Source organism: Bos indicus, chromosome 19 (assembly GCF_029378745.1).
Source record: "Bos indicus isolate NIAB-ARS_2022 breed Sahiwal x Tharparkar chromosome 19, NIAB-ARS_B.indTharparkar_mat_pri_1.0, whole genome shotgun sequence".
NCBI classification, from domain to species: Eukaryota; Metazoa; Chordata; class Mammalia; order Artiodactyla; family Bovidae; genus Bos; species Bos indicus.
This window is the reverse complement of record NC_091778.1, coordinates 19,482,222-19,554,044: the sequence shown is the minus strand read 5'-3', so window position 1 is coordinate 19,554,044 and position 71,823 is coordinate 19,482,222. Positions and strand designations below refer to the sequence as shown.

At 43.2% G+C, this 71,823-nt stretch overlaps 2 protein-coding genes and 1 non-coding gene across 5 annotated transcripts; all 3 read right to left on the bottom strand.

Moving 5' to 3' along the window:
- Nucleotides 1–27,950: 27,950 nt before the first annotated feature.
- On the bottom strand, nucleotides 27,951–32,500 carry COPRS (coordinator of PRMT5 and differentiation stimulator). 2 transcript variants are annotated; one of them, XM_019980365.2, is made up of 4 exons: nucleotides 32,343–32,500; nucleotides 29,691–29,757; nucleotides 29,088–29,309; nucleotides 27,951–28,376 (listed from the first exon to the last, which is right to left on the bottom strand). In XM_019980365.2, exons 1-4 carry the CDS (start codon nucleotides 32,439–32,441, stop codon nucleotides 28,207–28,209), a joined length of 558 nt encoding a protein of 185 aa, XP_019835924.2. In that variant the 5' UTR covers nucleotides 32,442–32,500; the 3' UTR covers nucleotides 27,951–28,206. The 2 variants fall into 2 exon arrangements, with proteins under 2 accessions (XP_019835924.2, XP_070628810.1); XM_070772709.1 differs by lacking the exon at nucleotides 32,343–32,500 and adding an exon at nucleotides 32,020–32,125.
- Nucleotides 32,501–39,055: 6,555 nt separating this feature from the next.
- On the bottom strand, nucleotides 39,056–66,309 carry UTP6 (UTP6 small subunit processome component). Of its 2 annotated transcripts, XM_019981754.2 has the most exons (19): nucleotides 66,124–66,309; nucleotides 64,689–64,773; nucleotides 59,662–59,703; nucleotides 59,348–59,440; nucleotides 58,179–58,226; nucleotides 57,651–57,714; nucleotides 55,998–56,116; nucleotides 55,318–55,395; nucleotides 54,057–54,138; nucleotides 53,531–53,612; nucleotides 52,380–52,564; nucleotides 49,480–49,559; nucleotides 48,862–48,939; nucleotides 46,396–46,575; nucleotides 45,437–45,517; nucleotides 45,145–45,254; nucleotides 44,100–44,166; nucleotides 41,873–41,945; nucleotides 39,056–40,771 (listed from the first exon to the last, which is right to left on the bottom strand). In XM_019981754.2, exons 1-19 carry the CDS (start codon nucleotides 66,213–66,215, stop codon nucleotides 40,614–40,616), a joined length of 1,797 nt encoding a protein of 598 aa, XP_019837313.2. In that variant the 5' UTR covers nucleotides 66,216–66,309; the 3' UTR covers nucleotides 39,056–40,613. The 2 variants fall into 2 exon arrangements, with proteins under 2 accessions (XP_019837313.2, XP_070628809.1); XM_070772708.1 differs by lacking the exons at nucleotides 39,056–40,771; nucleotides 41,873–41,945 and adding an exon at nucleotides 43,040–43,973.
- LOC139177858 (small nucleolar RNA SNORA54) lies at nucleotides 55,116–55,238 on the bottom strand. Its single transcript, XR_011562324.1, has one exon. It is a non-coding gene; the product is annotated as a small nucleolar RNA SNORA54 (small nucleolar RNA).
- Nucleotides 66,310–71,823: the final 5,514 nt, after the last annotated feature.

Below are 71,823 nucleotides of genomic sequence, written 5' to 3'. Positions count from 1 at the left end.
TCCACAACTAAGAGTTCTCATGACGCAACTAAAGACCCAGTACAGCCAAGAAGATAAATAAATAATTTTTAAATAAAATAAACCAGAAATTTTAAAAATATTTAGAACTCTACAATAACAATAGTACTACATGTTAAAACTTTTTTTTTAACCTAAAGCATTATGGTGGTAGTAGGAATGTACACTTTTATGTTTTTATTACATAATAAGTTTTTTTAAAAAGATTGAAAAACTAATAGTAGAACAAACCCAAAGAAAGTTGTAAGAAAGGAAATATAAATAAGGACATAGAATGATGAAAAATAAAATAAACATATACAGAAGAATCAACAAAACAAAAATTATGCTATTTTAAAAGATTAATAACACTAACAAACCTCTGGCAACATGAATCAAGGAAAAAATAACAGAAGGCATAATATTAGGAATGAAAAATAGCATATAATTGCAGATGCCACATCGGAGAAGGCAATGGCACCCCACTCCAGTACTCTTGCCTGGAAAATCCCATGGACGGAGGAGCCTGCTAGGCTTCAGTCCATGGGGTCGCTATGAGTCAGACAGGACTGAGCGACTTCACTTTCACTTTTCACTTTCATGCATTGGAGAAGGAAATGGCAACCCACTCCAGTGTTCTTGCCTGGAGAATCCCAGGGACGGGGGAGCCTGATGGGCTGCCGTCTATGGGGTCACACAGAGTCAGACACGACTGAAGTGACTTAGCAGCAGCAGCAGATGCCACATAGATTGAAACAATGGAGAACATTATGCACAATTTTATGCTAATAAGTTTGAAAACTTAAAAGCACATGGACAAATTCCTAGAAAAATGAGCTGACTCAAGACGGAATTTAAAATCTGAATAACCCTATAACCATTGAAGAAATCGTATCAGTAGATTAAAATCTCACCACAAGAAAAACACCAGGTCCAGATGGTGTTACTACTAACTTCTATCATTCAAGGATCAAATAACTCCAATATTTAAACTCCAATATTAATTCTTTAAATTATAGTATATGAAGAAACACTTCCGGATTTTTTTTTTTTTTTTGGTATTATAATTCATACCACGGTTTCCCTGGTGGCTCAGTGCTAATGAATCCGCCTGCCAGTGCAGGAGACACAGGTTCGATCCCTGACCTGGGAAGATCCCACATGCCGAGGAACAACTGAGCCACAACCATTGAGCCCTTGCTCTAGAGCCAGGGGAGCCGCAAACTAATAAAGCCTGCACATGCTGGAGCCTGTGCTCCACAACAAGAGGAGCCATCGCAGTGAGAAGCCCGTGCACCGCAGCTAGAGAGTGGTCCCACTCACTGCAACCAAGTAAAGCCCGCACAGCATCGAAGACCCAGCACAGCGAAAAATAAATAAAAATTATAACAAAGTTAATACCCAAACTGATAAGAACACTGCGCAAAACTTACAAGACAATTTCACAGATGAACACAGACACAAAACTCTTCTTTAAAAGTTAGCAAGCTAGTTCCAGCAATGTGTAAAACAAGCTTGACCAAGTTTGTTTTTGCAGGACTCCAAGATTTAATGTTAAAAGGCCAATTCATATAATTCAAAGATTTACAGGAAAAAAATATGATCATCTCAGTAAATGGAAAGTTTTGATAAATTTAAATATTCATTCATGATTTTAAAAATATATTTAAAAACCTTAGAAAGCTAGTAGAATTTCCTCAGCTTCCTAAAGTATATCTATGGAAAACTGACAGCAAAAATCCTGTTTACTGTGAAACATGGAATGTTTCCTCTTTAAAGCCAAAAAGAGAATACCTGCTAATATCTGAATTCAACATTATATTGGAGTAAGAGAAGAGAACTAAAAGTAAAAGGACTGGAAAAAATAAATCAAACATTTATTATTCTTACATATTATTGCTATGTGGAAAACACAAACATCTATAGAGAAATTATTAGTTGTAATAAAAGTTTAGCAAGGTGGCTGAATAAAAAGTTAATATACAAAAGTCAGTGACTTTCTACAGTCAGTAACAAATGAAAAGGTAATTATTAACAAGATAATCATGCCAAAAATATTAATTGAAATGAATAAATCCAACAAACTATGTAAATGTTTTACTGAGAAAATAATGAAATGTTTGGAAAACATTAAAGATCTAAATAACAGGGGGGTTGTGGATACTTTTTCATTTTAATGTATTTTTCTTCTAAATGTTCAAAATCAATTATTGGGAAACATATATTAAAACAATTTTAATTTTTAAATATTTTATTGTATTCACTCAAACATCTCTGGCCAACCTACAGAGCATCCAGACAGAAACAGTTATAGTTAAATTCAGTCACATTTACTGTTTTGCCAATTTCAATAATAATAATTACATTGTTGTCCATGTATTTTTAGGCATATGTATGCATATCTACCGGAGAAGGCAATGGCACCCCACTCCAGTGTTCTTGCCTGGAGAATCCCAGGGACGGTGGAGCCTGGTGGGCTGCACCTACAGGGTTGCACAGAGTCGGACACGACTGAAACAACTTAGCAGTAGCAGCAGCATGCATATCTACTTTTTGACCTTGCCATTAGGAGGGTGCATTTGTCAGGGCAGGAGGACGGAATACATTTAGCACTTTGTTAGCCTGATTCACAACTTTTAAATATTTGGACAGAGGGTATTTGGGCCTCCTTTTGTCTTCTTGTCATGGAATCCTCTGACATTAGAGGCAGGCCTGAAGGCATTGCAGTGGTCCTGGCTGTGGGCAAGGAACACATTTCTGGCTCCTATAGACTCCCTCAGCAGGCGCCAACCCAGGTGAGTCAGGACATCTGTAGTTGGAAACATCAATCAAACCCCAGGAAGTTGGTTCCTGGGAGGAAGCTATTGCATCTTCAGGGCAAACCTACTCAAGCTACCAAGAGGGAAACTTAAGCATATCAAAGCTTCTCAGTCTGGGGCTATGTTGAGTTAGGGCTGGAAGATGGGCACGTGTTGTAAGAAGTTCTTGACAGGAGGCTGAGGATCACAAGAGGAGAAAGAAAAGCTATTGCACCTTTCTGTCTGTGCATGAGCAAAGCTGCAATTTATTCAACAAACATTTTCAGAGTGCTAGTCATGGTCACCACCATCAAAATGGCTAAGATTTATTAAGCACTTATGTCCCGGGCGGAGAAGGCAATGGCACCCCACTCCAGTACTCTTGCCTGGAAAATCCCATGGACGGAGGAGCCTGGTAGGCTGCAGTCCATGGGATCGCTAGGAGTCGGACACGACTGAGCGACTTCCCTTTCACTTTTCACTTTCATGCATTGGAGAAGGAAATGGCAACCCACTCCAGTGTTCTTGCCTGGAGAATCCCAGGGATGGGGGAATCTGGTGGGCTTCCGTCTATGGGGTTGCACAGAGTCGGACACGACTGAAGCGACTTAGCAGCAGTAGCAGTATGTCCCGGGACCTGGGACAAATGGTATTTTACATAAAATCATGCACAATACATGTTATACAGGTTAGTCAGTTGAACTGGATATAATACTATTATTTTCTCAATTTTATGGCTGAGGAAACAGAGGCTGGAGGTTAAAAGACTCATCCAGGGTCATAGAATTTGGACATGACAGAGCCAGTATTTGAATCTGGAGAAACTTGGATGTGTCTGGGTCTACATTTTGGGCCATGAGCCAGTGAAGAAGCTATAGAAATGAGTCATGGCCTGGTGACAGTGCAATACGCACGCAGAAGCGCTGTGATAACCCAACTTGGATAAAACTAGATGATCAGGAGGGACGCCTGGGAACTTCCCTCATGGTCCAGTGGTCAAGAGTCTGTCTGCCAGTGCAAGGGACACAGGCTTGACCCTGGTCCAGGAAGATCCCACATGTCACTGAGTAATTAACCTGTGCACCATAACTACTGAGCCCACACTCTAGAGCCCGCTAGAGCCCGTGAGCAGCAACTAATGAAGTCTAAGAGCTCTAGGGCTCACGCTCCGCAAGAGAAGCCATCACAACGAGAAGCCCACAGACCAAGAGGAAGAGTAGGCCCCACTTGCCACACTAGAGAAAGCCCACACCCAGCACCAAAGACCCAGCACAGCTAAAAAATAAAAAATAAATTAAATTTAAAAAGGACATCTAAATGAAGCAAAGTTAATGACCTGGGAGTGACAGAACATGCTAGAAGTACAGTGAGGGACATATCAGATTCTAGGGGAAAAAAACAAAAAAACTCAGAAACAGCATGAATAAGTAGCAACCAAGTTAGCTTAATATTGGATTGTGGGTAGGGCTTGCAGTTGTTTAGCTAGCCAAGGGAAACTAGTTAAGATAAAGACTAGGAATAATAAGAAGGTACTACCAGGAATGAGACATAATCTTGAAAAATGAGTTATGAACACTACATAGCAATAAAGAAATGCTTGTAAAGATAAGTGAAAAGACCAGAGTTTTTAAATTCACATGTACACAAGAATACAAATCTCTCTTTAAATCCCCCACAAAATATATCCAAACAAATTAAGTGAATTAGCCTATCCCCAAATCCTATTTGTAGTTCATTAATGTTATGGAATGAACTGTGTACCCACCCCACCACTGGACTTCCCTGATGGCTCAGCAGGTAAAGAATCTACCTGCAATGCAGGAAGTACAGGAGATGCAGGTTTGACCCCTGGGTTGGGAAGATCCTCTGGAGGAGGGCATGGCAACCCACTCCAGTATTCTTGCCTGGAGAACCCCATGGAAAGAGAATGAGATGGCTGGATGGCATCACTGACTCGATGGACATGAGTTTGACTGAACTCAGGGAGTTGGTGATGGACAGGGAGGCCTGGAGTGCTGCAATTCATACCACCAGCTCCTTGATCTTGGACTTCCACCTCCAGAGCTCTGAGGAGATAGGTATGCATCGTTAAAGCCACCAAGTCTGGAGTATTTTGTTATGACAGCCCAAGCGGACTAACATAGTTAACCAGCCAGCCACCAAGTCCTGTCCACTCTTTCTTTGCAATACTCACTTTAAAAAAAAAACAAACAACTGCTACTGAATTTTTAATAATACTTTCTTATTTTATTAATTGTATTTATTTATTTTTATTTTGGCTGCACTGGGTCTTCACAGTGGCACATGCAGGCTTTTCTTATTGTGGAGCACATAGGCTCTAGAATGTCCAAGCTCTCTAGTTGCTAGGCAACATGTGAGATCTTAGTTCCCTGATCAGGGATCAAACCTGTGTCCTCTGCATTGGAAGGCAGATTCTTAACCACTGGACCACCAGGGAAGTCCCTGCAACTCTTGCTTTCTTCCTCACTGTGTCTACTGTCAGCATAGCTTGAGATCATCTTATGCCCAGATGAATGCAATCAACTCCATTATCTTCTCTGGCTTTGTATTTTCTGACTTGCTGCTGCTTTTTTTTTTTTTTTCCCCACATTCACCCTTTGATCGTAGTTTAATTCACTTTTTCCTCAGAAGTTGACAAGCATTCCTATTGTTCATCACAGTTACTCAAGAACTTTTAAAACAGTTGTAATTGCTTTCTTGAGCTCTCCTTTTCTAAATCCATGCGTGCTCAATCACTAAGTCATGTCTGACTCTTTTGAGACCCCATGGACTGTAGCCTGGCAGTCTCCTCTGTCCATGGGATCTCCCAGGCAAGAATACCAGAGTGGGTTGCCATTTCCTTCTCCAGGGCATCTTCCCAAACCAGGAACTGAATCCGAGTCTTCTGCATTGGCAGCTGGGTTCTTTACCAATGAGCCAGCAGGGACACTGACTTTCAAACAGATGGATTTGCTCACATCTCTCACAAGCCCTGAGCGTGAACAAAGGGTGACTCTTGAGGGTCCAACTGACCTGCACTTCATTAATCCAAGAGAGTGGAGAAGTGGATGGATCAGAATCATGGGGAAAGGAAGCTCTTCTGGGGTACCCACCTGGTCAGGATAGACCTTCTGTGCTTGTCCGCTCTGACGCAGTGGGACAAGAGGCCCTTGATGCCAGCTGGGAACACAAGGCCAGTGGGCAGGGAGGTGAGAGCAGAGGTTCTGGGGGAAAAGGGGCCCAGCATAGACTGGTACCCATAGGCCCTGAGACATGGCAGCACCAGGGTGCCTCCACTGTCCCATCCCAAAGACAGGTATGTATTATTACAGCAACAACCACTGAGGGACTGGCTCCAAAAGGCAAAGACAACCAGATAATGTTTATATAATTTTTCTTCCAGATTAGATTGTTCACATTCGTATTTTTCTAAATAGCCTCAATCGTATCAGTTATTTTACATCTAAAGCATTCTGAATCTCTTTAATGAGTCAATCTGTTCTCCTTTTTATTAATATGTGCTTTGGATTGGCAAATACCGTCTTAAATTATAGCAGTTACAAATCAATGATTCTCCGAGTATGGCTTTACTAGTATAGATTAGAGTTTACATAAGACTTTTCTCCATCTATGTCTTGTTTAAAAATATGACAACATCCTTGCTTCCAATCACAAATGGTTAGACTCTAATACTCTTCTACATCCATTTTTATTTACTTCCAAGACCTTTTCCTCATCTATGGCTCCTTTTTTGATTTGTTTATTTTCTTTACAGTAAGTTCTTGTTGGTTATCTATTTTAAATAAAGCAATGTGTACATGGCAATCCCAAACTCCTAATCTACCCCTCCCTCTCACCCTTTCCCCCTGGTAACCGTAAATTCATTCCCTAAGTCTGTGAGTCTGCTTCTGTGTTACAAATAAGCTCATTTGTCCCATTTTTTTAGATCCCACACGTAAGTGACATCATATGATATTTGTCTGACTTCACTTAGTAGAATAATCTCCAGGCCCATCCATGTTGCTGCAAATGGCATCATTTCACTCTTTTTAGTGGCTGAATAACATTCCATTGTGTGTGTATAGAACACAAATACAATGACTCGCTTATCGTATTCCCAGCCCCCAATCCCTACCTTGCCTATCATTTCAAACATTCGAAATGTTTCGATCTGACCCCTAGTATTTTCCTCCAGTACCAATATTTGGCCTCCCTGCACTCACCTCTCAAGGGCAAGTTCTCTGGCCTCTCCAGATGAACTGGAGTTTTTGCTTTTTTTTTTTGGCCACACCACATGGCATGCGGGGATCTTAGTTCCTGACCAGGGATCGATCCCATGACCCAGGAGGTGAAAGTGCAGAGTATAACCACTGGACCACCAGGGAGTTTTTGCATTTTAAGTGCCCTACATGCACATGTGTCAGTAATATCAGAAGGATCTGTTCCTAGCAATGACATTTTGCTAGGGCAACTGATGTTCTTTCAAATGTACACTTTAAATGTTGATAGACACCAGATTGCCTTCTACAGGACTTGTACCAAATTAAACTCTACCCAATAACATATAAAAGAGCCTGTTTCCCCATAACCGTCACCAGCACAGTCTTTCCCATGTCTTTGATCTCTGACAAATGAAAAGGTAAAAATAGTATTCTGCTTTTGTTTCAGTATAAATCTGTCTGATGACAAAGGCTGAGTCATCCAGTTCAGGCAAGCACTCACATAGCTGGCATGAAGGCAGTCTCTTTCCACCTTTCCTGCCTCATCTCTGTGGGTCTTTCCTTCATTCCACATTCCCAGACTTCTATTTCACACAGAATTTTCCACATGGAAGGAAAGAGGACCACCAGCAGCCGTAACCCTAAATCATCCCAACTTATCCGGCAAACCATAGGAAAGTGAAGTGTCTTTCTCGCACCATCCATAGGTCAAATTCCAGGAAGGGCTGTGACTGGTGTTTCTTGGGTCAAGAGTCTGCTCCTGAGTCTGGCCAAGAAGAAAGGAGATTCCTCTAGGCCAGAGTTACGTCTTGACACTATTGTTTGCAAGAACAAGAGAAGCTCCTACTACCAGAAGAGGAAAGAGATATTGAGCAGATAAAAACAAATGTCTCCTCCATGCTATATTTAAAATGGATAACCAACAAGGACCTACTGTATAGCACGGGAACTCTGCTTCATATGATGTGGCAGCCTGGATGCGAGGGGAGTTTGGGGGAGAACGCTGTGATGTACTAAGTCGCTTCAGTGTCCAACTCTGTGTGACCCCCTTGGACTGTAGCCCGCCAGCCTCCTCTGTCCATGAGATTTCCCAGGCAAGAATACTGGAGTGGGTTGCCATTCCCTTCTCCAGGGGATCTTCCCAATCCAGGGATCTAACCCATGTCTCTTATGTCTCCTGCATTGACAGGCACGTTCTTTACCACTAGCACCACCTGGAAGCCTCTAAGGGAGAATGGATACATGTATATGTATGGCTGAGTCCCTTCGCTGTTCACCTGAAATTATCATCACGTTGTTTGTTAAACGGCTATACCCCAATACAAACTTAAAAGTTAAAAAAAAAAAAATGTTTACCCATCCAGGTGACACCCAAGCTGATGCAACCCAGCGCAGAGGGCACCTTTCCCAGGGTCATGCTCACGGACTTTGCCACATCCCAGCAGAAATGAATCAGACGGCACCCACCCCCGCCAGACAGAGCCTGGCATCCTGTGCTGCCCCACACCTTTGGGGCCATAGGTAACCTATTCTGATTGCTAATCCAGGAGAGAAGCATTTGAGCACTTCTTGGAACAATAGGAATGTTTTTCTTCTACAGTGATTCACACAAATTTGGCCGTAGGGTTTTGCAGAGAAAGGAAAATACACATTGGCATCTCTGATGCAGAACTGTGAGTCCTCCCAGAACAAAGTTGAGCCTCAGTTGGATGGAAAGGATCAGGGGTATGATACAAAGGAGGAAAGTCTGTTGGTTTTAAAGGTTAGGTTAACATTGGTATAGAGCGCAAAGTCAGTCTGCAGAAGCTGCATCCTGGGGGGGTCCCTTTAAATACAATGAGCCAAGGCTGGCAATGGAAAAGTGAACTGGGCACGTGTGTACGTTGTTGGTGGATTGTAAGCTAGTATAAGCCTTTCCAAGAGCAGTTTGGCAATCCTGTCTCTAAAATGCCAATACTCCTGGATCTACAAATTTTATTTCTGAAAAACCACTTCAAGAAAACAATACAAAGTGCTGAATATGTTTTACACCAAAAGGAGATGTTCACTATGCTTATTATTTATAACAGTGAAAGTTTATGAACAGCATAAAGGAACAGTAAGATACATTATGGTGAATCCTCCCCATGGGATATTTTTCAGTAACTAAAAAAGAAGTCTAGGGCTTCCCTGGTGGTCCAGTGGTTAAGAATCCACCTTGAAATACAAAGGACACCAGTTCCATCCCTGGCCCAAGAAGATCCCATATGCCGCGGGACAGCTAAACCCATCAGCAACAACTAAAGCCCTCGAACCTAGAGCCTATGCTTTGCAACAAGAAGCCACCCTAACAAGAAGCCTAAGCACTGCAACTAGACAGGAGCCCCTCCTCGCCGCAACTAGAGAAAGCCCGTGCGCAGCAACACTCCAGCACAGTCAAAAATAAAACACCTAATTTAAAAAAAAAGCAAAGTCTAGTCAGTTCACAGAGAACAAAATGTAAGTGACTTTGAAAGATTAGTCTTTCTTGTAAGAAAAATTTGTACTAAAAATGAAATACTATTTTTACCTTTCAGTTTGTCAAAGGTCAAAAACAGTGTGGACCCTGAGCTGGTAATAGTATGGAGAAACAGGAAATTTTATAACTTGTTGGGTAGAGTTTAATTCAGTCCAAGCCCTGTAGACAGCGATCTGATGGTGTCTATCAAAATTTTATGGTGCACATTTTACAATACATCAGATGCCCTAGGAAAATTTCTCCTCTACAAATTTATCCTACAGATGCTACTGACACATGTGCATGAAGGGCAGCATTATTGCTTGAAACACTGTCTATAGGAACAAAAAAAAAAGGAATAGTCTTCAATAGGAGACTAGATAATACACTATGGTACATCCAGGCAATATATTTTATCAGCCGTTAAAAAGACCATGTCAAGATCATATGTGCTTTTGTGAGATGATTTCCAAGATACATTAAGTGAAACAGACAAGAAAGCGGATGCAAACCAATATAACTGGTATTCCACTTTTTGTGTTGAAAAGCCCGTTTATATTTGAATAGGCATAGAATTTCTCTGGATACACAAGAAAATTGTGACAATGGTTCCTTTGGAAAGAATACCTGAAGTCGAGGGTGGGAAAGAAATTTTTCATTGTACACCCTGCACTATTCAAAATGTTTTAAATCATAAGTATGTATTTCCATTTCAAAATAAAAGACAATAAAAACAATAAGATACATAAGCTATAAAAAAGGATGTCTATTTAGTTATATAAATATCTATATTGTAACAAGCAAAAAATAAAATTACTCATATAGTATATTCAGTTATGTGAAAAGAGAAAAATGGTCAGAAGAAAATAATGTCCTAAAATGTTACCCTTGAAACTAAGAGTGACTGGCTTATCTTTCAACTTTTTCTGTAGCTTCCAAAATGTATTTAATAATCACATTTTACTCTTAACAATAGAAAAAAAATAAACTTTAGAAAAACTATGTTAAATTAAAATAAAGTATCCATCCATCTTTATAGTCCAAATGCAGCAGGTAAAATCAGGTAAGACAAGAAGTATTAACTTTTCAATTCCATGATTCTGCATTAAAGAAGTTCGTTGTGGTTTCTTAACTCCTTTTCGCTTTTCCGGCTTGGCAACTGCTACCAATAAAGACAAGACCTAGTTCATAAATCAGTCATGAGCAAACTGTGTTTATAATACCCAGTATCAATGGATATGGAGATGGATGAGTTTTATCAGACATTAACTGCAGGCAAATTGATACCACTTCTCTTTTTTTTACTGCAGGCAAATTGATGCCACACCGAAACAACCTGGCTACACGAATCTGAAGCTATAAAAAGTGTTTAGGCCCCATGATCCGGTAATTTGACTTCTGGAATCTTAAGGAAAAAAACAACTTGAAATACTGGAGAAGTTTACACATAAAGGTCTTAATTAAGAGTGGTATGCAATCATAAGAAATTACAATTATGAATAACATGTAGCAACATGGGGGGAAATTTATGATACAGTGTTGAGTAAAGGAAAAGAATTCAGAAAAGTATATATCCTGCAAGTACAACCACTTCATAAAATGCACATGGAAAAATGTCAGAAGAGCCTTATACCAACATGCTCACAGTGCTTGTGTTCAGGTGGTGGAATCCTGGGGGAATTCTTGATATTTTTCCCCTTTTCTCTTTTCCAAAATGTTTGTATTTTTAAATAATATATATTTATAAATACTTAAAAATTTGAAGTCTTGGCTGTTCCACAGGAAATAATTACCATGTCTCTAGTTCCCTTAACAGAAAATAAAATTCCTTCATCTCACATAATAATAACAGTCACTGATATTTATTAAGCAACAGCTTTCTGCCAAGCTCTTTACATGTATGGTTCCATGAATCCAGCGAAGAAATTCTTATTACCGTGCTGCAGATGTGGAAAACTGAGGCTCAGACTGGCTCGATGGCACAGCCAAGGGGCGACAGCACCAGGATTCAAACCCAGGTTCTTCTGGCTTCCAATCCAGTTCCTTCTACCACGTCACAATAAAGACCCGAAACGGTTCTCAGGGTCCAGGGTGTGTGCAAGGGAGGGTGCTAGAGCTTTACACACATTCTTTCATTTAATAACCTTGCAGATGTGGGCGGTGTCCTCATTTTATAAAATGAGGAGATAGTGGCTGGGGGAGGTTAAGTCATCAGTACAGCTGGTAAGAGATAGAACTGGGATTCTTCTTTTTTTTTAAATTTATTTTGGGGCAGCTCTGCAGGGCATGTGGGATCTTAGTTCCCCAACCAGGAATCGAACCTGTGCCCCCTGCAGTGAAAGCTTGGAGTCTTAACCACTGGACGGTCAGGGATGGCCCACAACCCGTGTTGGGAACCACGACACTGTGTGGTGCCTTCCCACAACAAGGAAAAACCCAGAGCCTCCGAGCCTGGGGTGCAGGGCATCATCATCTCTGGTGCAGCCACTATCAAAAAGGAAGCACCTGGCAGGAAGGTGGGAGACAGCAGGAGGAGGTGGGCTGCCCAGCTCTCCGGCCTGGGTCGAGCCGGATCTGCGCTCCCCGCACACCTGAGGCCCGGGCCGGCTCAGCTGGTGCTGCACACAGATATCCACGTGGCCTGGCCCGCGGCCAGCACAGATGTCACATCCTCCTGCCAGCGCTGACAGCGCTGGTGCTAATCTGCCAAAAGGCCTCCAGTAAAGCCCTTAAAGCTCTCTGTAAGGATCCCTGGTTCTGGGAGGCGTGGGGAGACAACGCACTGCCTCTTCCACGGTGGAAAATTCCAGTGCCACCTGTCTTGTTAAGAGAAAGGGATGTCTAACCTCCTTGACCCCCAGGAGCCAGAGGGCCCTGTGGGGCCCAGGGTCCAGGACAAGGCTGAAGCCATGTGCCTCGACCCAGAGGCTGAGCCAACAACAGGAGCCAGGGCTCCAACTCTCTGGGAAACAGGAAGTTCAGGTCAGCCTGGGGGGCAGCGGGGGAACCAGATCAGAAGAGCTCAGGCCAGAGGCCAAATGAGGCCTGAGTAAGGCCAAGGGGCCTCTGAGACGTGGACACAGCTAAGTGGACAGACCAGCACCGAAGAGCGCTCTGCGGTCATGGAGTGTTAGGAGCACTCATAGCCTGCTGGTGGAAGGTTAGTGGACTCCAGCACTTGGGAGATAGTTTGGCGTGGTCCAGTCCACACTCCATGACCCGGTAGTCCTCGTCACAGTGCTCCTAGAGAAATTCTTTCACCACGTGGGCCCCAGCATGTTCGCAGCAACAGTGCTCATAAGCCCAGATAGCCCAGACCCCTGTGGACGTGAGAATGGGTTAAAAAAATATATATTCTCTCTTCAAAAATAGACTGTGGTTGCCAAGGGGGAGAGGGGTACGGGAGGGATGGACTGGGCGTGTGGGGTTAATAGGTGCAAACTATTACCTGTAGAATGACTACACAACAAGGTCCTACTGCACAGCACAGGGGACTAAATTCAATATCCTGGGATAAACCATAATGGAAAAGAATATGAAAAAGAGTGTTTGTTTGTGTGTGACTGAGTCACTCAACTAGACAGCAGAAATTAACAGACCACTGTAAACCAACTATACTTCAATTAAAAAAATTAAAAAATATATATTCCTTATTCATCCAAGGGGATACTATATAGTCTTGAAAATAAATATGCTACAACTTCATGAGTGAATCCCATCAGCACGGTGTTAATCACATAAGGTAAATTAGAATATGATATATACAATGTGATTTCATTTAACAGAAGTCCAAAAAACTCTCCAGACTAAACAATTTATTGATCAGGGACATATGCTTATGTGGTGTAACTATACAGGCAAGACAAAGAGAGACACAAAATTCAGCTTGGTGATTATCTGCCACGGGTAAGGGTAGGATTTGAGGAAAGCGTAAGGGACGGGGTGGGAGGCAGTAGGAAGTACTGGAAACAGTAATAAATTAGGGGCTGGGTATTTGGGTATTTATTTTTATTATTCGCTAAGCTGACCCTATTCATGTTATATCTCGTGGATATATTTGTTGTTGTTGTTTAGTCGCTAAGTCAAGTCCAACTCTTCTGCAACCCTCTGCACTGTAACCCACCAGGTTCCTCTGTCTATGGGATTTCCCAAGCAAAAATACTGGAGTGGGTTGTTATTTCCTTCTCCAGGGGGCATCTTCCCGACCAAGGGATTGAACCTGTGTCTCCTGCATTGGCAGGCAAATTCTTTACCACTGAGCCACCAGGGAAGCCCGATGTGTCAATATTGCTTTATTAGTTATAAGAAAAGCATCATACTAATAAAAGATGTCAATAATGGGGGAAGCTAGGTGTGAGATGTATAGGCCCTCTCTATGCCATCGTCTTGATTTTTCTGAAAGCCTAGAAATAAAGTCTATTAATTAAAATTATATATAAATACATTTATGTATGCAGATATATAGTTATATATAAAAATTATAAAATATACATATATATAAAACAAAGGATAAAAGGGACCAAGGGAAGGAGGAGGGGGCTTGTTGGTCAGGCCCTAAGCCTCTGTCTTCAGGACCTTCTTTTCGGCAGAGGTGGCGGGCTTGTCCAGGGGTGCCCAAGTCCCCAGCACCAGGGCAGATCCTACCCGCAGACTCACCATATCCTTATTATTGTCCCCACCACCCACCTAGCAACCATGACGTTATCCTGTGTGCAGCGTGGCTTCCCTACACCCCCTTCCCACCCTCTTTGGGGAATTGATAAATTGCTCTTTATTTCATAATTCTCACCATTGACATTTCACATTTGTCATCTCCTCTCCCAAATCAGACCCAGAGCATGGCAAATCACTGTGAGCACATAGAAAGTCCCCCTGAACTGGGAGTGTTCTCCCCTCACAGTCAGGAGCTCCCATCAAAACAGAGATCGTCTCTCAGTTAACGTGGAATCACAGAATCTCTGAGGCCACCCACCCTCAAGCCCTCATGTTATCAGATAAGCTGAGGCCCAGAGGGTCTATGTGATCTTGTGTAAAATCATAGCTAGTTTGAAGGCAGGGCTGGAACTGGGACCAAGGGCTCCTGAACCCCAGTCTCTTCTCTGACAGTGTGCTCTCTCCCTATGGCTGATGTTGAATGGACTTCTGATTCTGGCCGACTAGACCCTCCAAACTCCTTCCTACTGAAGCATTCAAAAGGCTGGACAAAATATTGTCAATCCTTGAAAGTCACCAAGTGAACTTGCAAAAAGGGTTAAGAATAATCAGAGGCCAAAGAGGAAAGGAAAGCAGGAACCCAGAGAGGATGCAGAAGCTGGCTTTCTCCCTGAGGAGCCAAGCCAAAGCCAAGTTAGCATTCATTTTCAAGGCCTTGTGGAGTCCATGCACAAGAAGAAAAGCCTGGCTCAGTCCCGGTGAAGAATTAAATGGAGAGCTTCCCATAAGGCTGGGCCCCATCTCCAGTCAAGAGTAGGCTAGAAATATACTTCAGTTCCCCAGAGGAGAGCAAGGAAAATTATCCATGTTAAACATTGGAAGTGAGTGGGAAAGAAAAAAAAAAAAAAACTTTTACCCTGAGAATTCTTTAACCACAAGCCAGCTCTTATATTTCAATTGATAGATAGTGGGCGAAAATCCTCAAGCCAATTGAGCAAGGGTGTAGTGGGGGCCGAGAAAGTTATTTCTAAGACTCTCTGGGACAGAACACTCCGAGCAGGCAGAGGTGATCACCAACTCAAAGGCCCTAAGGCAGAGTCATGCCAGGCTTGTTCCAGGAACAGGAAAGGCCCAAGGGGCTGGGGTGGATAGAGCCAAGGAGAAGTGAAGGAGATGAAGTCACATAATAGGAGATCTGGTTGGACAAGTCCTGATGTGCTGTTCTAAGACCCTGGATTCTCCCTAAGATCTTGGACTCCTCCTCTGGAGTGTGAGGTCCATTAGAGGACTTTGAGCAGAGGAATGAGATGGTCTACCTTATATATTACAATGATCACCCTGTGGTGAATGTACTTAATACCACTGAACCGTACATGTTAAACTGATAAATTTTGTGTTATGCACATTTCACCACAATTGACATTCCAGGAATCTAAGTAAGAAATTATGGCTCCAGCAAGGATGGCAACAGGGTAAGGAATGAGACCATTTTCTGGATGTGCTAGAAGTAAGGCAACAAAAAAGGGAAGATCGTGGTGACTGCAAGGTTTCTGGCCTGAGCAACTGGAAGGATAAAGTTGCCATCAACAGAAGAGGGATCAGGTTTATAGGAGAACAGAAGAGTTAAGTTTGGGACTTGCTGGTTTGGGGGTATCTACTAAACTTTCAGGTGGAAACATCACGTGTTAGTGAAGATGTGGAGCAAGTAAAACTTTCACACACTGCTGAGGGAGTGAAAATTTGAAACACTGTTGGAAAACCTTTTGGCATGAAAGCTAAAAATGTGCATAATATATGACAGTGATTCTAGTCCTAGATATATGGTAGTGGTGGTTTCGTTGCTAAGTGGTGTCCAACTCTTTGCAATCCCATGGACTGTAGCCCATCAGGTTCCTCTGTCCATGGGATTCCCCAGGCAAGAATACTGGAGTGGGTTGCTATTTCCTTCTCCACCCTAGGTATACATCCGACAGCAAATCTGTCCATGTGTTCACCAACAGATACGAACAAAAATGTTTATAGTATCATTCTTCATAATATCCCAGAACTGGACATGACCCATCAAAAATAGATTAGGTAAATGATACAGTCACATAATGACATTTTATCGAGCAATGCAAATGAGCGAGCTACTGCTATGCAATGTGGATGAACCTCTCATTAGAGAATATAATCTTCACAAAGTATGAAGTCAGACAGAAAATGAATCTGATCCACCAATCCCACTCCTGGGCATATATCTGGGCATATATCTCCTCTGTCCATGGGATTTTTCAGCCAAGAATACTGGAGTGGGCTGCCACTGCCTCCTCCAAGGGATCTTCCTGATGCAGGGATTGAACCCCCGTCTCCTGTGTCTCCTGCACTGCTGGTGGATTCTTTACCATTGAGCCACTGGGGAAGCCCCAACAATAAAAAAAAAGAATGAAATAATGTCATTTGCAGCTAAGTGAAATAAGTCAGATAGAAAGATCAATATCATGTGATATCACTTATATGTGGAATCTAAAAAATGATACAAATGAACTTATTTACAAGACAGAAATAGACTCACAGGCGTAGAAAACAAATGGCTACCAAAGGGGGAGAGGAAAGGAAGGGACAAATTAGGAGTTCGGTGTTAAAAGATACACACTATTATATATAAAATAGATAACAAGGACCCACTGTATAGCATGGGGAACTACAGTCAATATCCTGTAATAACCTATATGGAAAGAATCTGAAAAAGACTATATACATGTAAAATCATTTTTCTATGCACCTGAAACATTACAAATAAACTATACTTCAATTTACAATAACTGATTCTTTTTTTAAAAAAAAGCCTATGTATCATGTGACCAATCTAAAAGTTTGAAAACAGATAAAATTGGTGCTCAAACAAAAATCTGTGCATGAATGTTCATAGCGGCACTATTCAAGATGGCAAAAAGGTGGAAACAACCCATACATCCATCACCTGATGGATGGATAAAGAAATGTGGTGTAGAAATACAATGGAATGCTATTCAGCTGCAAAAAAGGAACAAACCACTGATACAGGCTACAACATGCGTAAACTTGGAAAACAGCTTGCTCAGTGAGGGACACCAGACACAAAAAGTGTGAATCACGTGATTCCATTTACATGAAATGTCTAGAACAGGCAAGTCCATGGAGCCATAAAGCACATCAGCGGTTGCCAAGGGCTCAGGAGAATGGGGGTTGGGGAGCACTAATGCGTGTGGGGTTTCCTTCTGAAGCCAGGAAAAAGGTCCTGAAAGTAGTCATGGTAGTGTCTGCACAACATCGTGAGTGTGCTCAGTGCCACTGACTTGCATTCTTCGAAAAGTTTAAGACGGTACATTTTACAAATATTTTACTGCAATCAAATTTAAAAATGATAAAACTCATCTATGGTGTTGTTAAGTCTGGATAGTGGTTATCTTGGGGTGTAGGGAGGGGTAAGTGATTGGGAGGAGGACAGGGCTTCCGGGGGTACTGATAATAGTCCTTCTTTTAAAAACCCCAAGTGGTAATTACACGAGTGTGTTCGTTTTGTTCAGATTCATTGAGCAAAAGAGACAAGTACAGACAATTCTTGCGAGGTGTTTTGCTGCAGAGTGGGGCTGAGAAAGTGGGCAGGAGCTAGATGCAGAAGTCGGATTAAGGGAGGGTTGTTTTCAGATGGGAGAGATGATAGTGGTTTCTGTGCACACTCTAAGCAGGGTGATCTGGTAAGGAAAGAGAAACAGACGATGTAAGAAAGGTAGGAGAGAATTGCTTAAGTGGTTCTCAGTAAGGGAGAGGCGACCTCACGCAGGCTCATGCACGGTGAGTTCCGCCGCAAGCCCATGACAGGAACTTGTAAGAAGCCGGAAGCTGATCACAGGACTGTCAGCGCTGGGTTGAGGGGGCGGGGGAGGCAGGGAGGTCAATGGTAAGTCTGTGGAAGTTCACTCCTAGCTTATTACCAGGTTTCTGGTGAATAAACCGAGACACAGGGAACAGAGAAGATGGCTCACCATCACACCGCTGGGGCCAGGAGTGGAAGCTAGGGCTCCCTGACGCCACGTGCAGGGCACCGCGATGCCCACAGGCCTCTAGTCCATCTCTCCACCGTGGAAAGGAGCTGCTTTCTGTGGTTTGCTCTGAAACAACTTCCCAAACTTTCAGAAAGAGCACCCTAGGCTTCCAAGGACTCCAGGATTTGAGGAATAAATCTGTTCTACCTTGTGGCTATGCCTTATATACAAAAGACTGTAGTTCCATCTCCTCCTCAGCCTCCATCTTTCCTGGCAGGAGAGGTCTCACTGTGGAGCTTGCCCTAATGGTAAAAGCCATGCACCACTCCATTGTCTGGCCTTTTTCCAGTTCTGTTACGTCTTTCTTGGAATGCAGAGGGCATAACAACAGAAACCACAGTGGCTTCCATTTTGAAGAGCTTTTTACAGGGACAAGGGCCCCATTTACGCATTCAAGCCCATGGTCAGCGAGCCTGTGGTCTGCCCAAGGTCACACACAGTGTCAACAATAGAGCCCAGAGGAGAATTCCAACCGCTGCGCTCTCTCCCCTACATCCCACTGCCCACATGCAGGACTCCAAATGGACACATGTGTCAGCCAGGGCACTTTGAGCAGCAAGAGGCAGCGGGAGTCATGTCATGTTGGCTGAAAGCAGTAAGGAGGACTTACTGAATTACATAACCGGAAGTCCTGAAGCAGGCAGGCTTCCGGGTTGGTCTACAGGGGCTCGATGATGTCACCTTGGTCCCAATTTCATTGTCTGGCCACCCACGGAGGCTGTGGTGGGTTAAATGGCAGTCTCCCAAAAGATATGTCTCCGTCCTAACCCCTTGACCTGGGAAAGTGACCATATTTGGGAAAAGGGTGTTTGTAGATGCAATTAAGGATCTTGTAATGAGGTCATCCTGGATAACCCAAGTGGGCCCTAAATCTGATGACAAGTACCCTTATGAGAGACAGAAGAGGAGAAGACAGGCACAGGTGGAGAAGTAAGGCACAGCGCAAGGTGAAGGAGTCAAGAAACAGCGTCCCTGCTAGAGCCTCTGGAGGGGCTCCAGCCCTGCCAATAGCTTGATTTTGAACTTCTGGACTCAAAACTACAAGAAAATTCATTTCTGTTGCCTTACACCACCAAGGTCATGGTTATTTGTTAAGCAGGCCTAGGAGACGAATACAGAAGACAGGAAACACAGATCAATTTAGGCATGATCCCCACCCCTAAGAAAGGTGTGGTCATCAAGAAGAGGGCCACAGATGTTAAGCGAGGCATCCAGAGTGTCCACCCCACACACCACGTGCAAGAACGGGGCCATCTCTGAACATCTGCTCTCTGAGCACAGGAAGGACAGAGGGTGCCCTGGATGTGTGACCTTCACAGGTGAAGTTCAAGGTGGAGGGCTACACAGCACCCCCGGGGAGTCCTCCAAACCCTGAGAGCAAAGTTGAACATCTGGAACAAGGAGCACCTTCCTCTTGAAATAGTGGATGTGAAAGGTCTTATGAATCTAGAGGTCATTCACTCTTTAGAGACCATTCCATCCATCCGGTTCCCCAAACCAGGATGGCCCTCGAGATCAGCCCAGACTCTCCTTTCCCTCACTGAACCCTTATAGGAGATCTGTCCCCCTTAAATACATAGTCCCTATCTGTTCCTCCGCATCCATCTCTAGAGCTGTCACCCTAGTTTAGGTCCCCATCCTCTCTTACTAGATTACAGCCCCAAGACTGGCCTCCCTGGCTTGGGTCTCAGCCTCCTCCCACCAAGAACTAGGAGGTTCTTTGGAAAACAAAAATCTGCCCATCACACATTCCTGCTAAGCACCCTTCAAGCTTCTTGGCATATCTTTCAAGGACTCCTGCTTAACCTGACTTCATCCCTCCCCATGTCCCCAAATACATGAGACCTTCTCATACCTGGAGGCTTCTCTACACACAGCTGCCTGGTTGATCCTCCACCCACTTCACGGCCAAGCCCTCTAGCACTCAGCTTTTAGGTTGTCTCCTTTTAGGGGTCTCCTTGACCTGTCACTCCTTCTTCAGGGTTCCCACCATACCCTGGGCCTACATAGTTCTCCCGTGGTGACAGAGGGGTCCATGTTTGAGCCGGGCTCCCTAATAGCAGGAACCATTCCATCCTGAGTAGACAGTATGTAGCAGGTGTTCAGGAATAAATTGATGAATAAAGATAGAGTCTACTTGGGATTCTCCTGCCTTTTCTCAAACAAAATTCATCCTGCATGCTAAGTCGATTCAGTCGTGTCCAGTTCTTTGCGAACTATGGACTATAGCCTGCCAGGCTCCTGGGTCCATGGGACTCCCCAGGCAAGAATACTGGAGTGGGTAGCCTTTCCCTTCTCCCAGGGAATCTTCCCAAGCCAGGAATTGAACCCAGTTCTCCTGCATTGGCAGGCGGATTCTTTACCACTAGGACCACCTGAGAAGCCTGCGGCTAAGTCGCTCCAGTCGTGTCCGACTCTGTGCGACCCCATAGACGGCAGCCCACCAGGCTCCCCCATCCCCGGGATTCTCCAGGCAAGAACACTGGAGTGGGCTGCCATTTCCTTCTCCAAGGCATGAAAGTGAAAAGTGAAAGTGAAGTCCCTCAGTCATGTCTGACTCTTAGCGACCCCATGGACTGCAGCCCACCAGGCTCCTCCGTCCATGGGATTTTCCAGGCAAGAGTACTGGAGTGGGGTGCCATTGCTTCACCTGAGAAGCCTAAGCTGTTGCTAAATCTAGATGTTTCTCATCCCAGTAGAGCAAGCATACAAGCCTGAAAACTAGGGAGTCAGATGACTTGCGTCACGATCTCTCCTCTTTGTGACTTTTGGCCAGTTCTCTTAACCTCCCTGAGCCTCAGTGTCTCTTTCCGTAAAACGAGAATTATAAGCTTTGTTAAGAAAAACCACCAAAGGTGTCATCTGGCAGAGGGATGTAGCACGATGCATTTGACTTTCCTGCGTGCGTACGCACACTTTGGTTGAAGTCAGAAAGCGTATATTAAGCGCTTACTATGTGCCAGGCTCTGGGGTGGGTGTTGGTGTAGGGGGGCCTGGGTGGGTGATGATGACTCTCACCCTAAATTTCACAATAATCTTTTCTGAGAAAACTCCTCTATCAAATCAGGAGTAAATCCTGCCTGTGAAGTCACAGGTGAGACTGCTAATCAGCAGGAAGCCCACTAACAGTAAGGTAACCCTGAGCCCGCTGAGCGGCTCCTCCAGGGCCCCTCGCCCTCCCGGCGGCTCGCACAGCACACACCGAGTGGGTGGGTCTGTACTGCCACCTGCTGGAGGAACAGGGTAAGGCTACAGGCGGCAGCCAGCAGAGATTGAGGCGCCTGCCTTGAGTTGCCAAACACATGGCTCTAAGGTCTATCTGCCACATTTGTTCAACAGCTCACAAGAAGCTGTCAGAGGAAATGGCTTTTGAAATCACAATCACCTCACCGGAAAAGGTGTGGGGGGAGAAGAAAAGGAAAGCCAATTGTACCTTGCAATGGCAGAAAGTGGGAGCATGCCTCCTGGGGAAACTTCTCTCTCTGACTCAAAGCGGGAGGACTGCAGAACCCTGTTAAGATGCAGAGAAATGCCCTCTCCTGAAACTGTGGCTGTGCTTTACTCCCCAGGCCCTGAGTGAGGACACATCCTGGTGGGACCCTCTCAGCCTTGGTGCCCTGGGACCCAGTTGAACTCTCCTCCTGCCCATCAACACCTGCAAGATCTGAGTCCTGGAACCAGCTCCACAGAAACTGCCGGAAACTGGGAGGCCGTGCTTTTCCAAAGGCCTTGGCTTTGCAGCCAGACTCGCTAAGTCAACACAGCGGGAGCCAGCCGTGCAGCTTGCCTTCCTGTTACACCCTCCCACTTCTCCTGGGCCTGCCACGCTCAGGCCTGCACACACACACACACACACACGGAGTCCTCCAGATCCAGCAGTCTGTTATTTGGGTGGGGAATCTGCTCTGGGAGAACTGGCAGGCAGAATCCACATGGGCTACAGCCAGGGTATTGGGCTGTTGTGGGTTGTTTTGTTTTTTCTCTTTCTCCATATTCCAACCATCCTGGGAAAGTTGGGTCCAGGAATGAGAACTCCGGAAAACCAAGGGCAGTGCAATGCCAAGGTATTTATTAAGCCAATGAGCATGCTTCCTTCTCCCTGGAAGGCGATCTCGGGTTTCCTCAGGGCACTGCAGCCTTGCAGAGTCCAGCCAGTTGCTCCTATACATAAAGACAGTGTGGTCTTTGCAGCCTTCACAGTCAACCCACCAAGCACCATGCACCTGAGAGAGAGCTACAGGAGGCACCATCCCCCATCCCCCCCAGGGTCTCATGATGATCATGCTGTCCCCACTAGAAACAGCACCAGGGACTTCCCTTTGACTTCCAATGCAGAGGCTGTGGGTTCGACCCCCAGTTGGGGAGCTAAGATACCACATGCCTCCCAGCCAGAACACCAAACCAAAACATAAAAAAGCAGAATCAATATTGTAAATGTGTAAATATTGTAAATGTACATAAAACACAAAAAGCAGAAGCAACAGTGTAAATGTTGTAAATTTGAATATTGTAAATAATTCAATAAAGACTTTTTAAAAATAAACACTGCACCAAACTAATTTAGGGGTGAGGTAAAGAGTACATTCCTCCAGACCTTTCAAAAGGAAAGAAAGCCGTAACAGACAGAAACATGCCAGAGCCATACAAAAATACACAGCATGATTTACACAAATTGTGAATGGTACAATTCTGTTTGTTCTGCCACAATACAAAAACAGGGAGTTTTTCATCCAGACAGAAAATAAAAATGAAGCAAAAATTATCAGCACTCTGATATGAATCAGCCCATGATGATACTTTCAATACACCATCATACCTACCTGATGATCTGGCCCCCTGCCCCCAGCAGTAATTCATTCTCATCTTGGCTTCTGTTAATTCTACGTTTCAGGGGTTCAAGAAGCAAAACGGTCGTCTCTTTGACCATCCCAGTTTCCGACCCTGAGCTTCCATGTGTACCTTTTGGGGTTCACACTTTCTCAAGCACCTCAAGCAGTGTAAGACATCATCCGATATCCATCTTCACAGGTCTTTTCTGTCCCACGGCCCCTCTGGGTCCCTCCAGTCCTCTGCCTGCTTAAGACCTGGGCATCTTTGGGGAGATGGTCCTGACTGCCTAGGAGCACCAACATCTATCATTCTGGAGACCTAACCCCCTGGGGACACACTGAGAAGTAGGGTTCATAATTCCATCTGATCTTAGCGTCTCCAGAGTGCTCTCTTTGTTCTCTCCATCTTTCTTCTCATAGACTAGGGGACTATTTTTTTTTTGGCCTGGGGAAAAATCTTTCTTCCCAAATTTCTACAAGATTCATATTTGTTGGCCCCAAACTCCTTTGCCTGCTTACCAAATATATACACATTTCTTTTTTAATTTAAAAATCCCTTTCTGTAAAACCGAAGCTGAAAAAAAAAAAAAAACGTCTTGGCTGTTTTCGACTCTGTCATGTGCCTACATGAAGGCAAGGAACCTGCTTGCATGGAGACAGGGCAGGAGAGAAAACAGGGCGCATCAGAAATGTCACCCAGACACACAAGAAACACATTTTTCCGCTCCTTTCTATCACCCAAGTTTTTAAAGTGGTCAGCTGTGGTTTCTTTCCTGGTTAATGAGATTATTTGAAAGAAACGCCAGAATAAGAGTTTCTCTTCTGTCTCCGCTAACAGTCCCTTCTGCCTCTATTTCTCCAGCAGCCTCTTCCCATGTCTGCCCCTCTCGCTGGTCACTCCTTTTCTCTCCCATCACTGCCTCTTCCTGGCCTGGTTGCACGTTCTGAGAGAAGCTGGCCAGAAATCACCACTGCCCCCCGTCCAGCCCAAGAGAAACAGCAGCACCAAAAGTTCAGGTGCATCCCTCAAAATGTGTCAGCTTGTGATGCCCCATCATCCCTCAAAACGTGTTAGCCTGTGATGCCCCATCCCCACCCCTGCACCGACCCCAAGTCCATACGTTCTCAGAGCGCTTTCTGATTTCCACACCTGCAACACGCTCTTTGCCCTGCATCTTACCTGGCCTCCAGAAGAGGTGGCCACTCCCTCTTCCTTAAAAGTCTCTCCTCCTTAGATATCGCTTGAGGGGCGCCCACACCTGGGTTTTCCTCCTCCTGGGTCACAGCCTGCCCTCAGGATCCGATCCTTCTGTCTGCCCGGTAATCACAGATGCTCCCCACGGTTCTTGTCCTTGGTCCTCTTCTATTCCACATGCATTGAACAAGTTCAACCTCTCTCAACGCTGCAGTGCCTGCCAAACCCACAAAACATTCCCTTCCCCACTTCCCCTCTCCATCCCCTCCTCCCTTCCCCCCTCTACCTTCTTCTCCCCCAGTCTCTCAATTTCAGACACATGTTTGCAAGTCCCTAGAAAAGGAAAAGCTGGAGAGAGGGTTCAGTTCAGTTGTTCAGTCGTGTCCGACTCTTTGAAACCCCATGAATCGCAGCACGCCAGGCCTCCCTGTCCATCACCAATTCCCGGAGCTCACTCAGACTCACGTCCATGGAGTCAGTGATGCCATCCAGCCATCTCATTCTCTGTTGTCCCCTTCTCCTCGTGCCCCCAATCCCTCCCAGCATCAGGGTCTTTTCCAGTGAGTCAACTCTCCGCATGAGGTGGCCAAAGTACTGGAGTTTCAGCTTTAGCATCATTCCTTCCAAAGAAATCCCAGGGCTGATCTCCTTGAGAATGGACTGGTTGGATCAAGAGTCTTCTCCAACACCACAGTTCAAAAGCATCAATTCTTCGGCGCTCAGCCTTCTTCAGAGTCCAACTCTCACATCCATACATGACCACTGGAAAAACCATAGCCTTGACTAGACGGACCTTTGTTGGCAAAGTAATGTCTCTGCTTTTCAATATGCTATCTAGGTTGCTCATAACTTTTCTTCCAAAGAGTAAGCGTCTTTTAATTTCATGGGTACAATCACCATCTGCAGTGATTTTGGAGCCCAAAAAAATAAAGTCTGACACTTTCCACTGTTTCCTATCTATTTGCCATGAAGTGATGGGAGAGAGGGTACGAGTGCTCATTTCCTACAATGGAAAAAATATCAGGACCACAGTGCAGACCAGGACCACCAGGTGGCTAGATTCCAACTCCATACCAGAGAGAATTTTCCAGCAAGTAGCACTGACCAGCAATGGGTGGGCTCCTTCTGAGGTAATGAGCTCCCCGTGGCTGGAAGTGAGCAGAGATGATTCCTACACACACGAGCAGGCCAAACTAAGCAACATCCATGTTCTCTCCATAATCTGAGATTGTTAAATCTCAGCTCAGAAATCAGAGATTCAGATATATAGTAGCTTTTTGGCTTTGGGTTTTTTGGTTTGTATTTTTTTAGTACCAAAAATGGAAGTTCTTCACTATAGGATGCTGGTTAGAAGTCACTGTGACGTTTCCTTTTTATTCAATTATTTCTCATATGACGATTTGCTGTTTATCTGATAATCTGTATTACAAACTCATTTGTCATACACACACTCTATAGTGTTTGGAGAACAAAGTTTACATGGTCATTGACTGAAGGCTTTCAGAGTAAAGGATGGTTGCAAATCTGACCACTTCTGGATGTTTCTGTCCTATTCCTATACACTGTCTTAAAGAAACAGGGAGGCTGAGGAGTCAGACATGGTCCTGCCTTCAGAGAGCTCTCACTCTGAGGAAGGAGGTGGACCCAAATGCCAGCGACTGCAGCAGAGGGGGGCAGGTGCCGTGACACTTGTCAGAGAGAATGGGGATGACAAGGCAGAGGCATCTTGTTTTAGGAAAACGTGTCTTTAAATACCTCACTGCAAAATCTATATTGAAAAAACAAAAATACAAAAGCAAATTGCCAACACCTTTACTGTCTGATCAAATTGTTTCCATTTGTTCATGTTAATCCTTATCCCATACATATGCCATTTTTTCAGGTTTCCAATAATATCAGAATGGTTCTAGAGTCTGTATTTTCACTTATTATATCATTAGTATTTTTCCAAGTCCCTACTTCTTTTTTTTTTACTCGCACTTCACCCCCTTGAGATAACCAGGGTTCACAGCCTGGGGAGTCACCCACCTGTCGATCCCTTCTGTGTTTGATCCACCCTAGAAGAGGGCATCAGAATGAGACCTAAAGCAGAACATTTGACTAGCCCCTCCCGTCTTGTCCTGTTCTCCTGACATACCCAACTTTCAATCATAAAAGCCATTCTAACGTCCTTAAGAGAATATTGCTGGGAAGACCCAAGCAGAATGGCAAAGAGTAACTTTTTAGAAGCAACGAGAATCCACATGCACCACCATTCCATGGACCAGGCAGCTTGTCAATTTTCTTTGCTGTTACTCATGCACACGTGCTTCTTTTCTTCCTTCCCTCAGACATACATGGACTCTCCCCACCTCATGACTTCTGCCTCTACTCAAGTTCCAGCTGCCTCATAACTGCACACACACCCACATAACCTGCCCATACCACCAGTTTTCTTTTTGGCAATTCTGCCATGGTCCCCCAGCCCTCAGTGTTTCTTGGCTCATTTCTCAAGGTCCTTTTTTAACATCAGACATATTCATGACGCTGAGAAGAGTACAGCGAGTGGTGTGCGGCTGTGGTCTACCACTGTCTCTCCAGGAAGGACAGCGGAAGGGACTGTTTTTTCTCCCTAGGACAGCCGTGGCCATAAGGGCTCCCCACAGCCAAAGCCACTGCCCTCCCTCATATGGTGCTGCCTTATTCACACATTTTATGCACGCGTCCTTCGTTGCCCAGTCGTGTCCGACTTTGTGACCCCATGGACTGTAGCCTGCCAGGCTCTTCTGTCCATGGGATTCCAGGCAAGAATACTGGAGTGGGCTGCCATGCCCTCCTCCAGGGGATCTTCCCAACCCAGGAATCACACCCACTTCTCTTTCATCTAACCTACATCGGCAGGCAGGTTCTTTACCACTAGCACCACCTGGGGAGCCCAGCACTTTTTATGGGGCCTCCAAAAAATTGCTTAAACGGTCCATTGTTCATTTACCTGCTGCGAAGTGGACTCAGGTTTCAAGTCTGAAACTTTTTCTTGATTCAGTTTCATTAAGGGGGTAGGGAGGTAAGACGCAATTCCTCAGCCTGCCAAAGGGGGCAAGTGTGACTGACTCGGTCTGGGGCATCACAAACCTGCAGAGGTGTGGCCCCCAGGTCCCTCCTCCAACTCACACACGCACGTGCACGCACACACGAGGGCAACCACGGGAAGACTTCAGAGTCGTGTGTGGGATCAAGTCACAGTTCTGCTGTCTCCCAGCCATGTGATCTGGGAGAGGTCAAAACATTTTGAGCCTTATTTTCCTCTTCTCTAAAACGAGGTTAAAAAAAAATTTTTAAGTGACTTATGTAAGTAATTGTAAGGATTAGAAGATTAAATGGAAAACAGAGTGTAAAATCCTTTCAGGCCAATTGAGGGTTATACAATTGCTGCTTTAATTAATTTGCCATTTCATTTTCCAGCCTGCACAAAGTCCTTGTTAACTAAGTAAATGGTCCATTTTCCACAAGAGGAATAGAAGTCAGCCGTGAAGTCACCAGCGTCTCAGTTTCTGGTCAGGGGGACCAGATCCACAGAGGCCAAACTAAAATATTGTTTTCTTTCACAGAGTCGTTTAATCTTTCATCTCAAAATACATCAATCCTGAAAATGGACTGAAGGGCTTTAAATGAAGGAGAGGAAGCTTTGCTCAGAATTATCTAATGAAAAAGGGGGAGGAAGTAGGCAAAAGCACACTGACTTTTTTCTTCTTGTATTTCTAAAGAACACGGTTCCTCCCCCAACACAGACATCAACACACGTTCCAAGGAGGAGCTTATAAAAACAACAACAACAGAGCCAGGGCACTCAGGACCTTATTTAACACCAGTCCGTTTGCCCGACTGGGGGATCACTGGGAATGTTTCCCTAGATGTGACCTCTCACACCTCAAAGAAAGGAGACCGTGACCTGAGCGGCCCATCTACCCACCCACCAGGCAAAAGCGACACCCTCAGTCTTCTGCATCATCAAACTGTCCTGTTTCAAAGACCATCTTGGAATAATGGGGTATCAGTGGAGGCGGGTGGTGCCAACTGGGGTCATAGATCATGTCTCCTTGCGGGGCACAGCACACCCAGGGTCTGACCTCTTGAGAAAGGCAACCTTGGATGTCGTCAGCATCTGCAAGCAGTTTTAAAAGACAGATTAAAAGGAAGGAGGGAGTGTGATAAGACAGACCCAAAAATACCTAGGGGACAGACACTTGCACGTCTTTGCTTAAACATATGCACAGGCGGGCACACACGCATGCACAGTCTTCTGTTGCTGGAGAATCCAGAGCACCTTCATTCTGAGGCCACCCACAGTCCCGCTTCTCTGACACAGGTTTTTAGCAGTGCAGAGAAAGCAACTGAGAGCACTTCTGTCTGCGGCTGCTCCATCCATACAAAGATATTTGGAGAGAGTAAGGTTGTTTCAACATTCAAACAGACCCACACTGTTATAAAATAAAATGTAAAACTGGCACTTCCCCCCACCAACCCCCACCTCCAATATGAAAGAGGAGCCGTCACAGAAATTTCAGACCTGCAAGAGCTATCAGGCAAAGCTAATAGACGTGGCTCCCTCTTCCAAACTGTTACGGGTTAATCTGGTAGGAGGGTCTCAGGAGCCTGGCCTGTGTGACCCCATGGACTATATGTAGCCTGCCAGGATCCTCTCTCCATGGGACTTTCCTGGCAAGAACACTGGAGTGGGCTGCCATCTCCTATTCCAGGGGATCTTCCCATCCCAGGGATCAAACCCGCATCTCTTGCGTTTCCTGCACTGGCAGGCAGATTCTTTCTGACTGCACAAGAGCCTGGCCTAGGACCCCAGAAACCCCGCACCTACCATATGGATTCCCCTGATCTGCTTTCAACTCTAGGTCCCAGTCCTCGTGAAAAAGATCACCAGCCTGTTCCTTGGGTAGACAGCCAGACATTCCTTCTGACAGCTCCCAGGGACTCGGTTCCCCATCAGAATCCTCGTCATCTTCAGCAAAGCCTTCCTCTTCACAATGGGTGCCCTCACCATGGGCAGGGCTATCGTGAGGGATGCTCTGTGCTCCGTTGGCTAAGAAATCGACAAAAGGAAGAACATCTTAAAACAACCTGATCGTGTTCGGCTAGGAAGATGTTCGGCAAACTTACCAAGAGGGCAACAGTAACAAGCGTGCGGAGCCCCTTAGCCACCAGAGCACTTATTTAAAAACTGTTGTTCTGTTCGCAGTTTTAGAAGTAGGGTTGATAATTTATTTTCAATAAGATGTTCTGTCTTAAACGAGGCCATTCATTACCAGGTCTTTTCACTCACATGAGCAAATCGGGCACAGTGTGTATTTTCAGGTGGTTTAAATGACACGGAGAGAAAGGGCTTCTGACAATGATAACCTTTCACAGTACAGACTTCCTTGGTCTCTCCCAAGAGCCCCCCCAGCCTCTGTCGCCTACTTGCCTAATCGATCTGTGGCGTTCTCAGTCGCTTTCTCCTGACTGGAGTGGTCAGCTGGGGCAAAAGCAGTCTGCGGGAAGAAGAAACAAGGACCCAGGACTTGGATATCTCGGGAATGGCCAGCATTTTAGCCCCAGATCCACCCTTTCAGACCCTCCTTTGCGAGGCTGGGGCGGGACCCTGGGACCCACATTTCTACTGTGCCCTGTTAGGTTGGGACTTGCTGCTTCCCATTCCTGCAGGCATCAACCCTGCCGGCAGGATCACCTGCTTTCACAGAGTGCCTACTGAACCCAGTGTACAGGCTGCCAGCACATACAGAGCCGGTCTCCTCACTGGGCCCTACCTTTTTTAAAAATTTTTTAATATTTATTTGGCTGCACCACCTCTTAAGCTGCAGGACTCAAGATCTTTAATTTTGGCAGTGGGATCTAGTTCCCTGACCAGGGATCGAACCCAGGCTGCCTGCACTGAAGCGTGGAGTCTTAGCCACTGGACCACCAAGGAAGTCCCTCACCAGGCCCTCTCTTGATCGGTCTAGGCCCTTAGGACTCCTCCTCCAAGCTCAGAGACTCCAAACTAGCCAGGACAGTACCCCGTCCCCAGAGGCTGGAATTTCAGCTCCCTGAAATTCTCCTCTGAGCTTGGACATTTTAGTCATTCCAATCTCACCCCTTTGTTCCCTCAGCCCTGGGGCCGGCTGCTGTTTCCCCGCAGTGGATACCTCCGTGTTCATTTTTACCTTAACTTTTTATCTAGCTAATAGCTTTTTTATCAAATTTCATCTACTGACCAACAGATGAGGACAAAAGAGCTTTAGCTGCTCAAGGGAAATCGGCAGCTGTTGCCAGGAAATCATCTTCCTTCATAGCCATCGCTAGGTTTCTCTGCTCCCATCACTCAAAAGTTCTGAAATCCTGGGACTTCCCTGGCAAGCCAGTGGCTAAGACTCCACGCTTCCAATGCAGGGGGCATGGGTTCAATCCCTGGTCGGGGAACTAAGATCCCGTATCTGGGCAGTATGGCCAAAAACAAAAAAAGAGAGAGAGTTCCTGAAATCCTATCACCTGTGAAGATGTCTTTCTAAGTGAGGCAAGAAATGTTCACAGCCTGCATGAGAAGACCTTACTTCAATCCCTATCACTCAGAGTATACCTGGGACATACCACTTCAGCCACCATGCCTGGGTTTCCGTCTCTGGAAATTGGGAACAATTGTTCTAACCCAGCAGGAGGTTTATAATGAGATAACACCAATGAAGACACCTAGCACACAGCAGGAATACAACATTTATTGAGCTGAAACCCACCTTCTTTGCCCCTACATTTAAACTGCGCTTGGCACCTACCCCAGTTAGCTCACGACCTAGTCCTACCTGGATTTAATGAGCTAATTCCATCTCCAGTAGTCGGTGACAACTTCCAGTCACTCCTGCTGACCAGTAGTGGGACTTCTCACCTCTTCTATTGCAAGAGCTCCCTACCTGCCTTCCCACTCACCCACTTTTTCTTTTTTTTAATTTGGCTGCACCAGGTATTAGTTACAGCATATGGGAGCCCCCACCAGGGTCCCCTGAATTAGGAACACAGAGTCTTAGCCACTGGAATACCAGGGGCCCACACTCACCCATCTGCCGCGGCCTCACACTGGAAATCACCACTCTGCCCAGAAACCTCAATAGGCCTCCGCTGCTAGAGTACAAAATTCGCCATGGCATCCACATTGCCCCTTCAGGCTCCGTCAACTTGTGCAGCACAGTTCTCTCTCCAAGCTCCCAACCATTTGCCCTGCACATCCTCATCTCCACGCCTCTGCCACGACCACTATCCTCTCATCTTGGAGAGGAAGTGCAGGAACCTTCCTGCTGTGGCCTGACAAAATCAGTCTCATCCTACCTGCCCGCTAAAGTAATTTTCTTTATAAGCCTACCACTACATTTTTCCTATCTTATTTTGGTTAGGATGTCTCTGATGCTTAGACAAGCATTCCTCTTCCACTCAATAAATATGCGTGTGTCAAGTGCCAGGCACTACGCTACGCAGCGGGTTTACAGCACTAAATAGAGCGTTCCTACCCTCAAGGAGCTCCCCGTCTAAAAGGGATTACTGAACAAGGGCAGGACATGACTGTAATAGCAGTCTTTGAGAAACCGGGAGCCGTCTGGCGCGCAAAAGAAAACAAGTTTCTAGAAAGCCTGCGTCAAACGCGGCCTTTTGGTTTCAGTGAAAAGGAGAGCGCGCAGGAGCCATCATCCGGTGCTCTGGCTTAGCTGAGCATCCCCACCATGGGACACAGATCCTTCAGGGAAAGTCGCTCTCCTCGTCGCCCTCACCTGGCCCCAGCCCAGGCCCCCCAGCAGCAGCCCCAGCTCTCGGTCAGCAGCATCACCTCCCATTTAGCAAGGACGCAAAGGTGCCCTGGAGCCAACAGCCAGCACTCCCAGCCCGGCGCGCCCACCCACGTCCTCGAGGTTGCCCCGCCCCACAGTTTCGCGGCCCGGCTGTTTCCAGCTCGGGCGCGCGCCCAAACGGCCGGGCTGCCCGAAGCGGGCCGGGAGCGCTTCCCCGGTTCCGTGGCCCACGCCCCGCGAGCCCCCGCAACTTCCCGCCCCCGACCGCAGGTGGTGGACGCGCCCAGGCCCCGCGCCGCGCTCACCCCCGGACTCGGGGGCGCCTCCCGTCCGCTCGGCAGCTGCAGACCCCGCGGCTGCTCGGCGGCCCCCAGCGACTGGGCCCCGGCGGTCGGAGGGTCCATCCCTGTCTGCCCGCGGCTCGGCGCCCAGGTCGCCGCTCGGCCACGTGACGCGCCGGCCTGGCTGCCGGCCCGAGGATACGCCGTTGAGAGCCAATCAGCCTGGGGTGCTCTCGGCCGGGGGGCGGGGCGCGGGGGTCAAGGGGGAGCCAGGGGCGGGGCAACGGACGGGGCGGAGTAAGGGGCGGGGAGTGCCCGCCTCCGAAAGCCCGGTTTACCCAACCGTCCCGAAATCTAATTTTTGTAGCCACTGGCGATGCAGGTCCCAGGGCTAGACGACTAGCTGGGTCTTGAACGCCTGCGTGCTACCCCTACCCAATCACAATGGACATGCTTTCTTTCAAAACCTATTCAGTTCAGTTCAGTCGCTCAGTCGTGTCCGACTCTGCGACCCCATGAATTGCAGCAGGCCAGGCCTCCCTGTCCATCACCAACTCCCGGAGTTCACTCAAACTCATGACCATCGAGTCGGTGATGTCTTCCAGCCATCTCATCCTCTGTCGGCCCCTTCTCCTCCTGCCCCCAATCCCTCCCAGCATCAGAGACTTTTCCAATGAGTCAGCTCTTCCCATGAGGTGGCCAAAGTACTGGAGTTTCAGGTTTAGCATCAGTCCTTCCAAAGAACACTCAGGACTGATCTCCTTTAGAATGGACTGGTGGGATCTCCTTGCAGTCCAAGGAACTCTCAAGTCTTCTCCAACACCACAGTTCAAACATCAATTCTTGGGCTCTCAGCTTTCTTCACAGTCCAATTCTCACATCCATACATGACTAATGGAAAAACCACAGCCTTGACTAGACGGACCTTTGTTGGCAAAGTAATGTCTCTGCTTTTGAATATACTAAGTTGGTCAGAACTTTCCTTCCAGGGAGTAAGCATCTTTTAATTTCACAGGTGCCATCACCATCTGCAGTGATTTTGGAGCCCCCAAAAATAAAGTCTGACACTGTTTCCCCATCTATTTCCCATGAAGTGATGGGACCAGATGCCATGATCTTCGTTTTCTGAATGTTGAGCTTTAGGCCAACTTTTTCACTCTCCTCTTGCACTTTCATCAAGAGGCTTTTTAGTTCCTCGTCACTTTCTGCCATAAGGGCGGTGTCATCTGCATATCTGAGATTATTGTTATTTCTCCCAGCAATCTTGATGCCAGCTTGTGCTTCTTACAGCCCAGCGTTTCTCATGATGTACTCTGCATATAAGTTAAGTAAACAGGGTGACAATATACAGCCTTGACGTACTCCTTTTCCTATTTGGAACCAGTCTGTTGTTCCATGTCCAGTAAACTGTTGCTTCTTGAACTGCACATAGGTTTCTCAAGAGGCAGGTCAGGTGGCCCGGTATTCCCATCTCTTTCAGAATTTTCCACAGTTTACTGGAAGTCAAAACCTGTTCAGTTCAGTCGCTCAGTCATGTCCAACTCTTTGCAACCCCATGAATCGCAGCACGCCAGGCCTCCCTGTCCATCGCCAACTCCCGGAGTTCACTGAGACTCACGTCCATCGAGTCGGTGATGCCATCCAGCCATCTCATCCTCTGTCGTCCCCTTCTCCTCCTGCCCCCAATCCCCCCCAGCATCAGTCTTTTCCAATGAGTCAACTCTTCGCATGAGGTGGCCAAAACCTGTTACAATAGTCCATTACCCGCGTCTACCTAATAGTGCATAAAATAGTGCGTAAGAGCTTAAAAACTTTTTATGCAATATTAGCTTTAATCCCATTTTACTCTTTTCTCTATAAACAGGTTTCTCTAGAACTTGGGCTGGAATCAGGCTACAACTCTCCCACAAATGGATGAGACAACTCAGGAGCCCAGTAACTCTCACCCTGAGCTAACCAGGTCTTAGCATTAACCCATTAGAAACCAAGCCAGATTGATCAAAACTCTTAACATTTCATAAACCCTGATAGACCCCAACCAGTAATGCTGAAGAAGCTGAACGGTTCTATGAAGACCTACAAGACATTTTAGAACTAACACCAAAAAAAGCTGTCCTTTTCATTATAGGGGACTGGAATGCAAAAGTAGTAAGTCAAGAAACACCTGGAGTAACAGGCAAATTTGGCCTTGGAATACAGAATGAAGCAGGGCAAAGGCTAATAGAGTTTTGCCAAGAGAACGCACTGGTCAGAGCAAACACCCTCTTCCAACAACACAAGATAAGACTCTACACATGGACATCACCAGATGGTCAACACCAAAATCAGATTGATTATATTCTTTGCAGCCAAAGATGGAGAAGCTCTATACAGTCAACAAAAACAAGACCAGGAGCTGACTGTGGCTCAGATCATGAACTCTTTACTGCCAAATTCAGACTTAAATTGAAGAAAGTAGGGAAAACCACTAAACCATTCAGGTATGACCTAAATCAAATCCCTTATGATTATACAGTAGAAGTGAGAAACAGATTTAAGGGACTAGATCTGATAGAGTGCCTGATGAATTATGGACGGAGGTTCGTGACATTGAACAGGAGACAGGGATCAAGACCATCCCCATGGAAAAGAAATGCAAAAAACCAAAATGGCTGTCTGGGGAGGCCTTACAAATAGCTGTGAAAGAGAAGTGAAAAGCAAAGAAAAGGAAAGATATAAGCATCTGAATGCACAGTTCCAAAGAATAGCAAGGAGAGATAAGAAAGCCTTCCTCAACAATCAATGCAAAGAAATAGAGGAAAACAACAGAATGGCAAAGACTAGAGATCTCTTTCAAGAAAATTAGAGATACCAAGGGAACATTTCATGCAAAGATGGGCTCGATAAAGGACAGAAATGGTATGGACCTAACAGAAGCAGAAGATATTAAGAAGAGGTGGCAAGAATACACAGAACTGTACAAAAAAAGATCTTCGTGACCCAGATAATCACAATGGTGTGATCACTCACCTAGAGCCAGACATCCTGGAATGTGAAGTCAAGTGGGCCTTAGAAAGTCTCACTACGAACAAAGCTACTGGAGGTGATGGAATTCCAGTTGAGCTATTTTCAAATCCTGAAAGATGATGCTGTGTAAGTGCTGCACTCAATATGCCAGCAAATTTGGAAAACTTGGCAGTGGCCACAGGACTGGAAAAGGTCAGCTTTCATTCCAATCCCAAAGAATGCTCAAACTACCGTACAAATTGCACTCATCTCACACACTAGTAATGCTCAAAATTCTCCAAGCCAGGCTTCAGCAATACATGAACCATGAACTTCCAGATGTTCAAGCTGGTTTTAGAAAAGGGAGAGGAACCAGAGATCAAATTGCCAACATCTGCTGGATCATCGAAAAAGCAAGAGAGTTCCAGAAAAACATCTATTTCTGCTTTCTTGACTATGCCAAAGCCTTTGAATGTGTGGATCACAATAAACTGTGGAAAATTCTGAAAGAGATGGGAATACCAGACCACCTGACCTGCCTCTTGAGAAACCTATGTGCAGTTCAAGAAGCAACAGTTTACTGGACATGGAACAGACTGGTTCCAAATAGGAAAAGGAGTACATCAAGGCTGTATATTGTCACCCTGTTTAACTTATATGCAGAGTACATCATGAGAAACGCTGGGCTGGAAGAAGCACAAGCTGGCATCAAGATTGCTGGGAGAAATATCAATAACCTCAGATATGCAGATGACACCACCCTTATGGCAGAAAGTGACAAGGAACTAAAAAGCCTCTTGATGAAAGCACAAGAGGAGAGTGAAAAAGTTGGCCTAAAGCTCAACATTCAGAAAACGAAGATCATGGCATCTGGTCCCATCACTTCATGGGAAATAGATGGATAAACAGTGTCAGACTATTTTGGGGGGGCTCCAAAATCACTGCAGATGGTGATTGCACCCATGAAATTAAAAGATGCTTACTCCTTGGAAGGAAAGTTATGAGCAACCTAGATAGCATATTGAAAAGCAGAGACATTACTTTGCCAACAAAGGTCCGTCTAGTCAAGGCTATGGTTTTTCCAGTAGTCACGTATGGATGTGAGAGTTGGACTGTGAAGAAAGCTGAGCGCCCAAGAATTGACGTTTGAACTGTGGTGTTGAAGACTCTTGAGTGTCCCCTGGACTGCAAGGAGATCCAACCAGTCCATTGTAAAGGAGATCAGTCCTGGGTGTTCTTTGGAAGGACTGATGCTAAACCTGAAACTCCAGTACTTTGGCCACTTCATGCGAAGAGCTGACTCACTGGAAAAGTCTCTGATGCTGGGAGGGATTGGGGGCAGGAGGAGAAGGGGATGACAGAGGATGAGATGGCTGGATGGCATCACCAACTCGATGGACTTGAGTTTGAGTGAACTCCAGGAGCTGGTGATGGACAGGGAGGCCTGGTGTGCTGCGATTCATGGGGTCGCAGAGAGTCGGACACGACTAAGTGACTGAACTATAAGCTATGACACTCGGTCACAGTAACCCTAAACATCCTGCACTGTGCCCGTAGTCTCACCTATGGCCCATCTTGCAGTGCTCCAAGTCTGGCCATCTACAGCTGAGGGCAGCAGAAGTTAGGCAGCACCTTAGCTGGGCAACACCAAATTCTAAAAACAGCCCTTGCTGCCTTTCCTTCCCTGTACTGCCTGAACCTCTGTAACAAATCTGCTCAAGGTGTGATAATCGCCTTAACCTCTAAGTAGCAGAAAAGCTGGAAGCTGGGATTCTTTGTTCATCAGGCCATTTTATGACAATCTGAGATTACGCTATTCCTTCAAATCTCTCAAAGAATGTTGTTTATACATTACATAAGCCATTTGAAAAATATTTAGCCTAACACAGTTAATAGGTAACATATTTTTCTCTATGCAGGCTTTCCTACAAGAGAGTGTGACCATTTGTCTTCTGTTCTGACGCACGAATCAGTTTCCCCAGATCTAACTGGATCTAGGTCAAGTGTCTAGCAGAACCTTATTTGATGGGTGGATAAGTTTTGTTATCTGTGCTGTTCAGGAAACCACGGGGCTGGCTGAGCACTTGAAAATGTGTCCAGGAGAAGGAAATGGCAACCCACTCCAGTAATCTTGCCTGGGAAATCCCATGGACAGAAGAGCCTGGTGGGCAGAGTCAGACACAACTGAGGAAGGGGCAGGCACTCGCTAGAGGCCCCAGAGCTTTTGATGGCAGAGCCAGCACTGTGGCTGAGGACTCCTGGCTCCCAGGCCTCTCTTACCAGATGGAAGCGTGGAAAACTAGTCAAAAATATGCCTGAGGGCATTCCTGGCGGCTCAGTGGTAAAGAATCGCCCCCCTGCCAAAGCAGGGGATGCGAGTTCCACCCCTGGTCTGAGAAGACCGCACGTGGCAGAGCAGCTGAGCCCACGCATCACAGCCACTGGGCCGGGGCTCTCGAGCCCGGGAGCCGTAGTACTGAGGTCCGTAGGCGCCAGAGCCCGTGCTCCGCGACAAGAGGAGCCACCACGGTGAGAAGCCCAAGGCCCCCAATGGAGAGCAGCCCCTGCTTGCCACAGCTAGAGAAAAGCCCACGCAGCATGAAGAGCCTGCATAACCATAAATAAAATCATTAAAAAAACAAAAAGAAAAGAAAATGTGTCCAGTGTAAATGGAAAACTGAATTATCTAATTTCAATACATTTAAGTCCCCACATGTGGCTGGAAGCCACCATATCAGCAGAGCTCAGGGTGCAGTGGCTACATGCATTTTCATTATCTGCAATTCTGAGAACCAGGTACAGGATGTGATGACCCCAGAGTGACCCATCTTCATAGCCACGCTGGAAGGACAACCACCATCCTTTTTACTCTCATCTCTTATGTGTTCTTTCCTAAAATAAAAAAAAGCCCATTAAGTATTTAAATGTTGAACTTCCCAAGACTTAGTGGAGAAGACAGAGATGTTTCTTATTTTAGAATGACAACCAACCAACCATTTACAGTACAAAAGCTCATCATAAAGGTGTCCTAAAATAGACTAATATTCATAGAAATATATAAGAAAGGCAAAATTAAAACCAACATTAAGAAAAATGGCCACAAATGGTGTTGTGGAAAATTTAGTTAACTGCTTGGTGTAAACAGAGTTGTCCTGAGCAGGAGATGGGGTTTTCAACAAAAGAAATCATACACGCACACATACAAAACCTCTGAACACCAAAAAACACCACACACACACACACACACACACACACACACACACAAAGAGCTGGGAGCAAATTATCTGTTAGAAAACACAAGCTAAAGATTACTATTCTTGGTATATAAGAAACTTACAAATTAGTAAAAAAAAAAAAAGTTAAAAAAATAGTCAAACGTGAAAAGAGAACTAGGAAAAACACAGTAACACAGTCTAACACATTAACACATAGTAACATCAAAGAAATGCACATTAAAACAAGGATGTATCACTTTTCACCTATTAAAATGGTAAAAAAATATATAGAATACCCATAATGCTTGCAAGTATTTTCATACATTACAAATTGGCAATACTTATCAATACTCTTTAAAATAATTATATCCTTTAACAGAGAAATTCTACCGTCAGATGTCAGTCTTCCAGGGATGTGAACAAGATTTTTAAGAATCTTCACCAACAGCACTTAGAAGAAAAAATGGCACACGGTCCAACCACAAGCGATTCATAAAAAATCAAGCGATTCATAAAAAATAAGTCATGACTCATCTATTCAATGGAATGCTATGGATTTATTTCACGTTTTCAAGGCTATTTATAACATGGAAATAACATGGAAAACAACATAATATTAAGTGAAACATTGTAAGTAAAACTGTAGTGAATGCTTCTCCCAGTAACATCATGTTACGTTGAAGGATATACAACTCAAACAACTGCTTCTTTTGCTCCAAGAATGCCCATCTCTGCTGTAAGCTACCCTCCATCCTCGCCTCTGAAGCCCTTCTCTTTCTAAGCTCCTCCCTACCCCTGCCTTTCCTTGTTACTGGGTCTCTGCAGTGCAAACATTTCTCTCCAGATCAGTCCCAGAGACAAAAACACTTTTGTAATTTCTTATAAATCTTCTTAAAGGACAACTTTCCCCCTAATACCTAGCATCCTATTCTGCTGCTTCAACCAACTCAGGACATCAGCTCTATTCCTTTAACCCCCACTTCCATCCCAAAAGCTTGTCTTCTTTCTTGTCCATGACAGGGACTCAATGAACAAATGAATAAATGATCTAACAGTATAAATCCAATTCTAACAAAGGAAATCATACCAGTGAGTTTAAGTCCAGATGACAAGACTGCAACATGACTCTGTCCCCTCCATTCTTTTACACTAAATGCACACCACATATACTTTCATAGGGAGAAAATAAACAGAACTGTGTTTTCCTCTCCATTTTAACTGAACCTGAGGTCTAGATTAGAGCTACTCAAGCCTGACAAGGTGTAGTAAAACAAGATCAGTTACATCGTTTCCATGTATTCTGAAAAACATTTGGGACCTCCATAGGTCTGGCCTCAACAACTGGCTTCTGGCCATTAAACAGCAGCTCTCTTTTCTGGAATTCAAGATTAACACGTCAACAAAATTTGTCTCTGGGATCAGTCCCAGAGACAAAAACACTTTTGTAATTTCTTATAATCTTCTTAAAGGACAACTTTCCCCCTAATACCTAGCATCCTATTCTGCTGCTTCAACCAACTCAGGACATCAGCTCTATTCCTTTAACCCCCACTTCCATCCCAAAAGCTTGTCTTCTTTCTTGCCCATGACAGGGACTCAATGAACTAATGAATAAATGATCTAACAGTATAAATCCAATTCTAACAAAGGAAATCATACCAGTGAGTTTAAGTCCAGATGACAAAATTGCAACATTACTCTATCCCCTCCATTCTTTTACACTAAATGCACACCACATATACTTTCATAGGGAGAAAATAAACAGAACTGTGTTTTCCTCTCCATTTTAACTGAACCTGAGGTCTAGATTAGAGCTACTCAAGCCTGACAAGGTGTAGTAAAACAAGATCAGTTACATCGTTTCCATGTATTCTGAAAAACATTTGGGACCTCCGTAGGTCTGGCCTCAACAACTGGCTTCTGGCCATTGAACAGCAGCTCCCTTTTCTGGAATTCAAGATTAACACGTCAACAAAATTAAAGCAGGCCTCAAAACGAGACACCATCTCAGCAAACTGCAGATGACTGCATAAAACAAATCTGCCCGGAGGGCTTATAGCACTATTTCACAAAGGTGACTGTGCTCTTCCTCTTTTCACAAACGGCCGGCTTGATACAAAGCATGTTTAGCCATAAACTGCTCTACTGACTCTCCCTGCAACATTTTCATGGCTCGCCAATAGATCTGTCCGCAGTTCTCAGGTCTACCAAGCGGGTGGTTCAATTCTTCTTTGATGTAATCCATCCAGAGATCTTTAAAGGGAATCCAAACATACAATGAGATAACTGACAAGGCTTTATTAGGTCAACTTAATTATTTAATATCAATTCAATGCAAGGTTTCTAAGAAACAACTCTGTGCAGTTATTTTCCTAGAAAACTATGTGAAATAATACCTCAGCTTCTTACTTTAAAAGGGAGTGGCTTCTAGGTAAAGTAATACCTCTCTTCCCTTTTTTCTTTGGAAGGGAACGCCTACCCACTCCAGCATCCTGGCCTGGAAAATCCCATAGACAATTTTATGGGATCAAGAAGAGTAGGACATGACTGAGCAACTTTCACTTTCAGCTTCTTTAGTATGATACATCAAAACCTTTTGTTTTTAAGTAGAAAACTTCACTTTAATCATGACAGTCTATTTATCTCGTAAACTCAAAAATGCTAAATATATTTTTGAGGGAGGATTTTGCTGAGTCTCTTTCAACATGAAATTTACCTCAATGTGTTTATTAGAACCTTGTCAACATGCTTAATAAAACTTGCTTAATGTTAGTAAAAATGCTGTTCTCATTCATTTCACCAGGAAAGCATGCTGAAACCTTGTAAAACCTAATGTATGATTTAAAATCTGAGTTTAACATCTGTTAAGTGTAATTTTTTGAGTTCCTAAGTCAACAGACTTTACATGACATACCTATACCCAGAAGTATGTTTTACAAGTCCTTTAAGTTAAGACAATGTGGCAACAGCCCATGACAACCGTTGTCAATCAGTATCACCACTCCTCTGACATAATACCCACTCCATTTTGTTCTGAACTACCTTAATCTTTTCCTTACAAATATCACATTTTTTAAAAGAACCAAACCAAGCAAATCTCCCTCTAATCCAGAGTTCTTAATAGAAGATCCATGGGCTTCGTTCTGGGCTTGTAAACTTGAAATCAGCAGTAAAATTATGTCTGCAACTATTTACATACAAAATAAGGGAGGAGGCAAAGGAAGGATGCTAAGTTTTATTCTCAAGGAGGTCCATGACCCAAAAATAGTTAAGAAATACGATTCTAAGCATAATGATAGGTTACAGACCACACACGCAAACAGGCTTGTGTGTCAATAACTGAAGTTTACTTACCAGAATCATTAGTTCCAAATTCTCTCAAAGCCCTTTCATAATACTCTCTTAAGTTCTCCATCTTACAGGATTCCTATAAATAATCAGACAATCTTGCCTCAAAAGTCTAATTTGTAATGTCACAAATTCATTCCACACATATTGCTACTACTGTCTATTAGGTGTTTGAAGGAGAGGAAAGATGGGTTTAAATGAACACAGTCTGACTCTGAACTTGTCCAGAGAAAAGTCAAATGCACTATGTGGCAGAGTGAAGTAAATGTAAAACAATGACAAAAGCACTTTGCTCTGGTGGCTTGCAAAAAGCCAAACCAATTCTCACTTGAGGGAACAAGGGCAGCTCCACAGGAGAGTATATGTGAAACCCTGCAGGACTTAAATAAATGGGGAAGGTTCTACTCCCTATGGTGAGGGATTTCTTCCTTGAATATATGGGCTCTAGCACATACTAGCCATACTCACCTTAAAAAATTGTTTATATCAAGGCACTATATAAATACTAGTTACGTGAACTTTAGCAAGTTTTTTGAACCCTCTGACCTTCAAGTTTCCTCACCCAAAAAATGAGGATAACAGTAACATTATCTCTTAGAGCAATTTTAAGGATTCAATTAAAATACTGATGAATTATTCATCAAGCAGAGTAGCCACTACCTCGTGGGGGTGGGGGGCGGGCAGTGCAGCACCACTCAGCTTATGGGATTTCAGTTCCCTGACCATTCCCTGACCAGGGACTGAACCTGAGCCACAGCGTTAAAAGCCGAGTCCCAAACACTAGACCAGCAGGGAACTCTCTGCCAGTACTACCTTTACAACAAGTGTTAATTCTTCACCTCTACTTTAAATATTTTCTCTTCGTTTTGTTTTCAAAGCAGATAAACATCTTCAGTTTAAAAATCTTTTTATGTAGTCAAATAACAATGTCTTCGTTCCAATTTCTCTTTGCTGAGACTGTACTATCTTACAGAAAGCCAGTTTACTTCGTGTCTTACACACGAATGAAAGACAGAATCACACTTTACGAAGGGCTCATAGTAGATGTGTAACTATGCAAAGTCCTTTCCATTCAGTCTTCCATCTGGCCTTGTATATCCTCCCAAAACAGGTATTATGACCTCCTTTACAGGTGAGTATGTCAAAGGTTAAAATTAAGTGACTTGTCCAAGATACATGACCACTGTGTTATTAATCCAAAGTCAGGCTATGAATTACGATGTTAGATTATCTCCTATACAACAAAAACAAATCACTGACGCACAATGGGGTCAAAACCTTGAAAATAATAATTTAACCTCATTATCAATTTTTCAAAATTCATAGAAAAACAAACACAAATCAAAATGCCAAAGAAGAGAAAACAAAACTGGACACATGGAGAAGAGATGGAGAAAACAGGTATAATGATATATGTATATATGCAGCGATTATCACCGTAAGTATAACTTTTAGAAAACTATCTGGCAATATGTAAAGAACCATAAAAAAAGCCAGTATTCTCCAATCCTAGAAATTTATCTCAAGAAAGTAATTCAAATGGGGGGAAAAAAACTCTATACAAATAAAACGCTTGCAGCACTGTTTTCAATACCAAAATTCTGGAAATATCCTATACATAATGGGACGGTTAAGAAAACTTACAGGTTTAGTAAGACAACCATTCAAAATGATCCCACATGAAAACACAGAATATGTTTACAAAATAATGTTAAGGAAAAAATAAAAACTCCATATATCACGTCAGAAATAAAACAGTACAAAACTGCATAGGTAAATAAAGGATTAAACAAACAACAAAAAACTAAATACGGCTGGCTGTGTCACTGGTGATGGGATTACAGATAAATTTGGACTTTTACGTTGTGTTTTTTAACTGACATTTTCCTGTGTTTTTCCTCATTCACAAGTTCAGTTAAAAACACCAGACACAGTCATGCGTGCCTTCTCTCTACCTCACAGCCCAAAACAAGAGACAACCAGGGCACTGTGGAGGCAGGGGGTGGCTTCCTACATGAGCTGACGTCTGAGTTGTCTAGTTTCAAGACAGGTTTCTTTTCTTCTTTGCTTGACTACCATTCCTAAAATCACATCTATGGAAAAGGGGCTGGAAGAAAAGGACCAGAAATGATACTGTATTATGATGAGAGCTTCTTAAACAACAAAATGCTGCCATAGATGAGTACATGCTAATCCATTTTCCCAACGAGAAATGCACAGACAGGACACTTACTTGCTCCTTCTCAAACTGGATCATCTTCCTGAAAAAATCAACTGAAAATGGACGGTTTTCCTGTAAACTAAAGAGGAAGGGGAGAACTGTTATCTTACACAGAGACAGAAAGCCTCTTACAAACCGTGAATATAAATACTGTGCCAGGGCCCCGCTGCACGTGGTCTGATATAGTTCTGGCTGCGACTTCAGTGCGGGGACTGGACCTGACCACCAGCCACTCACCATTTCCCGTCTCCAATGCCTGAACTCTTCACCACACCAAACGCCTACCCAGTTTTCTTTCTGTTCTCTTCTTTCTCACTTTTAGGGTTTTAAGTTCCCTCTCCTTCATTTCAAGGTCTTTTTGAAGGAAACCAATAAGCCCATTTCTAAGAATATATTCTGAGAAAGTAATTTCCAATATGGACAAAGAATATTTATGCAGCAGGGTTCATCAAAGCAGTTACTGTGGCCAAATAAATTATGGCATATCCCTAAGTTATTTTTAATAAATGTTAAAGAATTGTTACTGATAGGAAAAAAGCCAGTCTAAGGTTGATCAATAAAAAGTGGTACGCCACATGTGATTATAGTACAATCTCAGATATGTGAAAACAGATTTAAAAGAAGAACTTTTTGTAATATGTATCTGGCTGCACCAGGCCTTAGTTGTATCATGTGGGGTCTTTCATTGTGCGTGTGGACTCTAGTGGTGGTGCAAGGGCTCAGCAGTTGCAGTGGGCAGGCTTAGCTGCTCTGTATGTTTTTCTCCAATCAGGGATTGAACCCATATTCCCTACATTGCAAGGGACTACAAGAGAAGTCCCTTTAATTTTTATTGGGGTGAAAGACAAATTTTAAAAAGATTCAACATGTTTTTTCTCTTAATAATGGGATTATAATGAATTATTTGCTACCTACCTCCTCCTTTCTTTTTAAAAAAATTTGTCACAGTGGGCATGAACCAAAAGGCTCTTGGATTTATTCCTCACGTATAATCTGGGAGCAAGGGGCTGAGTATGGGGTGGAGAGACAAGTAACAGCTGCGCATGTCTGTAAGTACCTTTTAAACACATCTCTGGCCTTTTTGTAACCACCACTTCGATAAGCCCAATTCAGATACATTTCCTTCACAGGGACTGAGTCAGCTCCTGGGAGACCAAAGATAGCTCTCTAAAATTTAAAAGAAAAAAGAAACAAGCTACATAAGGAGACATCTAGGTATCAAGACAAATTTCCCAAAACCATCCCAGCACACTGAATGAACAGTGCTTTAGGAAAAAACCCTTTGAAAGCTAGCCAACTAGAATTATTTGCATTACCCACACATGAGACTTACGACAGGGGGCCTGTACCTTATAGATGGCTTCAGTTTCTTCTTGCTTTCCGGCATCTTCACTCCACTGGGCCCAAGTAAGCCACAATGGAAGGCAAATCTGCTCACAATAAAACAGTTAGAAAATGAGAGTTTAGTGCCAAGCTCTGAAAACTAGTCACTATAAAAATATGTTCCCCTTGAAATAAAATGTGAAATATGGAGTCATTCCCAGTCTGTCCTCATGGAACTCTTGGTGCCTGGCAGGAATGGTACACCAAAACAGAGAGAGCCTTTGGACTCAGTCACCCAAAGTAAGACTATTCTGTTAATTCTACTTCCCCTCCCCTGGGGACTACTGCCTAAACTTATTATTATCAATCATCTGTTAGTTAAGCACTGAACAGCCCACAATTCCACCCAAGCTATCCGTAAGGTCACTATGTACGATCTGGAGTCTGCCGTGCAGGATTACAACACAAGTGCTCACTCATCTAGGCTGAACCGCCTGGACGTCACTCACGTCCCAGCAGCTCACACAGACAAGCAATAAAACAATTATGATTTCTCCCCACTTTAACCCCTAGAATGCTTTTTTCCTACTAGTATAAAAGATTCACCACAAAGCTTTAAAGCTTATTCTTTAAAAAATTTTTTTCAATTTTAAAATAAACTTTCGAGTTTAGAAATATGTGTTTAAAATGGGACTTAAGGTCAGCTTTGGAAGCACATGAAAATAATATTCTATTAATACTTTTCACTTATCAGATATATAAATACAAGTAGAAAAGTTTACATAATTTTGTCTATTTTCAAATAAAGATGTAGAAACATACTAGTAAATGGAAGTTATTCTTCCACCTGTGATCCTGATTCAACCATCACCATGAATGCACTTTGAGGCCAGCTCTTCTCTGACAAGTCTACTCCAAACACACTTTGGCTGAAATCTGAAAACGTCCCAAACAGAACGAAATGCAAAAGACCCAACTCACATACCTGAGGTTTCAGGTACTCAAAGGCTTGCTCAAAACCCTTGGACATCTCATGGCTCTCTGACGTAATCAGGGCCTCCAGCTTCACCTGCCACATCTCCACTGATTTTTTGAACAATTTCACCCCAGCGTCTGCCACCTCCAGGGATTCCTTTAACAACTGGCGATGCAGCAACAACTTGCTCTGCAGAAGACAAAGGGTCATCCAAGAGTCACTGCTGAGATCTATGTTATCTAATTGGAATTTCGCCTCCACTCCTGTTCCTATTCCCAAAGACTATCGTAAAAACGGGAAGAGCCAAAAAGCAAAGGGCCTAAATAATTTAGATTGAAAGCTAAATTGTTAATAATATAGTTCACTGCAACAAAACCCACACCCACTGAACAGAATATAAAAATCAGTAAAGACAGAACTACTATCTGTGTTGTGGTAAAGAAACAAACTCATTCAATCAAACAACAGCCTGGCATACTATAAACTTGTACCATTTCTCTGAAGAGTCATGAGCGTGTTTATGCATAAACTTGGGGAATTTTACTTTAACAAGTATGACCCAAGAAATAAACAAACAGGAGGAAATCTTATCTGTTCAAAAATGCTTGTGTCCACGCTACTGTAACAGGGACAGAAAAATCTAAAACCAATCCACTATTCTAAAATTGTGAGGTAGTAAGTAAATGGCCATATGTAATCCATTCATTCAACAAGCATGTTAACTGCACATTGTGTATTATTATTACTGAATCTTCAATAATGAGAAGGTCAGGTGTGTTCCCAAAAACCCACAGTGCCTCCAGTCTAGCACCAGAGACAATGTGATACGTATGATCACAGGAAAAGAATCATATGCTATAGGAGTACAAAGCACTGTCTTTGGCAGTGATCAGAAAGGGCTCCCCAAATGGAAGCCCCATCTGTGCCAAGACTTCAGGAAGATCAGGCATTATTGAGGTGTAAGCAGAGTTCACCAAGAAAAGAGAAGACCCTCCCACCGACATGGGCAAGAGGCTAAGGATGACAGAAACTTTGGATCCAAAAGGAAATCGAAGCACAGAATGACTGGAGGGCTGGGATGTAAACTGGAGAGACTGGAAATTCCTCAGAAAGGACAATGGGAAGCCACAGAATAACCTGATAATCAATTTTAAAAGATCATTCTAAAAAAAATAAATAAATAAAAAAAATAAAAGATCATTCTGTGGAGAATGATCTGGAGAAAGGATGGGTACAGAATCAACCAAGCATTTGAAGTTAAGAGGTAGTGCAGTGAAGGACTCCCACAAAAGGCAAGGTCACCAAATCAGTGACAAGCAGGGAGGCTTGGAAGGGTTACTGCCAGAAATGTAAAGAAGAAAAGATGTCTGAAATGACCAAAGCAGGCCTGCCCTGGTGGTCCAGTGGTTAAGACTCCATGACCCAATGCAGGAGATGCAGGGTCAATCCCTGGATGGAGAACTAAGATCCCACATGAAACACAGTGCAGCCAAAACTACAGGACTACCAAGGCACTCCAAGACGCATCCAGCTGAACAAACATACAGGGTGGGACTGTCTCGCCAGTATTCAATAACAGCTCAAACATGGCATCTGAACTCATCCAGATAGGGGACTCTTCACATCTAAGATGCTCTAATGGACGAAGGGCACCCCAGTCGTGGTATAACATGATACACTACTAACATGTTGCTTATGTAGATCCATGTAAAAAGTACAGAAGAAATATTAACGTGAAAACAGCAGAACACAAAATAGCAAAACATTAATGGCAGTTATGTAAAAACTACGTACGCTGTATAAAAAGAATTGTACAAATAAATGGTATTCAATAAATACAGATTTTTGTCCTTTCTTCCCCTACAAAAGTATTTAAATACATTAACATTCAGTCTCATGTAATGCTCCCAACAGTTTTATGAGGTGGCAAAAACAAGGATCACTATCACTCTAAAATCAAGTCAACAGTCTCAGAAGGGTTAAGCGGTTTGCCTATTTCGTGGCAAAATCCAGACTAGACCTGTGTTATTCCCACACTACTATTAGTAATAATCCCACTATTATTCTGGTCTCTATATAATCTTTACCCACTTCAGAACATAAGGATGGGTTAATGTGCTTCTTACTAAAATGTCAACTTTAAAACACTGGGACACATCTGTCTTTATTGTACCAACGGTTACTCTGAGCCAAGCATAGGTTCAGGAAAACATGAACAGACAGACAGACAAAATAGACCCAAGTATGACTCTTGAGTGTTTTCCACTATGTATTAAAAAACATTCCTCCCTTTACTGGTACAGATTTCATTTCTGGCCCACACCAAATACTGAAAACCAAATAATAAACTCTCTACATGTACCATGCCAATCTTCCAAATGTGCTTAGTTATAAAACCATATATATTAAAATACACTATACAAGCATGAACCAACCAGAATGAAGTACATGTAATCCGCATCAATGTGTCCTTACCAACTGCCTGTACTGAAGTTCTGGTAAAAGTTTGAGCTCATGTGCCTTCCAGAATGCAACCATGGTTCTTTCCAGCCTCTGAAATCAAAAAAATCTTTTCAGTTCATTACAAAGATCCTAGCAGGGGCCTTTGGCCTCTGGCAGGAACAGAAGCAGTTTTACTTCTGAGAATTCAGAGAAGGGGCTGAGGTGGTTTCACTTACGATTAAAGGATTTGGGCAGCTGCACCAACAACAGCCCAGTGAGAGAGCGCCCCCTAATATGGTGGCCAGAACTAGAGCAAAGCAGCTGACTCAGACCTTTCAAGTCAGGAAAAGGTGCTTAATGCATGACCTTCTTGGAAACTCCCAGACCCCAAGAAGCTGTGCCCATGTTCTTCTTTCAGAAAACACTTTCTGGAACTTCCCTGGTGGTCCAATGGTTAAGACTCTATGCTTTCAATGCAGGAGGCATGGGTAAGATCCCTCGTTGGAGAACTAAGATCCCCACGTGCCATGCAGCACTTCACGCCCCGCCAAAAAAAAAAAAATGTGTGTGTGTGTGTGTGTGTGTGTATATATATATGAAAAAAAGAAGACATTGTCTAGTCAGCCACTTTAACCACTTAAAAGTCAATACCTTCTTTCTGAGGAGGCGACTGCTTGTCTTCTTAGTAAACCTCTCCATGCAGAAGTTCATGTAACACTTCCACATAGCCTCTGAAAAAGTCAAAGCTTATGTTAATCAGACCACCAGCACTTTTTTTAGTCTAACAGTCCTCACATCATCTCAGGAAAAATTCCTCTGAGGAAGAGTCTGAAGTGGAAAAAAAAGAAATTATTGTGATTACAGTCTATCAAATATCTCAAATACTGAGGGCAAAACAACTGAGAAGTGACAGAAATATAAACATTAAAAGCCTTGGAAAAAAAACAAAAGCCTATCCATGTCAGGTACCCGCTACTTTTCCCAATATTACAAAATTGTGAAGTAAATCTGTAACAGGAAATAATCAAGGAATGATGATTAAGCAATCTTCTAAAATATCATTTCCTCAGTATAATTTGGGCTTCCCTGATAGCTCAGTTGGTAAAGAATCTGCCTACAATGCAGGACATCCTGGTTCGATTCCTGGGTCGGGAAGATTTGCTGGAAAAGGGATAGGGTACCCACTCCACTATTCTTGGGCTTCCCTTGTGGCTCAGCTGGTAACGAATCCACCTGCAATGTAGGAGACCTGAGTTCGATCCCTGGGTTGGGAAGATCCCCTGGAGAAGAGAACAGATATCCACTCCAGTATTCTGGCCTGGAAAATTCCACGGACTGTATAGTCCATGGGGTCGCTAAAGCCTTTGACCATGTGGATCACAATGAACTGTGGAAAATTCTTCAAGAGATGGGAATACCAGACCACCTGACCTGCCTCCTGAGAAATCTGTATGCAGGTCAAGAAGCAAGTTAGAACCAGACATGGAACAATATAGTTCCAAATGGGGAGTACGTCAAGGCTGTATATTGTCACGCTGCTTATTTAACTTATATGCAGAGTGTATCATGTGAAACGTCCAGCTGGATGAAGCACAAGCTAGACTCAAGATTGCAGGGAGAAATATCAACAACCTCAGACAAACAGAGGAAAACAACAGAATGGCAAAGACTAGAGATCTCTTCAAGAAAATCAGAGCTACCAAGGGAACATTTCATGCAAAGATGAGCACAATAAAGGACAGAAATGGTATGGACCTAACAGAAGCAGAAGATATTAAGAAGAGGTGGCAATGGAATACACTGAAAAACTATACAAAAAAAGACCTTCAGGACCCATGTAACCACGATGGTGTAACCACTCACTTAGAACCAGACATCCTGGAATGCAAAGTCAAGTGGGCCTTAGGATGTATCACTATGAACAAAGCTAGTGGAGGTGATGGAGTTCCAGTTGAGCTATTTCAAATCCTAAAAGATGATGCTGTGCAAGTGCTGCACTCAATATGCCAGCAAATTTGGAAAACTCAGCAGTGGCCACAGAACTGGAAAAGGTTAGTTTTCATTCCAATCCCAAAGAAAGGCAATGCCAAAGAATGCTCAAACTACCGCACAACTGCACTCATCTCACACGCTAGCAAAGTAATGCTCAGAATTCTATAAGCCAGGCTTCAGCAGTATGTGAACCATGAACTTCCAGATGTTCAAGCTGGATTTAGAAAAGGCAGAGAAACCAGAGATCAAATTGCCAACTTGCTCACCAAAAAGCAAGCGAGTTTGAGAAAAACATCTACTTCTGCTTTATTTAATACGCCAAAGCTTTTGACTGTGGATCACAACAAAATGGAAAATTCTTCAAGAGATGGGACTACCAGACCACCTGACCAGCCTCCTGAGAAATCTGTATGCAGGTCAAGCAACAGTTAGAACCAGACATGGAACAACAGACTGGTTCCAAGTGGTGAAAGGCGTACGTCAAGGTTGTATATGTCATCCTGCTTATTTAACTTATATGCAGAGTACATCATGAGAAATGCTGGGCTGGATGAAGCACAAGCTGGAATCAAGACTGCCAGGAGAAATATCAATAACCGCAGGTATGCAGATGATACCACACTTACGTTAGGAGAACAACTCAAGAGCCTCTTGATGAAAGTTAAAGAGGAAAGTGAAAAAGTTGGCTTAAAACTCAACATTCAGAAAACTTAAGAACATGGCATCTGGTCCCATCACTTCATGGCAAATAGATGGGGAAACAATGAAAACAGTGACAGACTATTTTCTGGAGCTCCAAAATCACTACAGATGGTGACTGTAGCCATGAAATTAAAAGACGCATGCTTCTTGGAAGAAAAGAAATAACCAACGTAGACAGGATATTAAGAAGCAGAGATATTACTTTGCTAGTCAAAGCTATGGTTTTTCCAGCAGTCATGCAGATATGAGAGTTAGACTATAAAAAAAGCTGAGCACCGAAGTGATGCTTCTGAACTGTGGTGTTGGAGAAGACTCTTCAGAGTCCCTTGGACAGCTAGGAGATCCAACCAGTCCATCCTAAAGGAAATCAGTCCTCAATATTCATTGGAAGGACTGATGCTGAAGCTGAAAATCCAATGCTTTGGCCACCTGATGTGAAGAACCGACTCACTGGAAAAGACCCTGATGCTGGAAAAGATTGAAGGTGGGAGGAGACGGGGACAACAGAGGATGAGATGGTTGGATGGCATCACCGAGTCAATAGACATGAGTTTGAGCAAGCTCCAGGAGTTGGTGATGGACAGGGAAGCCTGGCGTGCTGCAGTCCATGAGGTCACAGAGAGTCGGACACGACAGACCGACTGCACTGAAGTATAATTTATTTCCCCAAATAAATGAACAAATGCCACAGCTCTCGGGGGAGGTCATAAAAAAAGAAAGAAGTGGAAAACCAGCCAGGCACACTGTAAGCTACCACACAGAGGTTCCAGAACTGATTCTGCTCCTGAGAATGAAGCTCCAGGTTCCCACTCAGGAACACCATCGCTCCTTGACGCACAGGGCCTGGGGAAGCTCACCTGTGGGCACAGTTTTTACCGCCTCCTCGTATACAGCACAGCACCTCTCCTCCCGGCGGCCCACCTCCTTCGCTTTGGCTTGTTTGGTTGCAGGCAGCTCTTCTACTGGCTGTGATTCAATCACTAGTTCTTGCCGGGCCACATAGTCCCAAGTGACGGGGTCATCTGCGTGCAGAGCCTTAAGGCTAAAAAATACTGATTATCAACCTAGGACATGTAACTGATTCAGACTATCAGAACAGAGAGAGTCCCAATGCTCTGAAAATGTACCGAGAACACTCCTTTATCAATTCCCTCATCACAGGAGTCCTTTCCCAACAGGCTCTCCAGATGTCTCCACCCTCACTATGTAAATATCAATGGATGAGAACGGTCCATCCATTAACAAGCATCCACACTTGTCAACTGCAGACTGTCTCATTCATAAATATTAACTTACAAATTAGATGTCAAAGGCAGATATGTGTAACAAGATGCCTGGTTCTCGAGCCCAGGACAACCTTCTCATAACCAGGCTCTGGGTTTTCTCTAATAGGAGTCTAGTCCTCTACCAAAAACCTAAAGGTATCCACAGAGCAAACAGATCCAAGTTCTATCTTATCTCCTATGAATGTAAGAGTCTTCCCAAGGATGAAGGACCCACAAGGTAGGCTGCAAATAATTCTTCAACCAGACATTAAAACAATAATGTCTGATTACCTGTAGCACTGAACTATAAACATTCACTCACTCTCATCTTAAGGACAAAAAACAGGTCAGGAAGGCAGGAATACAGATTTTTACATAAGCTGTAGGATAGATTTCTTACTGAACAGAAAGCCAGTAAGTGAGTCAAAACAACTTCTCCAAGCATACATTTTTCAGGGACTACCCTGGCAGTCCAGTGGTTAAGACTCCATGCTCCAAATGCAGGAGGTCTGGGTTCAATCTTTGGTCAGGGAACTAGATCCCACATGCCACAACTAAGGCCTGGTACAGCCAAATAAATATTGTTTAAAAATGCATTTATGTACTGTGATGTAGTAGTCCAGAAACAGCTTTCTCCCCAAGGATTTTATATGGTATCTTCCGTCCCCTTCTCTAAATATCCAACTTAAATCGTTACCCCAAGATCAAAACAGACCTATTCACCTTTCCACTACTTTACTTACTCATTGTAAATTTCTCTTTGCAGATCTTTGGCAAAGTCGAACAGCCGTGCAATTGAAAGCAGTGACACATGAAATTTTGCACCTAAAATTTTAAAAGCAGGGGAGTGGAGTCAGACTCTTAAAGGAGTGCTTTCTTGAAGTACTAGCGTTAGTTTTGTATTATAAAATGGGAAGTAAGAGAAAATAGGGAAGAAAATAACAGTCCCACTACACATAGTCTTTGTTAATATCTGAGTATTCAGTAAGTACTTTTAACTTTTATTCTAAGTGTCTTAGGGCAGAAAGGAACTTAATTAAATCATCTACTTCTTTTCAACTCCTCACATGATTTAGATACTCAAAAACTTAGACATGGTTATAATCCAAGGGGAAATCTACATTTTCTTAAATAAATAGGACACTATTTCCCACAATCATGAGTTTTACACATTCCAACAGAAATTTTCAGAACAGGCTAAAGGTCTTCCTCATTATAAATAGAATGGTTCATTTTCCCACCATAAATAAATTTTCAAAAGATACCTACTTTTAATTACACTTGTAGAATTCTTATAGATGATCCGTGCCAACTCGCCCGTAAGGATTTCTTCAGCATGCTCGAGATTCCCCTAAAGAGTGGGATGTTAAACAACATATGGTGCTGGCAAGTAGGAAAAGCACTAGGGTGGAAATTAACAATCTAGACTAACTGTGCCACATGACAGCAATCACGCATGACACAAATCACACCCTCTGGCAAATCACACCTCTCTCTAGGCCAGTTTCCCTCAGTTGTCAAATGTGCAGCATGAACAAGACCTTTGATCTTACAACTGTGTCCCCAGGCTCCTGGAGTGGTGGCAAGATCACACGGCTTAAGGCCCTAGGTCTCCATCTAGCCCTGAATAGGTCAGGTTTTACATGCTTTGTTGACTCTTCTGTGTAAAATTTTAGCTAGTTAAAAAAGTTCAGAGCTGGAAACCACTGTAACAGATGATAGCGAAGTTCCTTTTTCAGCTCTAACATTCTCAAACTTATTTCTTTAAACTTACTCTGTCAGGTAAAAAAATTACATGAATAGGAAAAGAAAGAAGGCTAGGGATCATACATTTCACCACCTTTCTTGAGCTCCTAAGAACCATTAACATATCACTGAATGAGATCAAGAAGAATAGTTTTTGGCCATTCCATCAGTAATAATTTCAAGGGCCATGCCAATGAGTCCAAATGTTTGTTTTAAAAGCACAAAATTCCACTTTTAAGTCAATGCAGGACATTAAAAGTTTCCAAATATTAAGCTGGAATGAAAAATACATTCTAGGACTTCCTGGATAGTCCAGTGGTTAAGAATCCGCATGCCAATGCAGAGGGCATGGGTTCGATTCCTGGTCCAGAGCGATTCCACATGCCTTGGAGAACTGAGCCCACGTGCTACAACTACTAAAGCCTGTACACTCTAGGACGCATATACAACTAGAGCACCTCCCGCTCACCACAACCCGAGAAAGCCCCCACGAAGCAACAAAGGCCCAGTGCAGCCAACAAATAAATTTTAAAAAAGAAAAAAAAAAAAAAAAAACACTCTAAAGATTTTCTTTTTATCTCACTTTGTCTCCAAGACCTTAAACCGAGAGCCTCCAGGCAGTCAGTCACGTGGTGCTGGAGCTGCTATGGCACCGGAATGGAACCCGCCAGCCACAGGCAGACCAGCAGGTCACGAACAGTGCTCCCAAAGACTTTCTTTTACTCCTAAGCAGACTCAAAACACTCTTATCTTATTAACAAGTTACAGTATATTAGGATCTTACCACATCCATGTTGGCTTTTTCAAACTCTTGCTTTTCCTTCCTCAATTTTTCAGCATGCATCAGCTCCATCCTAAAGTACTGCACAAAAGGGAAATAACAGACTAATAATCTTTGAAGATAATTTTTTAGTTAGAAATATATGACACTTCTTACTCGTAAGTAACAGATCTGAGGAAGAGTTGAGAGACAATTATATTTTATCTTGTTATGAAACTAGCTGACATTGACAAGGTATGGTTTTTTGCTCTTTTAGTTTTGGCCATGCCAGGTTTTACAGAAAAAAGAGCAAAAGCAGCAGGAAGGGAGAGGAGGGGAGGAAGAAGTGGAGGGGAGGAGACAATGGGAGGGGAGTGTCAATGAACGAATGCATATACACATATGTACAAAAGTATAAAAATGAACCTTAAGCCTCAACTAAAGAAAAGTAAGGTTCAGCTCCCTATCCCTCCCACCATTAATGGGAAGGTAGGAGTCTCCATCTCTCACTAAAGATCTGGAAGAGGAACAAGGTAAACACCTATTACTGGCCAAGAAATACTCTTTTGGCCCCTTTTCCCCAGCAGCTCCCTTACTTATCCCGAGCCTCCATAAATCAAAGCCTTAACTTAATGAAGCATACATGTTTTCTCCAGAGGACCTAACAGAGCCATTACTCTCATCTTATGTGCAAACACACTCACTTCTTCGTAAAGTTTCGGGCAACGTGGGTGAAAGCGCAGAGCCCGAAGAAATAATTGTCTCGCACTTTCTGAAGAAAAGCGGTCTTCCAGTTCCCATTTGGCCGCCAAAATCCACAAACCTGTAAGTGGAAGACATCCAACTTCATTTCAATGAAGTAATCAAGTCAAATATGAAAAGACCAAGGCTCCCGTTTTGATACCCAACTTTTTTTAACCTTGACAATCAAGAAGAAGGGGATGGAGATAGGGAGTTTCTAACAGTTATCTATAAAGTACTACTGCTTTATCTAAAACAAAAGTGTTCTGAACCAAAGTAGTAAATGTGAACATCTGTAGGTGCTTAGTAATGTGCCCATTACTTTATTTCATCAGATCCAAGGTCAATCATCTCATTTTTAAGTCACATACAAATTTTAAGTGTTAAAAGGCTGGGAAAAATTGTGCATCTTAGAGCCAATGAAATATATTATTTTGCTCTTTTGTCTATTTAAATGATTTTTCATTTAAAGGAAAAAGTTATTTAAATATTAATGATTTCTTTCAAATGACTCATAATTTAAAATTTTTTCTACTGTCCCTACTGGGAATAAAGGCTTTAAAAGAAAAAACCTTTACCCTTCTACATGAGAAATTAACCTTAACATTCTAGCTCTCTCCTAGAGACTTCAGAGAATCAGCTATTACCAGAGAAGACTGCTTTTGGTAAAAATGGCCCATGGTTGGTAACTATGTCTGTATTAGGAGAACTCTGAATGGTGTAGAGCCACTGCTTTGCACTTTCTTGAGCATGTGACTCTTGAAACTGAGCACAATTCATATATACAATACCTGGAAGCTACATGCCTCCAGGGGTCTTCTCTCCTCTGCCCACTCATGTGCTCTCATGCCCTCTTATCTGAGACAAACCTCCAGGCTGCTGAGAGCACTACTGCCTTCCTGCTGGATCCTTCTGAATTAACTGGTGCCAAATGCAGCCTATTCTGAGTCTTGTGTAGTGTAAACCTAATACTAGAGAAGAGACACTGAAGCACCCACTGTAAAACACCGGTGTTCACAAGAGGTTTTCTTCCTGAATACCCACCCTGTGCTAGTGCCACTGCTGCTGCTTAGTCACTAAGGCATATCCAACTCGTAATCCCATGGACTGGAACCTGCCAGGCTCCTCTGCCCACGCAATTTTCCAGACAAGAATACTGGAGTGGGCTGCCATTTCCTTCTCCGGGGGGATTTTCCCAACCCAGGGATCGAACCCAAATCACCTGCTCGGCAGGTGGATTCTTTACCACTGAGCCATCCAGGAATAACCCTAGTAAAAATCTGTATTCATATTTTCCCCTTTAAGTTTCTGAAATTCTCAGATTTGAGTGCCTCCAAACAGAATACCCCTCAAAGCACTGAGGAGTTCCACTATCAGTTAAAAAGAACTGCAGTCCTTCTTGCCCACAGATACAGTACCTAGCATGGTTACTAGTATACAGCAGGCAGTGATGAACTAAAAAGGCAGCTAATTCAGGAATAAAAACTGCTGAGGCCAAGATGCTATGCTCAGGTCCTGAAAATAATTCTTTCAGGTTTATAAAGCAAAATAAATCCCAAAATGGCTTGAGTCCACAAAAAAAGGTAGATAAAGAACTAAGGAGGATATCACCATACCTGGCTTGTTTGAATGAAAGGCCAACAAGGAAGAAAATATCTTGCTAAGGTGAACGTTGGAAGCCTATTAAAGAAAAAAAAACAATTCTACTTCCTGCACAGCAAAGGCATTGATATGAACCTCTAAGTATCTGTACTGTACTGTAATCCCCTGTAAAATCCAATGAGGCAAAAAAAAAAAAAAATCCAATGAGGCAAGATCTGTTATTGCTAGGGAGATATAAACAAAGATTCACTCAGAGCTTTCTTCTACCTAAACAACTACAGATAAACATCTTACATTATCTAAAAAATGTTTTCAACTTTAATACATAAAAGTCATTTGCCTTTCAACTGATATAGAAGCCATCTATATAGTCATTCAGACATGCAAATGTTACACTGAAATTCCACATTCTTGAGTTCTCTTCCTGTTTGTTAACCCTCCCTATGTCTTTGGAGAAAACAGTTCAGCAGTCATGTATGAGGTTTAACATGCAGGCTAACCAAAAGGAGAAAGAGAGCGAGACAGGGCTGCCCAATACTCACCCACTTCCTACAAAAGGCTATAAAAGACAGCCAAAGTCGAACATCATCCTGCAAGAAAAGCAATGCAGTAAGCTACCTAAATTTGAAATTTCATATACAATACACCACTCTTGCATTCATTAATTTTGTTTGCAACAGAGGAAGATGTCAGAAACTCCAATGTGTTATATACCACATCCCTCAGCCTATTAAGCTGTCACACACCCAGGCTTTAGATCTCTTAACCATAACTGCCTCCCCCTACTGCCGCCTCCCATGCTCTAAGACAAAAATCTATCCAATTTGTTTGATGCACTTTTGAGGGATTTGCCTGGCACTCCAGTGGTTAAGACTCCATGCTTGCAATGCAAGGGGCACAGGTTTAATTGCTGGCTGGGGAACTAAGATCCCACATGCTATGCATCACAGCCAAGAAAATATTTTTTTTAATGCACTTCTGAAATGGTCTCAATCAGGGGCCGCAAACTGAAATTTGTCATTCCCAAGAATCCAGAGTACTTCCCAGATAATATATCCTGGTCCCAGAACCAAACTTGAAGAAAAACCAAGTTACTGAGCTGCTGCCCCTACTCTCAAGATCAAACCAGTCCATCCTAAAGGAAATCAACCCTGAATATTCATTGGAAGGACTGATGCTGAAGGTGAAACTCCAATACTTTGGCCACATGACGCAAAGAGCCTACTCACTGGAAAAGACCCTGATGCTGGCAAAGACTGAGGGCAGGAGGAGAAGGGGGCAACAGGATGAGATGGTTCGATGGCATCATCAACTCAACGGACAAACTCTGGGAGATAGTGAAGGAGAGGGAAGCCTGGTGTGGGGTTGCAAAGTCAGACACCACTTAGCAACTGAACACCACTCTCACCTTTTCTTCCACCTCAAGTCTTCACAGTATTTTACTTAGAGACATAATCAAACATATCTCAGATAATTTTATGATCCTTAAATATGTATGAAATCCACTGTTTTCAGCCTCATCCTCAAAAAATAAGGTAACGCAATCAATTTTCTTAATGGTTGATACATGGTTTCAAGTAATGATCTATCACTAGAATAAGTATCAAGATATCCATAAGAATCCACAACCGCACATTTGAGCATCCAAGTCATAATGCATATAATACAAATCCTCACATCTCTTACAGTTAAGGACACACTGAACACTTACTTTCCACTTAATTGACGCACGTCGGAAGACACTCTGTATCCGATGTATTATAGGATCCTCAATCTCATCCTTCTTAAATGTATATCCAACGCGCTGAAAAAGGACATTAAAAAAAAAGCCTCAGCTTAATCCCACTTATCCAAACCAGCATTCCCACTTGATCTTTAAACAGTACTGACAGAGAAAGCAACTAGTTAAAAAATATCATTATGAGCACACCACCACACAATTATCAGTGCCAACTGCTTCCCAAACCCAAGTTCTAGAGTCATATTAATACTATATTTTTTCCAACTTTCAGAAAATCTACTTACAGCTCTCCTTTTCTCGATCAGATCCAAAAGATGAATTTCATACTGTGAAAGAAAAACACACATAAAAAAGAAAACAAGAAATATTATAACCTTTTATTTAGAGGCAATGCACTTCGTTAAAACTATAAAGTAAATAAAAATCAAGAGCATAAAACAGAAGATAACTTCCTATCAAGAAACCTAATTTACAGTAAGTATCTAGCATTCCCTGAAAATGCACCTTACATCTATAAAACTCACACATACATAAGCATACAAGTATCTTAGATAAAACAATACGTATTACTAAAGCTGTAAGACTTATGATTTACTTTATCAATCTAACCTAGTCTACAGGTGTGTGCCAACTTTCAGTAAATCAACCATTTAAATATTTTAGCCAATGTACAAGCAAATAAAGCAGATAAACAGGGTTGTACTAGTTGAAACACAGTCCCTAATTGGCTCTCCCTACCCTTACTTCTAAAGGACCCCTGAGAACCTCTATGACTCTCCAAAAACCACTAATGCATAATTCCTCTCTAAGCTTGAAAACTACCAGGGGCGGGGGGCGGTGGGGGGATACTAGAAAGAGAAAGCATAGAACTTTACAAGATCTCATGCTTCATTTTAAAAAAAAATATTTCAAACATACAGAACACTCATACAGCTTCCATACAGTTACATCAAAGCCTACATTTTACTCTATTTGCTTCAAGATATTTTTAGAAATAAAACATTTTGAATAAAGGCAAAGCCCCCTATGAACCATGTCTGATTCTACTCTTCTTCACCAGAAGGAATGACTATCTTGACTCAGTTGTTTTTCATGCACAAGCATGACTTCAAACTATTACAGTCTTAAATGCTTTTAAACTTTATGTAAATGATATCATACTGAACCCATCACTCCATTATTTTACTCAACATTGTGACTTTAGATATATCCTTGTTGTCACATGGAATTCAAGTACATTCATTTTAACTGCTGTATAGTATTTCATTATAGGAACGAGCAATTTACTTATCCTTTCTCCTGTGATAGTATTTGTTTCCAATTTTTCTATTACAAAAAGTTGAGATTAATATTCTTGAACAGGTCTTCTTGTAGATACATCCAAGAACCTTACTATGAACATGTAAGCTCCCAAAGGCAACGATTTTTGTCTGCTTAATTTATTTTTGTACCCCCAATGGACTGGATAGTGCCATGTACTTAACAGGCCCTCAATATACACTGTATGAATGAATGAAACCACTGGGTGACAGAATACATGCATTTCCGACTTTCTGAGATAGTGTCAAATTGCTCTTCAAAGTGGTGGGACAAACTATATACTAATAATGTCAGCCTTTAAGATATCTGTAAATATGATGCTGTAAAGCAGTAGTGCCCCCTGATTTTAATCAATATTTACCTGATTACTAAAAAGGCGAGCATCTTTTCCTAAGCTTACCAATGACTGATGCTTCCCCTTTATGAACTGCATGTTCCTAGCTCTCCTGTTTTCATTTTCTTTCCACTCGTCATTTCCTCTTGATTTTTAGTTCTTTACTTATTCTAGATTCTCACTATATGTACTACAAATATTTTATCTCATTTTGTGGCTTGTCTTTTTACAATATTTATCTTTCCCTTTTTGCACAGAAATTTTTACCTTTAACATAAATAAATTGGTCTTCTCTTTCACGGTTTGTGCTCACAACTCACTCATAAAAAAAGAATGAAGTAAGGCCATTTGCAGCAAAATGGACAGACCTAGAGACTATTATACTAAGTGAAATAAGTCAGAAAGACAAACACCATATGATATCACTTATATGTGGACTCTAAAACATGACACAAATGAACTCATTAATAAAACAGAGACTTAGAAAACAAACGTAGTTTACCAAAGGGGAAATGGAGTGGGAAAGGGATGAATTAGAAATTTGGGATTAGCAGATACACACTGCTGCTGCTAAGTCACTTCAGTCACATCCAACTCTGTGAGACCCCATAGACGGCAGCCCACCAGGCTCCCCCATCCCTGGGATTCTCCAGGCAAGAACACTGGAGTGGGTTGCCATGTCCTTCTCCAATGCATGAAAGTGAAAAGTGAAAGTGAAGTCGATCAGTCGTGTCCGACTCTATCGACCCCATGAACTGCAGCCTACCAGGCTCCTCCATCCATGGGATTTTCTAGGCAAGAGTACTGGAGTGGGGTGCCATTGCCTTCTCCAAGATACACACTGCTGCTACTGCTAAGTCACTTCAGTCGTGTCCGACTCTGTGCGATGCCATAGACGGCAGCCCACCAGGCTCCCCCGTCCCTGGGATTCTCCAGGCAAGAACACTGGATTGGGTTGCCACTTCCTTCTCCAATGCATGAAAGTGAAGTCGCCCAGTCGTGTCCGACTCTTAGTGACCCCATGGACTGAAGCCTTCCAGGTTCCTCCATCCATGGGATTTTCCAGGCAAGAGTACTAGAGTGGGGTGCCATTGCCTTCTCCAAAGATACACACTACTGTAGATAAAATACATAAGCAACAAGGTCCTACTATATATAGCACAGGGAACTATAATCAATATCATGCGATAACCCATAATGGAAGAGAATATGAAAATGATTATATATGTATATACACACACACGTATGTATGTATGAATAGCCAAATAACTTTGCTATCCACCAGAAATAAACACAGCATAGTAAATCAACTACACTTCAATTTAAGTAAGAAACCTTTCCTGAGAAGGAGAAATATACATCCCTTATATGTGGAATCTAAAAAAAAAAAAGACACGAATGAACTCACCAAACAGAAAGAGACTCAGAACAGACTCATGGCTGCCAGAGGGAAGGTCAGGTACACACTACTGTATTTAAAATGGATAATCAACAAAAACCTATTGTATAGCAAATGGAACTCTGCTCAATGTTATGTGCCTGCCTGGGGGAGAATGAATACATGTATATGTATGTATGGCTGAGTCCTTTCCCTGTTCACCTGAAATTATCACAACACTGCTAATCGGCTATACCGCAATACAAGATGTTTCTGGTGTTTAAAAGAAATAATAAAAACAAAATTTTACCAAAACAAAAATAAAAAAGAAACTCTTTCCAACCTAAAGTCATTCATTATTTTTAGAAGATTTAAAGTTTTCCCAGCACATTTAGCTATTCAATTCAACAGGAAGGGATCTAATTTCTGCTGAATCCAGCCCAGCATTTTGCATGATCTACTCTGCATATAAGTTAAATAAGCAGGATGACAATACACAACCTTGACAAACTCCTATCCCAATTTGGAACCAGTCCATTGTTCCGAGTCTGGCTCTGTTGCTTCTTGACCTGCATACAGGTTTCTTAAGAGGCAGGTAAGGTGGTCTGGTATTCCTATCTCTTTCAGAATTTTCCAGTATGTTGTGATCCACACAAAGGCTTTAGCATAGTCAATGAAGCAGAAGTAGATGTCTTTCTGAAATTCCCTTGCTTTTTCTATCACCCAGCAGATGTTGACAATTTGATCTCCGGTTCCTCTGCCTTTTCTAAATCCAGCTTGAACATCTGGAAGTTCTTGGTTCATGTACTGCTAAAGCCTAGCTTGAAGAATTTTGAGCATTACTTTGCTAGCTTGTGAGATGAGTGCAACCGTGTGGTAAGTTTGAGCATTCTTAGGCATTGCCTTTCTTTGGGCTGAAAATGAAAACTAACCTTTTCCAGTCTTGTGGCCACTGCTGAGTTTTCCAAATTTGCTGGCATATTGAGTGCAGCACTATAACAGCACCATCTTTTAAGGTATGGAATAGCTTAGCTGGAATTCCATCACCTCCACTAGCTTTGTTTGTAGTGATGCTTCCTAAGGCCCACTTGACTTCACACTATATATAGGATGCCTGGTTCTAGGTGAGTGATCACACCATCGTGGTCATCTGGGTCATGAAAATCTTTTTTGTATAGTTCTGTGTATTCTTGCCACCTCTTCTTAATATCTTCTACTTCTGTTAGGTCCATACCATTTCTGTCCTTTATTGTGCCCATCTTTGCGTGAAATGTTCCCTTGGTATCTCTATTTTCCTTCAAGAGATATCTAGTCTTTCCCATTCTATTGTTTTCCTCTACTTCTTTGCACTCATCACTTAAGAAGGCTTTCTTATCTCTCCTTGCTATTCTATTAAACCTTCAGTTCAGTTCAGTAGCTCAGTTGTGTCTGACTCTTTGTGACCCCGTGAATCGCAGCACGCCAGGCCTCCCTGTCCATCACCAACTCCCGGAGTTCACTCAGACTCACATCCATCGAGTCAGTGATGCCATCCAGCCATCTCATCTTCTGTCGTCCCCTTCTCCTCCTGCCCCCAATCCCTCCTCCCAGCATCAGCGTCTTTTCCAATTCTATTAAATCTTAGGACCTTTCAAATACAAGATTCTTAGCCAGGTATCATTCTTAGTCATATATTATTCATTCACTAGGTTTTTTTTTTTAATCTAAGCTTTAGACCCTTTACTCTTATAATGTTTATCAGTCTTAAAATGTAAGACTTAACAACATCTCATTACTGGGTTGTTTCTGAATCCTGAATTTGTCCTCCAACAGATTATTCTCGCCAAACTGAAAATTGATCTAGCATATACATTTTATCTTCACTCAATTCTTCCATTCATTCTCAGGACTGAAGTATCTTGTAGCAAACCTAACCTCTTTCTAAATAAACACACTACGAGTACCTAATAATAACTTTCTAACCACCTGCTAGCATCAAACTCACACTCCTTTATTTTTCCCCATAAGACATTATCAATCGATTCTCTTGCTGAAATCCTAACACACTGGTTTTTTGGAGTCTCTGATGTACTAACCCTACAGAATAAAAGAAAGTTGTTTTCCAAGGACCAAAGCCTTAGCAGAGCAATGCTATTCCCAAATCACCTCTATTCCTGTTCAAAAACTGCCTTTCTACTCACCATCAGTTCCAGAAGTTCAAAGGAAACTGACACCAAGCTAACTATTCTATAACTGATTTTAAATTTGTGAGGGGATTCAGAAGTAATAAAATTACTCACCTGAACATATCTGATAAAGTCATCCTTTAAAAGACTTCTTCGCTGTATTCTGTATTCCAGTTCTAAAGCCTTCCTAATGATTGCCCTGAGGAGAAAGCCACTTAAAATTTAACACTTGATATACGCAGAAATTAAATAAAAGACTTTGGAATTTTAAAAGTCTATTTTCAATATATTTAAAACATACAATTCCCAAATAATTATCCTTCATTAAGCAAATATTCTCTTATACAATCGCTTCTGTATTCGTTATTATTAAGGCATAGTTGATATACAATACTTATTAGTTTCAGGACTTATGCAGTCTCAAGAGCATGAAGATGTACTTTAAAACTTTCATGAAAATCACCAGCAAAGATTTCTTTTCCTCCAAATTCAGGTCACTTCAGTTTAAATAATAAACAAATTTCTTTCCTAAATTCCTCTTGTTTCTGAATTCTCAACAAGCAGTTATAAAAAAAAAAAAACCTGGATTGTCTCTAACCGTTTTAACTACAAAGGGCTTATTCAGGAAGACTCGCTGTGTTTAACTAAGAAATGAACATGAGTATATTAGAATTTAAGGCAAGATATGCAAGACCAAAAATCGACTCTATTTAATGATAACAATAACATTTACTAAACAGTTATTAAAAAATTAACAATATGTTCTGTTTCATTAACAAATGTTAAAGGTTCCCATAGTCACAGTACTACATTTGCAGTCACTGTAAAATGAAAAAAGTCACAGAAAGCTATTAAAAACTATTAAACTAAATTTTAACAAACTAATGAATAACTACATGCTGGTCGTGGTTCGCTAACCCCTAGGGTAAAACATGAAACTGAATTAAATGATCCCCAAAGTCCCGTCTTCTTAGAAAAAATTATCATTCGTGGGCTCCCACGGTCCAGTGGTAAAGAGACGCAAGAGACGGGGGTTCAATCCCTGGGTCGGGAATATGCCTTGAAGTAGGAAATGGCGACCCACTCCAGTATTCTTGCCTGTAAAACTCCATGAACTGAGGAACCTAGCGGGTCGCAGAGTGAGACGCGACGGAGCACTCCCACATACCCCTAGGCACACAGCACTAGACCGTACACTCGGCTACAACCAACTTACAGCACATTGTACCGCGAAAAAAAAGGTCTCACTTGTCTGACTCCCCCTCCGCCCCCCGCTACTGTGTCAGGGATGCTGCTAGCTGTTGACCGGTAGGGGTCCTGGTTTTATCACCTTTATAGCCTCAAAACTCGGGTCTACGAAAAAACATACTGTTTACAGGGTAAAAAGACGGATCCCCTAGCAATGAATGAGGAATTAATTCTAGATAACGTCAAAATCTGTAAACGGCCTTCCGCCATATTAGAAAAAAATCAACCCAACGGCCCCCTATATCCGCCCCCGCCTCCCCTCTGCCCGCCCCAGCCCTTCCTCTTTGCTCCGCTCTCTCACTTGATCTCCGCATGACTGAAAAGTCCAGTGCGCTCCAGCTGTTGTAATTCGGGAAGTCGATCCTCTACACGTTCCTGAATTACTTCCGCCATGATAGCCGAACTCCACAACCGACCAGAGATCCTCTCACCGACGACACGCGAAGGAAATGGCCACCGTCTCCCGAGAACCGGCCAAAACGTTCGCACGTGCCGACGTCACGAGCTTCCTAAGTTCCGCCTTTTCCGCTTCCGCCGCCTCCACCATTGGACAGGGCTTCCCGGCTCTTGCGGCCGCTGTCGCCTCCTGGTGGCTGACTGTGAGATTGCAGCGAGTACCTCCTCAACTCTAGTACTCGAGGTCTGGAGTTGAGGCGCGGGGCTAAGATGGGGGAGGCGCTAAGTTCGCGCACTGATAGACTTGGGCTGGGACCCGGAAAAGCGCCTCGCGGTCTGGAGGTTTACCTGAAAGGGGTCTGAAATGCATTTTCTGCAAGATCCTGTCTCCTTTTATTCTGCTTTCCAACACTAAGAACCAAAATACAAACACCGCAAGGGGGAAGGATAGAAAATATGGTAAAATTGTAGTAAGCATTTCAAAGAGGAGTGATGAAAATTGTAGGGGGCGCTAAAAATGGTTCAGGCTTTCCCAAACACTATGCCTTTGCATTCGACGAGATTTGGTAAACTAGTATGGCACCCCACTCCAGTACTTTTGCCTGGAAAATCCCATGGACGGAGGAGCCTGGTAGGCTGCAGTCCATGGGGTCGCTAGAGTCGGACACGACTGAGCGAACTCACTTTCACTTTTCACTTTCATGCATTGGAGAAGGAAATGGCAACCCACTCCAGTGTTCTTGCCTGGAGAATCCCAGGGATGGGGGACTCTGGTGGGCTGCCGTCTACGGGGTCGCACAGAGTCGGACACGACTGAAGCGACTTAGCAGCAGCAGCAGCAGCAGTGTGATAACACTGGTTTTTCATGTGCCAATTAGATCAGATCAGATCAGTTGCTCAGTCGTGTCCGACTCTTTGCGACCCCATGAATCACAGCACGCCAGGCCTCCCTGTCCATCACCAACTCCCAGAGTTCACTCAGACTCAAGTCCATCGAGTCAGTGATGCCATCCAGCCATCTCATCTTCTGTTGTCCCCTTCTCCTCCTGCCCCCAATCCCTCCCACCATCAGAGTCTTTTCCAATGAGTCAACTCTTCGCATGAGGTAGCCAAAGTACTGGAGTTTCAGCTTTAGCATCTTTCCTTCCAAAGAAATCCCAGGGCTGATCTCCTTCAGAATGGACTGGTTGGATCTCCTTGCAGTCCAAGGGACTCTCGAGAGTCTTCTCCAACACCACAGTTCAAAAGCATCCATTCTTCGGTGCTCAGCCTTCTTCACAGTCCAACTCTCACATCCATACATGACCACAGGAAAAACCATAGCCTTGACTAGACGAACCTTTATTGGCAAAGTAATGTCCCTGCTTTTGAATATGCTATCTAGGTTGGTCATAACCTTCCTTCCAAGGAGTAAGCGTCTTTTAATTTCATGGCTGCAGTCACCATCTGTAGTGATTTTGGAGCCCAGAAAAATAAAGTCTGACACTGTTTCCACTGTTTCCCCATCTATTTCCCATGAAGTGATGGGACCGGATGCCATGATCTTCGTTTTCTGAATGTCGAGCTTTAAGCCAACTTTTTCACTCTCCACTTTCACTTTCATCAAGAGGTCTTTGAGTTCCTCTTCATTTTCTGCCATAAGGGTGGTGTCATCTGCATATCTGAGGTTATTGATATTTCTCCTGGCAATCTTGATTCCAGTTTGTGTTTCTTCCAGTCCAGCGTTTCTCATGATGTACTCTGCATATAAGTTAAATAAGCAGGGTGACAATATACAGCCTTGGCGAACTCCTTTTCCTATTTGGAACCTGTCTGTTGTTCCATGTCCAGTTCTAACTGTTGCTTCCTGACCTGCATACAAGTTTCTCAAGAGGCAGATCAGGTGGTCTGGTATTCCCATCTCTTTCAGAATTTTCCACAGTTTATTGTGATCCACACATTCAAAGGCTTTGGCATAGTCAAGAAAGCAGAAATAGATGTTTTTCTGGAACTCTCTTGCTTTTTCTATGATCCAGCGGATGTTGGCAATTTGATCTCTGGTTCCTCTGCCTTTTCTAAAACCAGCTTGAACATCAGGAAGTTCACAGTTCACATATTGCTGAAGCCTGGCTTGGAGAATTTTGAGCATTACTTTACTAGCATGTGAGATGAGGGCAATTGTGTGGTAGTTTGAGCATTCTTTGGCATTGCCTTTCTTTGGGATTGGAATGAAAACTGACGTTTTCCAGTCCTGTGGCCACTGCTGAGTTTTCCAAATTTGCTGGCATATTGAGTGCAGCGTTTTCACAGCATCATCTTTCAGGATTTGGAATAGCTCAACTGGAATTCCATCACCTCCACTAGCTTTGTTTGTAGTGATGCTTTCTAAGGCCCACTTGACTTCACATTCCAGGATGTCTGGCTCTAGGTCAGTGATCACACCATCATGATTATCTGGGTTGTGAAGATCTTTTTTGTACAATTGTTCTGTGTATTCTTGCCATCTCTTCTTAATATCTTCTGTTAGGTCCATACCATTTCTGTCCTTTATCGAGCTCATCCTTGCATGAAATGTTCCTTTGGTATCTCTGATTTTCTTGAAGAGATCCCTAGTCTTTCCCATTCTGTTGTTTTCCTCTATTTCTTTGCATTGATCGCTAAAGAAGGCTTTCTTATCTCTTCTTACTATTCTTTGGAACTCTGCATTCAGATGTTTATATCTTTCCTTTTCTCCTTTGCTTTTCGCTTCTCTTCTTTTCACAGTTATTTGTAAGGCCTCCCCAGACAGCCATTTTGCTTTTTTGCATTTCTTTTCCTTGGGGATTGTCTTGATCCCTGTCTCCTGCACAATGTCACAAACCTCATTCCATAGTTCATCAGGCACTCTATCTATTAGATCTAGGCCCTTAAATCTATTTCTCACTTCCACTGTATAATCATAAGGGATTTGATTTAGGTCATACCTGAATGGTCTAGTGGTTTCCCCTACTTTCTTCAATTTAAGTCTGAATTTGGCAATAAGGAGTTCATGGTCTGAGCCACAGTCAGCTCCTGGTCTTGTTTTTGCTGATTGTATAGAGCTTCTCCATCTTTGGCTGCAAAGAATATAATCAATCTGATTTCAGTGTTGACCATCTGGTGATGTCCATGTATAGAGTCTTCTCTTGTGTTGTTGGAAGAGGGTGTTTGTTAGGACCAGTGCATTTTCTTGGCAAAACTCTATTAGTCTTTGCCCTGCTTCATTCCGTATTCCAAGGCCAAATTTGCCTGTTACTCCAGCTGTTTCTTGACTTCCTACTTTATAGTGATTAATTTTTAAATGGGGAAAGGGTTTTATTATTTAAAAAACTATCCTGTCTTTGCAGACAATATCTTTCAAAACATGGCCGGCCCCTGGGTGGATATCACAAACTTTTTTTTTTTTTTAAGAAGAGGGAATCTTGGTATTGAAAAGTTTGGGAGTCAATAAGATACATACCCTCCTTTAACCTCTGCCCAAGCAAGTCAGCATTTCTAAGAGACAGACAACCGAGCTTGAAAGTGATATTGTTGGTGTCATTACTAAATCTAAAATATTAACTACGTGGCTCAGTTCAAGTTCTGGAATATGATTTCAAAAAACCAAAACTGGAGTTCTTGCTAGACCTGTTTATTTCAACATTAGCATGAGTACCTTGATCCTCCATGTGACTTATTAAAGAGGAATATAGCCTTAGCAACTAACCATGTTCTACCCTTGACCCTTTCCTTTCTTTTTTCTCCCCCTCTGGTCTCAGAACTTAGGCTAAGGGTGGCTTGATTCTTGATTCCCTCAGCTGTAAGACATCAGGGATGTGGAAGGAAATCATGGATGTAAAACACAGATGGAATTTCTTGGTAATAGGAAAATCTCTGGGGCCTGTGTTAACAGTAGGAGCACAAATGCCCCTAGAGAGTAAGGTCCATATGGGCAGATTTTTGTTTCCTCTACTTTGATACCTGGGATGTTAGAACAGTGCCTAAGATGTAACAAACACTCAATTAGTAAAATCATGACAGAATGAGAAAATGTACGAACTGTTCTTTAGGTCCAAAGGAGTCAGCAAGCTCTGGTAAACTTTCCTTTCAAGGCAAATTTGATGGATAACTACATCAAATCAACCCAACTATAATACTTTGTTCTCTTATTTTCAAATTTAGCTTCCACATTTATCTTGCTCTGCGTGATTAGTCACGTCTGACTCTTTGCAACCCCATGGACTATAGCCCGACAGCTCATCTATCCATGGGATTTCCCAGGCAAAAATACTGGAGCAGGTTGCTGTTTCCTACTCCAGGGGATCTTCCCCACCCAGGGAGCAAATCCACATCTCTTGTGTCTGCTGTGTCTCCTTCATTGACAGGCAGATTCTTTACCACTGGCACTCCACTCCAGTACTCTTGCCTGGAAAGTTCCATGGACGAAGGAGCCTGCAGTCCATGGGGTTGCTGAGGGTCGGACACGACTGAGTGACTTCACTTTCACTTTTCACTTACATGCATGGAGAAGGAAATGGCAACCCACTCCAGTAGTCTTGCCTGGAAATTCCCATGGGCGGAGGAGCCTGGTGGGCTGACGTCTATGGGGTCTGTGAAGAGTTGGACACGACTGAGCGACTTCATTTTCACTTTTCACTTTCATGCATTGGAGAAGGAAATGGCAACCCACTCCAGTGTTCTTGCCTGGAGAATCCCAGGGATGGGGGAGCCTGGTGGGCTGCCGTCTATGGGGTCTCACAGAGTTGGATGTGACTGAAGTGACTTAGCAGCAGCACTACTTGAGAAGCCCCTTATCCTGCTCTAGGAATTGTTATAATGATAAGGACAAACCTTCTTTTGTCTCTTCTGCATCTCATAATCATAGTTATCACTTATCTAGGACTTACCAATACTGTGTGCCCAGCACCTATGTGCACTAAGTTTTTTATATATTAACTCTTCTATTCATCACAGACATTTTAAAATATCAACCCCAGAAGGAGCTCTTGAAGAGATAAAAAGCACTATTAAAGAAAGTCCAGTACAGCAGAAGAAACTGCGTAATACCCACGGGGTCTCAGAATCCTTAGCTCAGCACAGCTTCCTTTTCATTTGTTTTGTTTTTTAGCCATGCCACTCAGGATGTGTGGGATCTAAGTTCCCTGACCAGGGATTGAACCCATGCCCCCTTTATTGGAAGCTCAGAGTCTAATCACTGGACTGCAAGGGAAGTTCTTGAGCTCACCTTCTAATTAAGAAACCAAGGGCCCAAGAATAAGTCCTCATGAGTCTAAGGTATACCTCAGAAAATTCGACATATCTATTCGTCCTTTATTTGACCTTTAAAATAACCATAGATATCAGATTATTAAGCAGATCCAGACTGTAAAAAACCTGCCTGCAATGCAGGAGACCCAGGTTCAATCCCTGGGTCAGGAAGATCCCCTGGAGAAGGGAATGGCTACCATTCCAATATTCTTGCCTGGAGAATCCCATGGCCAGAAGAGCCTGGTGGGCTACAGCCCACAGGGTCTCAAAGAGTCGAACACGACTAAGCAATGAACACTTTTCACACTTTCACTGACTAGGAAGGGGGCACAAGGGAACCTACTGGGTGCTGGAAACTTCC

Bases quoted from the DNA above. Each gene is read 5' to 3' on its own strand.
- UTP6 (XM_019981754.2), bottom strand. From the start codon at position 66,215: ATGGCGGAAGTAATTCAGGAACGTGTAGAGGATCGACTTCCCGAATTA. The intron at 56,117-57,650 runs GTATGGTGATAT...TTCCACTTACAG, and splicing joins CTTTCATTCAAACAAGCCAG to GTTTGTGGATTTTGGCGGCC. The intron at 41,946-44,099 runs GTAAGTGTCCTG...GATTATTTATAG, and splicing joins TCCAGTTTGAGAAGGAGCAA to GAATCCTGTAAGATGGAGAA.
- COPRS (XM_019980365.2), bottom strand. From the start codon at position 32,441: ATGGACCCTCCGACCGCCGGGGCCCAGTCGCTGGGGGCCGCCGAGCAG. The intron at 29,758-32,342 runs GTGAGCGCGGCG...TTCTTCCCGCAG, and splicing joins AGGCGCCCCCGAGTCCGGGG to ACTGCTTTTGCCCCAGCTGA. The intron at 28,377-29,087 runs GTAGGTGCGGGG...AACTGCTTGCAG, and splicing joins AGATCAGGGGAATCCATATG to ATGCTGACGACATCCAAGGT.